Below are 71,971 nucleotides of genomic sequence, written 5' to 3'. Positions count from 1 at the left end.
AGGAAAGGAAAGGAAAGGAAAGGAAAGGAAAGGAAAGGAAAGGAAAGGAAAGGAAAGGAAAGGAAAGGAAAGGAAAGGAAAGGAAAGGAAAGGAAAGGAAAGGAAAGGAAAGGAAAAAGAAAAGAAACTCACTGGATTTTACTCGGACAAAACTTCTCAGCTTGTCATGTGTGGCATGAATTTCAGTAAATAATGCATTATATATTTTTTGCTGACGACCTAGGTTTTCTGAGGGGTTGCTCCAAAATACTGAAGAGAAAGACCAAAAGAGTGTCCATCACTAAACACTGCTCTGATTTTTTTTTTTTTTAATATAAAAACTCCTGCGACACAAATATTAAGACCTATATCTATTGTATTAAGAAGTACAATCATGATTCAGCTAATATAACTCAAAAGCACTCTATGAGCCACTCAGTGTAACAGGAAGGAAATATTGTGCCAATCAAAACTTTATATACCAGTTTATCTAAAATATAGTGATTTTTAATTCTCCACAGCAAAGAAATGTTAATTTAGATTTATTTTATTTTTTCATTTAAAATCATAGATAGCTGGAGATCATCTAGTTGAGAGATTCACACAAACCAGGGCAAACATAAAAGTTACACCAGGTTGTTCAGCACTTTTTCCACTCGAGTTCAGAGTGTCTTCAAGGCTACACATTCTACATCTTCTCTGGGCTACCATTTCCAGTGTATGTTCACCTTATTTTTCAGTAGTTTTTCACTTACATTTATGCTAAACTTCTCTCAGCACACCTTTCCCCTGGTGCTTCTCATTCTTTCAAGTGCACCTCAGAGACAATTTTAGCTCCATCTTCTCTATAGGTATCTATCAGTTAGCTGAAGACTATGATTAGGCCCCCCTTAGTATTTTCTTAAGTCTGAGTAAATCCATTTGTCTGAACCACTCTTTGAATATCTTTAAAGGGTGACAGTGGCCCTCCACTGAATTTATTCAAGTTTGTCAATGTTTTTATTGTACTAAAAAGCACCAAATAGCACACAATACCTTGGACAGTCTCAGAAGTACTGTGCACAGGGGGAGAAAAACCCCTTTCCTCTTCTTGTTGGATAATTCTTTCTGACACAGCTATAACCACTACAATAGCATGCATTTACTCATTATCATCTCACGAGCACACTGCTGATTCATCCTCAGCTTGCTGTCTGCCAGGACTTTAAGACCATTTTCTGCAAAGCTGCTTTCCATACAGTTGCCATCCACCCTGTAATGTGTGTGGGGTTACTCTGTTCCTGGTACAGGATTTTCCATTTGCTTTTATTGAACCTCCTGAGGTTTCTATCAGGACATTTCTCCAGATTTTTCCATGTCAGCCCTGCCCTCCCACATATCAGCTGTTCCTCTAACTTAGTATTTTCATGCTACCTTATTAGTGTTTGATTTTCTCATATTCTGTCACTAGATGTTGGTACCTGGGAGACACGAGAACAAATATTATCAGTAAAAATAGAAGAAAAAACCTGAAGCACATCAGTCATTGATGTGTCCTCTTCTGTCCCTTTCCTTTTCCCCCAGCCCTTTATTTTGTTGCTGGCCATTCACTTGCAGCACTGCACCTGATTTTCTCACATTTAACAATGGAAATGAAAACTAGCAATCTACAGCAAGTACAGATTGGTCTCTAAAAGTCTTTGAGAGCAAATGTCCAGCCAATATTTAGTTTTAACTGGTATTAAATGATAACAACTGAGCTTTCCAGATCAGGAATTTCATCTGCCTAAAGTTATCTGAATGAGAAGTCCAAAATATCTATAAGATTCATTAAAAAACCATACCAAACTTACAAAATAAAATTTTGTAGGATACTGTATTTTGTAAGAAGGAACACATGCAAAGTACAAGGACAGCAGAGGTACTTTTGTGTACAAATTAGGCTTTTCTCCTCTACTGTAGCACACAGGATTGTTTGTTAGAAAGATGACCTTGAAGTTCTTCCATGTAGTTGATACTGTGTGGTTAGCACTGATGTTTATGGGTTTTGGTGTTTCTTAGGCATAAAGGTCAAGATGATCAGATTTGTGAGTTTTAATTTTCCAGTATAGTTATACTGCAGGAAAAAAACCCAAAAAAGTAACATAAACAAACAAGCAAAGAAACAAAACAAAGCAAAAATCTCCATTAGAATCTTGGGCCAAAGCCTGGATATTTCTGTCATCTATGGTAGAATTACAGCCAATTATCTCAGAAGTAAAGGTCTAGCTTACTCTTTTCTCTTCTTACTCATATTAATCTTTTTTCATATTTTCCCAGTTTTTACCAAGATGCTTAGAAAGAAATGAATTCAAGCAGCTTGACATTTTGTGGATGAATTTTTGTTTGTCTTTTAATGGTATTAGTATTTATAGCCTGTCTTAAAAAATTTTATGCTTTTGTGTCAAAGTAAGATTTAATGTCTCTATTATGGAAAGAATGCAGCTCAAAACCATTAATCACATAGTTTTCATAAAAATATTCCATTTTCCAAATAATGATGTTAATAATTGTATGAATTATTGCTTTTATTGGAAGTTAGTTAAATAATAAATGTTTATTTAAAATTAAAATAAAGATTCACTTCAAGTTTATGCTCTACATCATTGTACTTAATAGAAAATTTGCTATCGACTTCACTAAGCTTTGTCTCAAGCCTCATTAAACACAATAGGTAATACTATGGTGGTTAATAATAATGCTTTACATTAACAAAGATGAGTAACCAATCTTTGTTACAGCTGCTTTGTACAGAACACAAATTGAGGTACAATAACAACAGAAATTATAATTAAAATGGAGTGGAAAGGCCTTGAGGAGAAAATGAAAGCAGAAAATATGATACTACTTTGTTCCCTTCTGAGATGCTTCCATATTGATACTAGACAGTGTGCAACCAGAAGAAATAGAGTTTCTGGGATAATCCAGACTGCAGAAATAGCCTGGTGAAGATTATGTCCCACATTACAGGGAAATATTCATCCAGGCAGTGAACAGACAGTGTGAAGAGAAACTATACTGAATTCTGCAGTGGAAAACACAGCTGGATACAATTCTGACAAGAGTGAAAAAAATGTCATCTGTGAAGAGAGAGAGTAATTTTGAGAAAATTCATTTATGGGTTTTGGCACAATGTACTTAGTAATAAGTCAAAGTACAATGTACAAATTGTAACTGATGGAAATTTGGTAAAATCAAAAAGCTTATGCAAGTGTGTGTAGTAGATAAAATCTAAACACTGTTACATTCAGATTAAAAAGACATTCCTGCTTAAATCAAAAGTAGGGTGTTTTACTGCTTTTTGCTTCTGTACCAGGCAGATGGATGTCTTCATTTGGGGTTTTGCTATATAACAGTACAGAAATTGCTAGAAAATTTTACATTCAAAGTCATTTGTAGAGGATATCCAAATGCATACAGAATTGTAAACAAACAAAAAAAGCTTAAATTGGCATCATAAATTAGTGTTGAACTATGGAAGATTTCCTAGCAACGGATTATATTCAATCAGATGCATTCATGAAAAAATCCAAGGGCACATTCTAACAATCTTATTCAGCATGCCTAAAATACTTTTTACTATCGTCCATGGTATGGAAGATTCAGTTTTTCATAGTTTTGTACATAGGTCAAAACCTGAAAATCTGCTTTATAATATCATTGAAATACAGCACACCTTTCAACCTCCAAAATAAAGGGAGAATATTCCAAGCCATTGTTTTTATGTATTTTGGTTTTATTTGATTCTTTATTTTTAAAGCACTTAAGGATGTTGCAATTATTTCTGAAAAAGTCATGAGGAATTGAGTGATGCAGATTCTGATAGGAGAGTCTATTTCAAATATTATTAAAAATTCCTTAGGCCCTAGTTCATTGAAGAACCTCAGGATGTACTTAGCTGAAAATATTACTAGTCTGACTTAAGTCAGCGAACCTAATTCTACAGATCTTCTACTTTTGAAAAAGGACATATTTCAAATAATATAAACAGTGTCATTGCTTTATCTTCAGAATACTTCATACTCTCTGCATTGTAAATGAACCTAAGAAATGCAGGAATTGAAGCAGTATCTTCTTTGTAACATTGCTCCCATATTTATGTAAAATGCTTCTGCGTTGTTTCTGGCTATACCATCACAGTATTACAAAATATTTAAATACTCTTTTTCTCAACACCATTTTAGCAAGCTTCCATTTGATTTCAAAATAAACTAACTTCAATTACATGCTGATTAATGGATGTTTAATTTATAAAGCCTGGATTTTGTCTACATACTGAAGACTCATTAGAACTAGGTTGTCTTAATGAGTTATAGTCTAATAAGCATGCACTTCTTTCATAGAATTTCCTAGTTCTTTCCTAATATTTCCACAATTCAGTAGTTTTACAAGCCTTTGTTGACCACTTATACATGTGTATATGTTTCTATGATGTAAAATAAATTAAACATTGTCCTTATACTGTTAATTAAAACTTGACATATTCAAAGGTGACATTACAGTTCATTGTGACTTGTCAGATGTTTTCCTATCCTTTGTGGTTTTGTGTCTTCTCACAGAGTGCATGTACATGAAATACAGGTTAATCAAGGTGGCAAATCTCATAGCAGCCAAATTTGCGGTTCTCAAAGTTTGCAATTCAACACTACTTTCATAGTTGTCCTTGTTCATTTCTGGCAGGAACTCCAGGTATAACATTTCTATGGTTTTATGATTCTATGGTTGTAATTGCAGATTCTCTTTTCTCTGTCTTCTGTCACAGGGTTGAATAAGAGAATCATAGAATATGATGAGATTTTCTAATCTACACTTTGCTATACCTATTAATCCTTCATCATGTCCATAGGCATGTCCATACTTGCAATTCATGATACCTCTGCCGGGTTCTCCACTCCTGGTTGTGTATTGTTCAAACTCCACTCTCTTAAACGCTGTCATCTAGAAAAACCTCTTTTATACCTGTTGTGATTTCTGTCATGACAACATATCACAATGCATCTGCTCCGTCTGCCCTTGTACGCTTCCATAGCTATTCCCTGATCAGGTTTAATGTATAAGCCTAAATATGTATAAAATATAAATTATGCAGCTATTTTCTTCTTCTATATGTAACAGCAAACACAGAATTTAAATCGTACCAAACAAGAGGAAAAAGCAGAGGAAAAAGAGTAGCAGGCTTCAAGCATCATACAACTTGTTTAAGCTGGGATCAATAAGAGTGGGCATGATGAGGGCCTTTTGAGTCATCTGGAAGAAACCTAATTAAGGCTTGACTTTAATTAAGGAGTCTCTACCTAACAAGAGTGTACTCAATTATATGCTTATGTATTTTGTTAAGCTGCACAGTGCTGGTGTACATGTGTTTGGCAGAGTAAACAAGGATATTTTTAACCAAAAAGATTCATCACAAAATGTCAGTTTTTTGTGAATTGTACTTTTATATACCAAGAATAAAAGAGTTCTGATGAAACTTTTTGGAAAATAATCCCACTGGAACAGATTGAAGCAGCCTAGCAAGTACCAGTGAAGGACATAAAATGAGCATGAGTGGAAATATCTTGGAGGGTGCTCCTTCTCCCATAGTCAACATCAGCTTCCTTCTGTGATTCCATCAGGGGAGGGTGGTAGATGCCTCCGCCCCCCCCACCCCCCAAAAAATAAAAAAAAACCAAAAAAACATGACACAAAGGGGTGCTGTATATCTCCATCCTCTGACCACAGTCTGTCTGGATGTTGCTACCAACATCAGTCATGTCAGCCAGCAGGGAGGGGGAGCAAATCTGCTCCAACCAACCCTAACCCATCAAGCCTGCCCTGCCCTCACTCCCAAGGGAGACCTGCCCTGCCCTTCGCCATCCTGGAGTGGATGGGGATATGTGGTTCTTTTAGGAATTCTTCAAAAGCAGCATATTTAAAATTCTGCTGGTCATGCTTGGTCCTTTGATATTTTCTTAAACTTCCATTTTCAATTGTCTGGAGATCCTAATACTCTTGCTAAGTACTTCACTTTCAAAAATGAAAAAAAAAAAAAGGAGATGGGAATATGATGAAACCTATTTCCCAGTACACATTATCTTAAAAATTCGCAGTAAATTTCACTATACATAAAATAGCTCTAGGATTTAAAATGTGTGAGGGAGTTTGTGGTGTTGTATTTCCCACCAATTCATTTATTAAATGCCTTTCACATTGTTCCCCCACCACGTTCCCCTGCCCCTAGCCCTGGCCACTCCCTCGGGGCCTCCCTATTGGTTCCTGTACCCCAACTCCACCCATGTACCGCCCCTGCGATCTGACAAAAGCCCCCTGTTCCCTGATCACAAGGTCTCTCTGCCTCTGGGGGTCGCTGGGACGAGATGTAGGATTAAAGATCCTCTTAAACCCTCATGGGGAGACCCTTCTCACCTCCTTCGCCGTCGCTGTGTTGTAAAGCCGATAGCTAGCCAGAGCAAAACCGCGGAGCCGTCCGAAATGGACTACAGGAGGGTGACAATGGTCTCACTGCCCTAAGCAGCTCCACTGAGCTCTCAGGGAAAGCAGCAGCCTGCTAAACTAAACCTAGCACTACAACAGGAGTTTTACAGTTAAAACACTAAAACATTTATCAAATCCTCTGTCTCTGAAATTTGTACTATCTGTAGGTCTTCTGACTTCATGAAGCTATTTATTGCTGAAAGAAGTGAACACTATTCTCTGAAGTCTTACAAGATGGATCAGTGGTGTCATTACTGAAGTAAAACATCTTGGGGAACCACAAAAACCAAATAACTAGTATCCGTCCAAAGATTAATTTTGCTTGTCCTGGAGATCATTTTGATAATTCCGTAATTTGGATGCCTAGAAGCACCAATACACTTTCTATGTATTTGTTCTTGTCATAAAATCCCCTTTCTAAACCATGTCTTTGGAGTCCTTATGAGTATGCAAAAGAAGTTAAAGGGCAAAGATACTGCTGATTAAGAAATTTTAGGTTTAGGCTTGGATAAAGCTTCCTTATTTTCAAGTTGATATGATCAGTGATTAGCACATTCATTCACTGAATGCATTTTCCAACTAGGGTCTTTTTTAAGGATGCAGAAAAAAACCTTTTAGATTTGTCTCTTGAAATATATGAAAAGATCTGCCAGTGTTTATGTTAGAAGACAGCTCTTGCAAAACAGCTTTTTAGAAGACAATTTTTCTCTCTCTTAAGCTCAGAGCATCATTTTACTGCTAATTTAAAATACTGTGTCAGTATCTTTTTTCAAAACTTCGTATCAATTTTGAAAATGTCCTGAAGAAATATTATGTTTAATTACTATGGTAGTTGGCAGTTTATAAATAGACATTGTGGGATTTTGAAGACTTAAGCTGATAAGACTTTAATGAAAGCTATTCATCTCTGCCAGAAGTAACACAATTTAATCACGGAATCACAGAATGGCTGACGTTAGAAGGAATTTCCAAGTACAGAGACTCCACAACATCCCTGGACAACTTGTTCCGGTGTTCAGTCACCCTCACAGTATAAAAAAAGTGTTTCCTAATGCTCAGAGGGAACCTCCTTTACCACAGTTTGTGCATGCTTTTGTGGACCAGCCACTGCACAGAACTGAAAAAGATATGGCTCCCTCTTCCTCTCTGCCCCTTACACAGCCCCTCCCCCTGCTTAAGTATTTTAATTGAGAGATGTTTAGGTCTGTTAACAAATTATAAGTAATATTTGATCTTTTTGGCACAATTGAGAGATTTCTTTTTCTAATTGCTTTTATTAACCATGACTGTCACTAGTTACAAACACAAATGCACACACACTAACATGCAGCCACATATATACTTATTGTCCTTCCACTGCCTTTTTTTTTCTCTTTTTTCTCTATTAGTTGCACAAGATTGCATGAAACAGTTTGATTTTTCCAGTTTTTCCAGAGCTTCAGAGGTAACCACCCTGTTAGATGGAACATTTCTGGAAGTTTTCAGGGACCCTGCAGCTTCTGTTTGTTGTTTCTTGATTGGCAGGTTAATGATTGTAACCTGATAGATTGGCTCCTGATAAAATAAAATGGGCCCACCCCATTCCACTCCTTGGTGGATTGGACCAAACAAGTGCCAGATGTCCTTCAACATCAAGCATTCTGTGATCCTGAGATACCATTATACTGACCATGGGATTCAGGGGGGGTATTGGCCTAAGCCTGGGGGCAAGAGTGGTGTTACTTACATGAGTCATATCCAGTTCAAGACATTGAGTCATCAGGTGCTGGATAAAATAAGCATTTTTTTGTAATATTGTGAGGATAAACAGGAGATCCAGGGTATCCACATTGACTCAGCAAAGGTGAGAGCCTGAATCACAGGATACAATGGAAGTGGGGCATCTGGAGGCTTCACCTGAATGAAAAATGGACAGGAATAAACATTTGCTCCGGTGGGAGCAATTCAGGGACACTTACTCTGCTGATCTGACTCCAGTAGCTGTCATCAGACCCATTCACACCTGTCCCCCAGTAGCTGGCTCTCTGGGCACAAATTCAGTAGGACGCTCTCTAGATCCAGAGAGCTATGTCCTGTCCAAACTATTGACCCAGGACCCCCACTCACTCTGGTGTCTGACACCACAGGAGGTCACACCAGCAGCTGGCAGCTAGTCCTTGCAGCACATGTACACAGGTTTAGAGAGTGCCATCACACAGAGAGTTAAAAGTTTTAATAAGAAGATATAAGAAGACAGGACAGACTGCAGTGATGAGGAACAGGGCTCTGCCAGAGAAGTGTACTGATTTGTTTACATGCAGCCAGTCCCTTTATACCTTTTTCTGTCTGTTTACCTACACTCTCTGTCCCTTCCTGCTTCCCCGTCCACTGCATTTCTTCTCAGGGGCTTGTACAACTCTATCACTCCTAAACTCCTTCCAGACTGGGTACCTCTGGGGTACCCTATTAGTTAAAACAGTGCAACCACTGTGGTCATCAATAAAACTGTTTTTGAAAACAAATATATTTCAACCTCTTCCATGAGCTGTCCTTTTCTACTTAAGATTTCCATAATGGGAGGTGAAGCTTTACTGGGACAAAAGTTGACATAGTTAGTCTGCAATCTTATTGTATCATTTCATTATCCAAGCCAAAATGATGTCAGGATCATCCTGTCAAGGCTGGCTAGCAACAAGTGTTTTATCCTGAGCGTTGTAGAAGCAGTTAGGTGCGTATGTCTCCTAAACGGAAAAGTGGAGCTTTCAACTGAAATGGGTTGAATAGCCGAAGAAGTCAGAATAAAACCAGTTTTGTCATACATGAACATGACTCATTTTCTTTCTGTAATAGTTCAGTCTGTGCAAAAAGAAAATGATCTAATAAAATCCTAGATGAATCTTCACAAAGGATAAAAGTTCAATGAAAAAGATATGCCTATGAAAATCACAGACTTCATGATAATCATGTATTTAAGAAATAGTACATATACAGAAAGCTTAGTCTGAATCAGAAAATGCAGAGTACTGTAACTCCATGTTTGTTTTCTCTGTGAGAAACAAAATTGACAGTCTTTTCAGAGGAAGCAAATAACAGAAAATAAATGTTTTCCTGAAGTTCACTTGAAGCCTTAAGGGATACTATGTTATAACAACCTACCTTCCATTCTTTGCAGCTCTGACTAGTATCCCACAGAGATTCTTTGCTAAACTGTGAGTACAAAATAAAATGTGAAGAGGTCCAAGCCTGTCTACAGATTCCACTTATTATTAGCATCCATTCTTACCATAGAACATGTCACTGGAGACCAGTATTGTCCTTAGAGTGAAAGGATTTCAGGAAAGTTATTTTGGAGCATCTGAAAGAAAGAAAATCTGTTGTTTTTTTATAAAAGCCTATAATCTCAATTACCCATTTGCTTTTTCTTTAAAGAAACATTCAAGCTCCCCAGTCTCTTTCAGCAATGTAATTTCCCAACTTTGTTTGCAGTGGAGATAGTTTTAAATGTTGTGTTATTTCTGTAGTAACTTTGCAGAAAAATATAGTGTGGAAATTGCTGTGAATTAGTTCAGATCGGAAAGAACAGTTTTTATTCTACATTACAGGAAATGAATGTAAGTATAGTTGCCAGTTACTAATAAATAAAAAACAATGCCTCTAAGGAGGCATCTTGACAAATACATAGGGAAGGTTAACTATATTTAGAATAGCAGAATAGGACATGACTGACATAACATAAAACTACCTTGTATTGCTCGCGCATCAGCTTTTTTTTCTTTTTTCAAAGTAATTAGCATGACAACGTATTACATTAACTTGTGAAAGGTCCTGTGTTTCAGGGAGTACAATGGGCTGGAAGTGGTAATGGATGTATTTTTTTAAATGTTTATCTATATCTGTCTTTGCTAATCTAGAAGCTGTTTTAGCTAATGGTTTTAAATTACCAGAAGGAAGGCCCCTACAAGATTAAATTACGCTTATTCATAAAAAGTGTTTGAAAAAGTCAGACAGCTTAAAAAAAATTGCTAAAAATGTCACTCTGGAAAAATACTTGATTTTTTAAGCATCAAACAGAATCATGAGGATGAAACATGCCAATTATCAATTGAGCTTGTGACTCAAAATTTATAATTTTGGGGCTTAAAAGCTAGTTTTCGAATGCATTTAAATTAAAGTATTAAAAATATCATATACCTCTTAATGATATTAATATCATACTAAAATAAAGCAAAATAAGCAAAACCCAAGTATAAACAAATTTAATACCTGTTTATGATGCCAGATGTTTAGCAGACACCTGGACTGCAAATAAAGTGTATTTGGAATATTTTTTTCCTTTACTAACTGTAATTCTAAAAATGTATTCAAATATGTGACTATAATCCTATGTTCTCATTTTGATGTCACCTGTAGTGCCCATCAAACTTCAGTGCCCAGTAAAATACTTTTTTTTTTTTGCCAGCCTTGTCTGCTCATCAGTAGAATAGAGTGGGTGGTATTTGGATTGGTTAAGAAAAAGTCTGGCCATTAGGCTTGCAGCATCCAGAACCTTTTTTCTTCTCTTTTCATAAGGGACCCATTTCAGCCAGTGAACTGAGGACTGAGTATTTCTCCTTCTAGTCATTCCTACTGTTAGTTTAGTGACTTGTTCACTCACCTGGGAAAAGGGAACTACAGCCTGAATTCCTTTCAGTTACAAGCAGATGCGAACCTATGTCTCCTTGTTATGAATGGATGATGTGGGTTTAAATCAGTCTCTGCCTTTTGCCCAGGCCTCTGGCAGCAGGCAGTCACATTATTGAGGTGGCCAGCACCCCAAGACCCACTCTCATTCACAAGTTCTTTAATAATGGCTGATTTGGTCTATCATAGAATTAATTATTTATTAATGGAAACAAAACTAACAGACATAAGACTTAAAACAGACTATTACTACACAGGGATAAGACAAAAAGGGATTACTAGTATTACACGCAGGGTCAAAGGTACCATTAAATTTACAGCTAGTGAAGAAATAGTATAACTTAGGATCCAGTGTTTTTTACTACCAAATTGTTGAAGGGGCACACATCGAGATCCTTTCCCTCAATTTCCAGAAAAGTAACCACAAAATTGTGTCCAAGCTTTGGGAAGAAATTGTCTCGCACGTTCCCAGGGAGTGTGTAAGAGACTTCTGCCTCTATGATAAACTGTAGTACTTTTATAGTGTAAAAACAGGCCTATTGGTCACCTGTGGTTTTTTTTATCTCTTCCCACATCTGTGTCTTGGGGTGACTTTATGATGTTGTATACCATATCGTTGCTCTATGCCCAGAAATTAATTTTTTTGCCTTTTCTATGCCTTTAAACTGAGCCTGAGAGGGGGGGAGAGGAAAAAAACTGAGAGAACTCCTAAAGCAGTTTGCAGTTTGTTTTCAAGGACACAGATAAAAAAACCTCTCTGCGTTCAGCTGCTGCAGCAAGAGGCAGGAGTGGGAGGAAGCACCGGGTTTGCTTTTTTTCCAGCAGCTTTCGGCCAGTTTTTAAGCTCCTTTTCCTCTGGAGAATTGAACTTTGTTTCCCTGGGACTCCAATTTTTCCCCTTCTTCTCTTCTGGATGGTTTCAACATCAGAACACATCGGGAGGAATTTCCACTGAGGCCTTGGCCCTGGAGGTGGGCCCACCACCCCGTCCCAGCTCCAAGGAGGGGGAGAGAAATCTACGGAAGGACTCTGAAATTTTCCCAGGTTTCTCTCAGCAGAGTGAGAGGTTTTATTATTTAGCATTATTATCCTTTTCCTGTGTGTTTGTTAAATAAATAGTTTTTATCTCTTTCACTTTCCTTTGAGGAAAATTCATTTTTTCCCGAACCTGGTGGGGGAAGGCTGGTTGTAACCTGCCTTCTATCAGAGGATATTTTCCTCCAAATTTGTCCAAACTGGCACAATCTGTTAAGCTGGCAGACCTTTTGGCGCTAGGAGTTGATACCCTCTGGGCCTTGCCCGCCTGAGTTCTCTCTCCTATCTCCACCAGCCACCTGTGGTGGGGAGAGGGGAGGTATGACCAGCCACACTCCTACTCTGTGTACTTTAAACCTACTGTTCAAAGAGGTTGGTAGAAAAGCCATTACTGTATTTTTTCAATGGAGATGTATGTTGCAGTTGTGATCAGCTTGGGTATTCTAGAAAATATACATTTGTACCTTGTCAGGGTAGTGCTAAGCATGCTAACGTCTTGCTTGTTGAGACACATCTTTCTGTGACTTTGGTATTTTCTTCTTGAACTCCAATTATCGTTGGCATTTTTTTGCAGCTTTACTCCTAAATACTTGAACTTGGAAATTTAGACTGACTATCTAAGTTTGTATGACAAGGAAACTTTCAGACTATCTGGAAAAGGATTTATTTATTGCCAGCCTCCACACCTGGGTGCTGCTGGACTGCTGTTTCTGCTACATCTGATATGAGGATATAGATTCTGACAGACATCCTTTTTTGCATGTATTAAAAGGTAAGAAAATTTTGATAGTTAAATCTTTATATATTTCTGTACAGGTAGATCAAGAGCTTCTAATCTTAACAAATTCAATTAAGCACAATTTTCAATAATGTCAACAACCAAAGTAACTATAATAATATCATGATGTAATAGCTATTATTTCTGATTTTTTTTTTTTTTTTTGTTACCAACAAATAGCAGTAGCCACAATCAGTTTAAACTGCTGTGTAATAGCATGTGGGTTTTGTTCACTATGGAGCTTACTTGATTTTCTCAAAGGAAAAAGCATCTTACATCTGGTTGGTTGTTGAGATGTCTTAGGAAGATCCAGTTGGCTGAGCTGTCTTAGAATCAATACATTTATTTTAAATATGTATCATTCATTGTTCTGGGAGTACGGATATTTCATTTATCTGAAAATACTATATATACAAGCATCTAGATCCACAAATCTGCAAGATGTGATAAAGTACACGTAGTGGTTAAAAAATATATTTTGAAATAACTTGTGAGTATAAAAATAAAATTTTGATTCTAGTCTAATGCAATACAGAAAAAATGTGATGACTTTTTTTCACTTCATTATTATGATTTTCCGGAGTTTATAAACTGATCATTGTCCTGTCACTTGGAAAATGAATTAGCTTATAAATATTACAATAGCAGGAAGTTTATATTTAATTGAAGACACTATGTACATGAATATATATGTGTGCATTTTTACAGATATTAGTAAGCCTCATAACTCACTTTTCTTAATAGCAATAGTCAAGAACATTTTTTTTTAATTGCTGGATTAAAGGATTAGCAATGAACTGCACTTGTCTTCTAAAATAATTTTGAGTCGGGGGAAAAATAATGGACTGAAATATATTGTATTTTCTTCTACTCTGGAAACTATACACAAGACAACACACATAAAAGCAGTCTCCTTATTGCATGTCTGGTTTTCAATTAAAATGTCAGGATATAGGCATCTTTCCTCCTTGCAGGTCAGAAAAATAACCATATTTTAAGTAACTTATTCATTTTACACAGGATGGTGAAATGCAAGATCTCTCTCTTGCTAGATAGAAGAAAAAAGTGAATCTGTGTAGGTGAACATATGTGTGTGAACAATGAGAATGCAGTCATCTCTCTTATTTAAATAAATTTCTGTGGGAAAAAAGTGTTTGTGTTCTCTACCTTCAGGCATGAAGAGTTACATGGTTTAAAAAGTAGCAACAGTTTGTTTTCTTTGAAGTAGTTGAGGTGGGGGTTTTGTGTTGTGGGGTTTTGTTTTCTCTCCTGGTAACTTTACTAGATCAAAAGTACAGACTTGGTTCATTCAACTACACATCAGTGTCCAGAGATAGTCAAAATGCTCTGATGTATAATGCCAGGCATCTAGCTGCCTTTCCAAAATACTACAGGTCCCACATATCTGCAACCTTCTTCACCATGGCTTGGGCAGATAGAGGACTGAAAAAGGTACTCATGTTCAGGTTACTGAACAGGGACATAATTTGCCTTACAGTGGATGACTAGCTCCTCAGTTTTGACAGAGGTGAAGATACGGACTGTGTGTACGTTGTGACTGTTATAGGAGCTCAGGTACCTAGATCACTTATAAATACCTAAATCTGACTGTTTGAATCAAATCTAAATCAAACCCTTAATACCTGAAACAACTGACTGTGACAAAATGAGGACACTTGATATATCATTTTCCCTAATTCCACTGGGAGCACTTCTATGTAAGACTCATTGTACCCTACAGAAAAAAATCAAAGTTGGAACTGCCCAAGGGTGAACTTTTGTCATGTTCTTTAGCTTATTTGTTTTATTTTTGGAAATTTAAGTAAGTTTCCTTAAGTTTAGAGAATCTCTTCTGAACATGTAATTTTCAGGCTAACAAAGTGTTAAAATACTAGAGAAGCTGGTCACTAATTCAAACTATAAGGAAAATGTACTCTATTTTTTTCTTCCAATTTGAGTTTTTCCTATGTCTTTGGAACTTAAAAAGATATTTTGGTATCCAAAAGAACAAAAAAATCAGGTAATCTATTTTCAGGTTTTAAGAGGTAAATTTGAACTCTGTTTGACATATGTTACAAAACAAAGGTAGAATGCTTGGTTGTTTAAGATAGCCACAGAAAAATGAAGTGCACGGAATTACTTCTTTGGCCTATATTGGATGTCACTGTTGAAATCAATCAATCCCTTTGATAATGAAAAGAATTATAGCATGTCTAGATCAGGCTTTATTTGGGTCAGTACAAGTCATACCCTTATGTCATACCTTTATCCTTTAAAATACAAAATATAAACATTATTCTAGTTTTTTAGATGGAGCAAGCCCTGGGTCGTATTGATACAACATTTTTTTTTCCATGCTAAAAATTTTTTTTGAATAGGTATTGTTAAAATTTATGAAATTTGGGTAGTAAGCAATTCAAATATCTGGTTATCTGCTGGAAAGTAGATCTAATCTGAACACACAGTCTAAATGTTCCTTGAAAAACGCCTGGGTTTATAAAACGGAAAAAAGTTTTATGGGAGAACTTACCTTAATTTGGTTGGTTTTTTTGTTTTGTTTTTTTTATCATCAGAGAAAAATTATTGAATATCTCAAGCTGGAAGTTAATATGGGTAAGAGTAATAACAAAAAAAAAGTGTTACTATGCAGAAAAGCGAAGGTGGGAGCACAAAATAAGACAAAACAATTACTCACAAAATATCCTATTGCTGAGGAAAGCTATGAGGCATACTGAAATAATGTGATGGCTCTATAATGAGCTCTGTAATGACTTTAAAATGTTTATGTTTAAAAAAGGAATCATACAATACTGAAAATAAAGACATGACTGAATATTACTATAAAGGAGTAGGTCAAGCATGTAAGGATTGAATTAGAAAGATATAACCATGAAATCAGTTCCAGCTACACAGAGACATTAAAAAAAAGAAAAGTTTGATAAGTGTTTTTCAGAGTAAATAGAAGACACTGAAAAGAAGATTTCAGTTTATAGAAAGACAGGAGGAATGTAAGAGAAGGACAGATTGTGTCCTGTGTAAGAGAGCAGTTTGAGCAAACGGGGGCTATCCCGGCGATTTCTGGACTGTGTCAAAGACATATTCTTGACAGTTGCCAAGTATGGCAATGAAGATTGGTGCCTTTTTGGAGTCACTGCTTGCAAATAGCCAAGAACTCTTTGGAGATGGGTCTGTAAGCAGAAGCTTTGGCTGCAGTACCCCTACATTTTTAGAGGTAAGATCATAAAGGGCATGAGAAAGACAAGTAAAGTAATAAAGATCACTGACTTCAGAAGAGCAGACTTCAGATTCAGGTTCTTCAGGGAACCATTAGGAGTAGTCCAAAGGGAGCTTGTCTTCAGGCACAAAAAGGACCTCTGAAGTGCTTTGAGAGTTTCAGGACATCATTCTGAAAGCACAGGTGTGATCTATCCTCATGTCAACTCTTGTGTCATACCCAAGAATGTTGCAAAAGTTAGCAGTTGCTTCTGTGTGACAACTTGATCAAGCTTTCAACATTCTCCTTAGTCTCCATAAATAAAAAGAAGAGCATACTCCCAGTAATTCATCCATCTTCAGATCTTCTTCAGATTGAATAGTCACTGCTTTCCCTCCTCTGTACTCAATCCAGCTCTCCTCCATATAGATAACACACATTTATATGGATACAATATAAAGCCCATATTTGCTCATTGTTAATTTTAATATTTATTAGAGTGAATAGATTAGGATTGCAGACTAGTTATGGGAATTAGATGGACAAACACTATGCAAAAGTTGAGGGAGCCTGGCTCTGTTTGCTCTAGAGTATTTAAGTAATTAACTGAAGCAATCCCTGAATCTTTAGTGTTTATTGAGGACAAAGGAAGAACAAAGGAGTGAATAACAATAAGGTTTGAGTCTTTTTTGCAAAACATTAGGGGTTAGAAATGACCAATATAGTACAGTCCAAAAACGTCTCTGTTAAGTAAATGTCATTTATTTCTGTGATAGGACACCTAGTAGATAAAGAAAAAATTGCAAATTACATACTTGGAGGCTTTTGTTGTTGACATGATGATTACTGCATCATATTTGGATTGCTACCTTTGCATTAAATGAATAACACCTATTCAGTGTAGTATATGAAGAGCTATAGTTAAGCTATCATTCCTACGCCATCTTGACATATTCTTCCTTTACTGTCAGTTTAGTAGAACTGGTTCACAGCATCAGGCTTTTGGTCTTGCACAACTGTTGTAAGCAAAATCATCAGTCAAAAAATCTTCCATTAAATTAAACACGGCGTCCACATCACATGTTTAGAAGACTGAACTAGCCTAATTGTTTGGTACTTTTCAAATGTGAGGTATGTGTTAATTCCATTATTCAAATGCTAAAGACTTCTTCCCCCTAGAAAAAAAAAAAACAAAACACAACAAAGCAAAGAAGAAAACCCACAAAAACCAAAGCAGCTCCCTCCTATGAACCTGACAGCAGTAACAATATATGAAAACAAAAGAGCACGATGAATGTCAAGTATAACTAGCCAAAACTATAAAGTTTGAAAGTCAGTTTGATTTCTTGAAAATTATTTGGAATAAAAAAAGAAAATTAGTGAGGGGTATACAAGCTTTAAAGAAAGACAGGTTCTGTGCCAACCACTGAATGAAGAGAGCCTTACCAAGTCTCTCTCTTCAGAAATGCTTGACAGGAGACAACTCTAGAAATAACTCTGAAATCTTCAAGGATACTCACCAAAGTCCACAATTGCTACCAAACATGCGATCACCCAAGTTACATATTTATTACTTCTTCAAGACATCCCTCTTCCTACTACTTTTACAAAGCAAAGTTGTTTGAGAACTGCTCTATTTTGTGTCCCCTGTCACTGCCCTAGGACACTAAAAAAAGGAAAAATGGAAAGAAATTGACACAGGATGTTTTTTATCCTACTACTGTTTTGCATTGATCAACATTACCATTCGTCATTCTTTTGGCATTCTCTGTATTTCTGAACATAGACAAGAAATTACAAGATAATAATCTTACTCATGATGTCTTCATAATTAACAGACACTGAGGAGAAATACATGGCTTATTCTAACAGTTTTCTCTGGGGGTGGCCATCTAACCTGTCAATCTGGCACTCCAGAAAAGTGTGGGTTTATTTCAGATACTCTATGGCATCTTAGGGAGGACTAGAAATACACAGAAAGGTTACTGAACTGAGTCTTTAATTGTCACATCCTAAAGCAGACACTACATCTGGTCAGCTGAAAAGGTCTCTTGACTCTATTAATTGCCCTGTAAATATATTTGCAATAATCATCTCACTTTCCTTTGTGATGAGATATTGGTGTTTTAAAGCTGTTTAATTGAATCTGAAGGCACATATCTTAATTGAGTCAAGTGACTTTTACTCCAGAAATTATTGCTGTAAGCATTAGGACAGGCTACAGTTGCTTAAACATGAGCATCTCATTCTCACTTCATGTGCTCTAAGGCACTTTATAGTTACAATACTGGACCAAGGGGACACTCACATGCTTCTTGAGCAGCAGCTGGAGACCATGCAGAACTAGGCAGATCATGCTTAACTTGCACAACTTGGCTGTTTTTTGGCAACTGGAATCTGTTCATAAAGATAAATGAATTTCAGCCAAACTGCTTTTATATAACAGTTCAAATTTAATCAAATCCATACTTAATGTTTCCAAAGGGTGTATAATAAATAATAAGCCAATTTTTGTTGATATTTGATATGTTTGAAGATTGAACAATAAGACTTTGATACTTGTGAATTTGAAATATGGCAGTTTTCTGAACCACTGTGGGCTATGAGTGATGTATGTTCTTCAGTACCTTTATGGATGTGGCTGTGAAGGTGATGATTTAAGCTCAATCTTTGGAATTTAACCTGAAAGAGAGGATATGCAATCCCTTTCTTGCCATCTAGCCTTAGCTAGTAAGTAGAAGCAAAGGTACAGCATTAGGGATGACATCTTCCCAAACCACCTTTCAGCTGTAACTGGCTGTTTGAACTGCTGCTGTAAGTAGGGGATCAGGAAAGTAACTTTAATTTCTGAGGCAGCAAGGAGAGATACCACAACACCCTCTGATACAGAAAAGAAAGTTGTCTCAGGGATGTAGATGGCTGTGAATACTAAATTAACTTATTCTTAAATGAGGTGTGAGTTACAGTGACATGGAGACAGTAGGGTGAATGAAAAAATATTTCAGAGGTATATGCATCCTCTGTGCATAGAGCAAGAGAAGGCAAATTAAATCATAACTCAGTAATGCAGAAAGTACACTCTTCACTTTCCCTGTAAATATGTCTCCTTTTGTTCCAAGTTTAAGAAGTATGTAGAACCTGGAGGAACTTGTGCTGTTGAAAGGAGATCATAGACTTCATGGTTGTTTTTCCTTTAGAAATACGCTAGTCAATATCTTTGATCAGTTTTGATATATAAAAATGAAAGCATGATAAATTCTACATTTATTTCTTACTAAGAAAGCAAGAGTTCTGAGACATTACTGTTGCTGAACTTTATTAAAGAAAACTTTTTAAAATTATCCCCAGCGTTTTAGTGTTCTTATTTTTTTAGAGTTCTTATGTTAAAAAGAAATAATAAGTATTGACAGACAGTCATGTTAATAATGTATTTATACATTATACATTGTTTTTGTAAAGTATTTCTTGAGCTATGCTTCCCCCAGTGCAATCAGGAATTTTCCTTGTTAATTACGCCTTGTTAAACTGAAATAATATTGCACATGTATATATCAATGTAACTTTTGTAATATATACACTTTATTTAAGAATGCTTACATTTTATAGTGCAAATATGATTGTATTCTGCTTCCTCTAAGGTGTTCAGAAGTAAAAAATGCTGATAGTTGTTATATGTTCTAATCCTTCTATTAGAGTTTTTATTTTGTAATAGTATGCTAATCATAAATAACTCCATAGCAGATTTTGTTTGGTTTTTTTCCTTGACTTTCTTAATGTCCACAGAAAAATATTGGTCTTCCTGTTGCCAGTAGGAATTTGTATTCTGATTGCTACACATTATGATGTCTGCTTAGGAGGGGGAAGTTATATAAGCCCTTTTTAGCAAAGAAAAACAGCAAGATTGTATTTTTTTCCTTTTTTTTTCTTTTTTTTTTTTAAATCAAGTAAGCAAATTCCAAATTTAGTATATGTTCAATTTTACAGATGGGGTCTGCTTAGGATGTAAGACAGAAGGTCTACTGCAATCTTGAGCTATGTACTTGACAAAAATCCCTGTTGGCTTGTTTGGTTTTTTTTAAACAACCATATGCATTACATGCAGATGTGTCATGTATCACAAAATAACTTTTTCTGCCTTCTAGGCACCATACCTATTTCCTCCTTAGTCTTCTGAAATGTAACAGTCAGTGGAAACTAACAATTCACAGAATTCACAGAAGAACCTATCTGCTCTTGGAGCTCACCTGTCAAGCTTTGTTCCCTGTATGGATTTGTCCAGGCTGGAATTTTGAAGTTCTTTCGGCTTGAGGTAATTGATAACCAATTGGATAAAGTTAAAAGATAAAGCTGTAAATGACAGTCTAAGCCTTATGCAAATGTTTGTTCTCGTGGTATTTTCTGTATTTTCCCCCTAGGGTTGGAAAAAAATACCCAATTTAGCAATAAATAAAGTTTTAAAAATGGGACTGAAGCTACTGCTTCAGCTATTCATATTTTGCATCTGTGAGCTTCTGCTAAGTAAAACACTGCAATTGTTGTGACAGAAAGTTGTTTGGCTGATTTTGGATCTTAGTGTATTTTATAAAGTTTATTTTAACACTAATCAACATAGTTTTGCATATTCTGCAAGCTGGGTAAACTCAATTTCTGTTCCAAGTACACTGTCACACCAGTAGTTATTACAACACGGCTTGCATGGGTTGATTTCAGTGGGATTCCACTTAGTATGTCTCTCAAAATTGCATTATTTGATTCTAGGGGAATATTCTTGGGACCAAAATACACGCATAACAGTATGCAATGTTTGGAGCTGTGATTTTACATTGCTAACTGGGCTAAGAAATATTTCATCAGAGTAAATATGAATGAATCAGCATTTCAGAGAATCACAGAATGACCTGGGGTGGAAGACAGCTTAAAAATCTTCTCGTTCCAACCCCATTTCCATAAGCAGAGATGCCACCCACTAGATCAAGTTGCACAGGGCCTCACCCATACTGGCCTTGAACACTTCCAGACAGGGGACATCCACAACTTCTCTGGAAAACCTGTTCCAGTGCTTCACTACCCTCTGAATAAGGAATTTCTTCAAAACACCTTATCTAAATCTCTCTTCTTTTAGTTTAAAACAGAGATTATGTAATTTTTTTTGTACTCTGAAAAGTAAAATTCTCTGTAATTCTCTTAGCTTGGTAGCAGTATAAAAGCTTATGTCAAACAGAGGTTTGGTTTTAACTTTGTTCAAAAAGCAAAATAAAAAGGAAAACTGCTTTCTTTCGTTCTTTTTTTTTCTCTGTTGGACTTCATGAACAAAGTAGAAAAATGTTATATAGTCCAAATAGCTCTAGGCCAGTCAAACCAAATTTTTACATCAGATAATCCACTTATCATGTGAAAACCAGGATAAAATGCAGCTTTTCCTTTAATATAAGTCTAAAGAAGTACAAAGGTGTTGATTAAATAGCAACATCTAAATGATTTTCTATTTTCTGAAAAATGTGGCACAACACTTGATGGTGTTATTTTCAAAGTAGCATGTAGATTGGGAAGTTACTTTTTCAAGATCTTGTGCAGTGACTTCTGAGTACTTTCAGCTGAAATTAAATTATGTGCCTATATATATTAATTAAATTTTTGCAAAATTATAACAGGACTCAGTATTGTCAGTGCATGATGGGTGAATACATCTCAATACAAACATCTCAAAAAATCACATATGTGATTTTAAAAATGCTGTTTTGAAAGAACGCTTTTCTAAGATGTGACATTTCTTTTCCCTGCAAGCGAGCTGGCATGAGTATGATGACCTTGAGAAGGTATCTGCTTTAAATAATTATTAAGCAGTATTTGTGATACTGTTAATGAATTTATGGCCTTCCCTTTAGATATCCAAGAATGCTGATATTCAATAGAATAGAATAGAATAGAATAGAATAGAATTTCCGTTGGAAGGGACCTAAAATAGACCAATTCTCTGACCACATCAGGGCTGAAGAAAAGTTAAAGCACACTTTTAAAGGCATTGTCCAAATGCCTCTTAAACACTGACAAGCTTGGGACATCAACCACCTCTCTAGGAAGCCTATTCAGTCAACACTGAATCTCCCCTGGTGAATCTGTGAACCATCCCCATTTGCCTTTTCAGTAGATAGCAGGGAGAAGAGATCATCACCTCCCTCTCTACTTTCCCTTCTCTGGACGCTAAAGAAAACAATGAGGTCCTTCAGCCTTCTTTTCTCCAAACTAGTAAAAGCCAGGGTCCCCAGCTGCTCCTCATGGAACATTACTTCCAGCCCTTTAACCAGCTTTGTTGCCCTCCTCTGAATTCATTCAAGGACCTTAGCATCCTTCTTAAATTGTGGGGCTGCACCAATGCTGAATGCAGCAGGATAATTGTTATAAGAGAAAATTTTTGTACCCTTCCAACTTTCAGACTTTTAAAAAAAAATCTCCAGGGCCTACCACAATTGTAGTTGATGGCTATTTAATTTTCTATACAAATTTCACCTGTATTCTCTGTTGCCTGTGGTGAAAACTCATTTTCCTTAATTTTCCCTATTCTTTTAATAACATGGGACAAACTGTGGTATTATAAATAAATACAGCCTGTAATGCTCCTGCTAGCCTCAAAAGCTCACACTGATTTCTTGCAATCTGAACACAATATGGAAAGAAAAATATGACATTTGCAAAACTGACAATTTTAGTAAAATATTAAGATGGTTTCATTTGAAATGAAATGTCTCCTGTTATTGTCTCCTGTTCTTGGTACACATTTAAAGCAAATTAAGTTCCATAGTGCATATCTTGCTTGTTATATGGGCATCACATTGAAATTTTTCACTTTTAGTAGATGACAGATTTCAACAGGAAACCTTTTCAGTAAGAATACTTTAAAAAAGAAGAAAACTGCATCTGCAGAAAGCTCGACTGAAAAAGACATTTGATGGGTAACACCTGGGGTTTTAATTGTAGCACAGTCTGTAATGTAAGGCATGTACACTGCTCTCAGATGCTGAAGCCAAATGACACCAGGTCATGCTATAACTGCAGCTGGCAAATAAGCCTTGCCCTGCCACTTGCTCACTTCTTCCCAGTGGGGTGGGGGAGGGAATCTGGAGGGTAAAAGTGAGAAAATTCATGAGTCGAGTTAAAGACAGTTCAATAGGTAAAGCAAAAGCCATGCATGGAAGCAAAACAAAACAAGGAATTCATTCACCACTGCCAATCGTCAGGCAGATGTTCAGCCCTCCCCAGGAGAGCCAGGCTCCTTCACATATTAACAGTGACTTGGGAGGACAAAACTCCTCAACTCTGAATGTCTTTCTTGAAGAGGTTATATGTACAGTTATATGAAGCACAGGTTCTTGGGACTACACAGGCAAGGAAACAAACTTGCCCTGATTTTCAATAAGGAAACATCCGGATAGTAGGAGGCTATATAAATATTTGATATCATTCCTTTGCAATATTGGGCATATTAATCAGCAAGTTCTTTTCATACTGACATATATCTCTGTGAAAAACTGGAACCATTCTCATCCAGTCAAACTTTCTATAGTTTTAACTGCCTATGTAGGATAAAATGTGGGCTAATTTTAGCCCCCAAATATCTAGTACATGAAATAGAACTATTTTTAGTCAGTAGTTTTCCTTCCTCATGTTCTCTTTTAGTGATTCATATGCCCTCTAATGTTTGAAGCACCGCAATAAATATTATGCAGTTACTCTTTATCAAAGCCGCAGTTAGTGTATTTCTCATTCCTCAAAGAACACACACAAGAAGTGCATTCCCAGCATTTCCCACTGAGCCTGTTGGTAGCTGCATGTTCAAGTCCCCATCCCTGGAGATATTCAAAATTCATCTCGATATAGCTCTATATGGTCCTGCTTAAGCAGGGCGTTTGGACTAGATGATCACTTCCAAGCTCAGACACTCTGTCACTCTGGGACTCTGTAAACATAGGTGTCCTGACTATGTCCCTAGGATATATCAGATATGTGTGTATTTAATTGTCTCCGGTGGACTGCTTTGCATATGCATTGATTTTTTTTTTTTTTTTTAATATTTTCACCACAAGGTCAGTCTGAAGTTTTCACAGGTTTCTGTCTCTGGTTCTCTTACACAGTGAAAGGTATCATCTCTGTATTCATATTGACTACTATGAACATGTCAGATGTAACTTCATATATTCTCGTATTAAGACTTCCTAATGAAACTTTTTTATACTAGCCAGGCATGTCCTTTTCAGGAATCACTGGTTGGAAGTGGTTTTTTTCCTCTTTTCTTCAATTCATTCTCTAAAATAAAACCCAGAGGTGGTGACTTTGTAGTTTATTACTATAGAAAATTAAATTTAGAAAGATGGTTTGTAACATTTTTTGTACTTTATTTCCTTCATTTTCCTACAGATAAGGATTTGGGTTTATTTTAGACAGGGATTATATTCTTTATTTATGCAAACCTATTGGAGGTCATTATCCTTTGTCTCATGTGTTGCGAATCTGAGAAAGGTTCAATACTTCCTCTACTGATTTTGAAACTTCTCATTCATACTGTTAAGTAACTGTAATAGTGTTGAACAGAGTTTTCCTTCAGTTGCAGGGGTTTTGTTAAAAATTTAGGGTTTAGAGAGTTTTGATCTTTTATAAGTATTAGTGCAGATGCCTGTGTTTACAGATGCACACACACACTCATCTACGAAACCCATCAGCATTGTAACACAATATATAACTTTGTGTGAAAATGGATTTGATAGCAATCAACCTAGATAGATACACAAGTAAAAAAGCAGACAACCTGAAGTCATAGTCTCACACATCAGTGTCTAATACTGTGTGCTATGTGGTAAGGCTCTAAAAAGACACGTGACACATGACCAAAATCAGAGTACCAACTATAGGTGAGACAGAGTTGCAAATGGCATTAGACACCTCTGTGCAGAAAACTGATTTCAGTCCACACTTTATGAATGAAAAACAATCAATAAAAAGAAGTTCACTTTTTACTTGTTATTTAATTAAAAATAGCTCATGTTCAGTAAGCTGTTAACATCCCCGAGGCAAGATTCCAAAGAAGTGTTTGAAACAACAGACGAGCTTCCTTACTGAAGAAATTTTTTGGATGGTCTTCAGACATCTCATACAATTCTGTTGCTTAGACAGAGTTTTCTGCTGTCTTTTGAAAGGTCCTATGGTATCCAGCATGGGACTGGCTCATAATAAAATAGTTCTAAATCATCACAGACCTGTCTGGAATAGCATGTGGAGACCGAGTGAAATACCCTTGGGTGTTTTTGATGACACTGCAAACCTATGTTTAAGGAACATAAGTTTTGTCCTTTGTTCTCAGGAGGCAACAATAACAGGTAGAGTACCTGCAGAGAATGATTCAATTCACCCAAAGAAGTTTGTTAAATGTTTGAAATAAATTAAGTTAATGCCATCATGAATACATTTCCCATGGAAATCTATATGCTCCCAGGGAGAGGACACTATCATTTCCTACAGTAATGTTTGCTTAAAAATGGAAGGTATATGGAGAATTGAAGGTATGTATCATGGACAGATTCATAAAAATATCTGTGTGCAACACACATAACATCTGTCACGTATAATGATGTACTAACTCTTTCATTTTCCTTTCTTTTAAAAGAGAAAACATTTAATCTCCATCATTTTGGCCTTGTTTTCCATGGAAATCATCACAGCTATGAAGGGCTTAGTTCAGTTACCTAATACCTGTGAGAGTTACTAGAGTATCCAAGGCATCCATAAAAGACTCAGCTATATTACAGAAGATCTGCAGGGAACCTGTGCTCTTCTGAACCAAGAAATCCATAATGCAGGAGATATCTATGTGCTAAGAACTGAATCAGTTTTAAGTTTCTTATATTGATATATGTTGTCATTAAAAAAATGCATGGTGTTTTTCAGTGTTTAGGAAAAAGGACCAAGATTGCAGTAATGTACTTCTGATGTTTTTAATTAGCAGTTTACTTCATACAACAGTCCCAAGGTAAAAAAGAACTTATGAAAAATGCAATGTCTTTTGTTGTTTCAAGCAGAATTCCATTGTAGTCACATTTTTTACAAGCTTTAATTTATTTTAATATCTATAAGGGGAAATAACATAGCTATGGAGAATGACTGTTCTCACCTAAACCGTTGAAAGTTTCATAGCTTCCAGTGGTTTAAACCAAGTATAATCCTTCCAGAAAAGAAGGACACTTTATTCGGAACAGTGAGTATGACAATATGCCCTAAAAATAGATAACATTGGAATGGATGGATTTTTTTAAGACTTATCTATATGTTTAGGAAAATAACTTGTTGTTGCTTGTAAAATATTGTAAATGTATATTTTATGAATTTAAAAAGTCATTTGATCACTTAGTGTCAGAATTCCCAAAGGTAGTCAAGGAAATAGACTATTCTACACGTGTATCTATAATGACATGGTAAAACTAGTCAATACAGTCAAGATCCACCAAATTTTGACAATGACATTAGGCAAGGTCGTTTCCTACCACTAAATTCCAGGTTTTATTTCTGATTAATTTTCAGTAACTCAGTGTTTTAAACAAACATATTTCCAGAGATACATATGGTAATCAAGCTACCTAAATCCCTCAAAAATCTATCAGCTGCTAACTTCCTCTGGTGATCTACTATTAATGCAGAATGAAGAATGATGGCTTAGAGGTAAATTTTTATCTGACTTAATTAGAATTTTGGACACAGAGATGGAGCCACAAACAAAATTTAAATCTAAAGCTAAAATGAATCAAGGTATTGTGATGCTTGGTAATGTATTCATTTACTAGAAGTTAGAAAATTCATTTCAAGAATTGAATTCACAGTGCTAATTTAAGCTTTTAAAATTTTTGCATAGATTACATGTGAGAATTAAACAGCACAGAAAATAAAATGAGCTTTTTAAGCCAATGGGAAAAGTTGGAAGGAAATATGTCTGAAAGTGTATCGCTCTTGGATTTAGGCACCTCACTTATGGTTGCAGTTAGCCACCTATGCAAAATTGAAACCCATGCTACACGTGGTTCATATATTTTCTGTAGGAAACAAATCCCAAACACAGTGTCAGTCATAGTCTGGGAGGTTATAAAAATCCTTTCGTAATGGATTGCTGCAGCTTGGGTCCCCCATGGGGTCACAGATCCTGCCAGAAATCCATGGGGTCCTCCATTGGCTGCAGGCAGAGACTTGCTGCACTGTGGTCCTCCATGAGCTATAGGAGGACAACCTGCATCACCACGGTCTTCTCCATGGGCTGGAAAGGATTCTGCTCCAGCATCTGGAGCACCTCCTCTCCCTTCTTCTTCACTGACTCTGGTGTCTTCAGAATTGTGTCTCAAATTTTCTTTCTCCTGTCTCTCCCAGCTACTGCACAGCCTTTTTTTGCCTTCTCTTAAGTATGTTATTTAAGAGGTGCCACCAGCATCACTGATGGGCTCTGCTTTGGTCAGCTGACCAAAGTGTTGAATATATATGTTGAATATCAGGTCCTTTCCAACCTGATATTCTATAAATTGCAAGTTCAGCTCGGAGATGGTTGAAACTGGCTCTGTCCTACATAAGAACAGCTTCTGGTGTCTTCTCACAGAAGCCACTCCTGAGGGAAAAATGTCAGATGAGAGAAAATCTATCTTTCAGGCCTGACAGTAAACACAGCTATGTGAAATGTGAACAAACTCCTTTGTTCTATTATTAGACACATTAGGAGGTGAAGGGGTGCTGTTCTTTGGTTTGGTATTCTTTGTTTATCCTACAGTGTCTCTAATGTAAAGCAAAGGTAAGACAGCTCCGGTTTCCATCAGATTAGATTCCTTCAGATTTAGGAAGGAATATGTATGTGTATATATATATATATATATAGATACATATATATATATAGATACATATATATATTCTATATTAGAATTGGTATTTATTTCTAAAGGCATTTAAGTCCTCTTTCAGTCATTATTACTATTTTCATTAGGGGTATTTATTCATATAATTAAGAAAAATCAATAAAATAATAGCATGTCTGAATGTAAAGCAGGAAACAATGCAATCATATAAGACAGTGTCTCATGGCTTATCAGGAATATCAAAATTAGTGAGATGAATAATTCAGTATTAAATTTACATATAAATTACACTTGTAAACAACCATAATAGCAATAACTATAATTAATTGCATCAGTCATAAAATATATGATTATATGTTCAAATAAAATAAAGACTACACCTTTAAAACACACCCGGATAATTTTACACAAAAGAACAAACAAGACAAATTACTTTCAAAAATCTGGCAATGAGGAGAATGTGTATCTGTCTCACATACAACTAAGTATTCCTCCTAGTGTCATAAAATCTGTTTGTAAAGTATCAACAAAATAGATTGACTGTTCAAGGTTTGATCTACTATTTGCATATATATTGCTATACTGTAACACCTAGAATTTAACCATTTGTTTACGCACCCTTTATTTTGAAAATTAATTTTCTTAGTGGAATGATTTTTAGTGTTTCTAAGAAAATGCTGTAAGGTATTCTTTATAAATGTCTTTTTTTCATTAAAAAGTACAACAAAGATACTAGTAAATATACATAAATATATTTATATGCATATACAATTTGCATAAAAATTGTGAATTTTATGTTACGAAAATATTCCAAAGTGGAATCACTAGCTGCTCTGGCAATCTCATTCTAATATGCATTCGATATATAATGGATAAGGTCTAATCACTTCTTACAAGAAACTATGCATGATACCTGTTCTGTAGGCCAGAGATTGTTCCCTAGCCCTTTATTATTTAGCCACAGAGATGAGCCAGGAGATGGTGAAGATCACTTAGCACATCTCTGGTCAGCTTCAAATTTCCATAGTGCTTCAAGGCTGCATCCTGCCTGCCTATCGGGATGAAATCTCAGAGATTGAAATATCCATTCCTTGTTTCTTCTGTAAGGACAGATTAGTGTATGGTCAATGACAGAATTGTGATGTATTTCAAGAAATCTCAGCAAACAATCGAAGAATTGGACTGCCAGGGCATAATGGCTGTACCTGCCTTGGGTTAAGATGCAACTTGCAATTCCAATCAGGCTTTATGTGTCAGTCACACTGCATGCTGTACCTGCATTACTGCAGAAACAAAACAAGGAAAATACAAAGGCATTAGCAGACTTAGATAAAACTTCCATCCTAATATCAAATCTTTAATAAATGAGCAAAACATAAGAATTTCATTTCACTTAAGTTTACAACTTCTGAAGAAGCCCAAAGATTAGAATTTTAATAGAAAAGGAATAAAATAAGCTTCCCCTTTACTGTTCAAAGAGCATCTGAATGGTACACTTAGTCATATGCTTTAGTTCCAGGTAATCCTGTGAGGAGCAGGAAGCTGGCCTCAGTGGTCCGTACTGGGTCTTAGGTCCTTTCCAACCTGATATTCTATAAATTTATGATTCTATTTCTTGACATTATATGATGGACTCGGAGCTCTTAGAACTGACTTGCAAAAGTATTCTGAGATTCTGCTCTGAAGTGATAGGATAATGTTCTCTGACAGAACAAACACTTGAACCATAATAGAGCATAACAAGAGAGGTAGCACTCCCCACAAACTACATTAAAAAAAAAAAAAATTACTGGTATATACCTTCGGGATTTTTTGATGTTTGAGGTTTTATTTTCATATTTGAATGACAGTGATTTCAAACACTTTTGCTGCATAGGAATAGTTGGTTTGTTTTCAAGTACGTCCTGATCCAGGTTCACAAACAGCTACATTTAATGCTCTTGGTGTAGCTGTCAAAGTTCCAGGTATTTTCAGTGGAGTTGGCAGACTTTACTGTTGATGTGGACAGCCATGAAGATGGTCTGGTTAGAAGAGGAAAATTACTGAACAGAATGAAATATCTGCTGAGCAGTACTGGTGGGAATTGTCTGCCAGCCTGGGAGCTTTAGGCCTGGGAACTGGGGTTGGGAACCAGAAACATCTTGGAAAATCTTAGCCGGTGTCTTTGAAGCACAGCTGGGTACCTAGAAATCTTGGGGTACCCTTGGTAAGTGCAAAAGCCAAGAAACTGCAATGGCAATTTATGATCCGAAAAAGTGGAGACAGTGTGGTAAAATAAAATTGGTGAGATTCTGTAAAATAGGTCATGCAAAGATGCAGATGCTTGGGAGAATGTAGGAGAAAAAAATTGAAAGGTAGAAGAACATGAAAAAGTGCAAGAATCCCTGCAAGCAGAATTTCAGGAGTGGCAGGAAAGTACTGGGCTTCTCACAGAGACATATGCAACTGCAAGCACTTTGCTGAGAGCTGTTAAGCAGGAAGCTCAAGATGTTTTACAGTGGCTTAGAGCATTCAGAGCAACTGTGCCTCGAAACTCATAGTCCTGATAAAAGTCAGCTGTTTCAGGGTTTAGAAACTAGTGTCAGACCTCTGGCTTTAACACAGCCAGAGCAAGAACATATGTGCTCAGTCTCAGAGAGTGAGACCATTGAGAAGATACATATGCTGAAAGGAGGGTGATTCCAGGCCTTCTATCCCTGCCTCATGGATATGGTTCTGGCAACAGGCAACCCCTGTTTTGTTATGAGAATATAATGCAGACAGAACAGTGTCTTTGAACACTTTCTGTTACTCTATTTCTTTCTATAGTTCAAACTTCCACAACACAGTTCCTGGCTCATGCCTGAAATAAAGGCCCTTCCCTGCTACCCCAGGTCACAATGAGCATTAAAACCTACACTACACAGCAGCTAGTGGAGAAACAAAATATGGCAAAAAGACCAGTGGCAAGGGGCTACCAGGCGGGAGGTGGAACCGTTTTTCTTCATTAGAATAAGGCCAAACAAATATTTCTGGCTGTATGCCCTCTAATACTGGGGTCCCCTTTGGGACTCACAGAAAAAGGATATTGGTGGGGATTGTGTCAACAAGTTTCCAGTGACCCCAAATTAAGTAGTATTTTCCTAGAATTAGAGGGGTGTCAAGGTTTCCAAGCATGATTTTCACCTTGGGAATACTCATTACTGGCTGTTTATACAGTCCTGTTAGATACAGTAACCATCACATTAGATGCAACCTTAGAAATATTCCCTGTTTTTGTAGGAACTAGAGAACTTACTCCTTTTCCACAGGGAACTGTACTCTCCAGACATCCACATCGGTCTGCCTGACATACACAGATGGGAAGATCTAAAAGAAATTGATACATTTCTGGAGCAAGAGCTGGGAGCTACAAGAGATATCCTGAAGGGTCAAGGAAAGCAACAGTGAATTTAGGCAACTCAGCTCGACCTTGTATTTTTCAAGAATTTGGATATTAAAAGAGAATGAAGGCTTTACTAAATGATAAGTAGTTTTTAACATGTGTGAAAATGCTTGGAGGCATGGAGCTCACCTTGAACACTCTCTTAAAATTTAAAGTTCTTTAAGAGTTTGGGGACTTTGGCTCAGACCAACTGAAAAATATTCAGAGTATAAGTAATAATTTAAAAACTGATAAATGTTTCCATCTCTGTTATCAAATCCTAAAAATTAATAATTTCACCTGAAGTGATATATTGAATATTTTAGTGTACAGTTGGTTTCAAAAGGCTATTTTTATTAAAAATAGTTGTAACTAAATTCACTTTTTTTTTAAATAAATACAATTATGTTTAATTTTCTGCCCAAAAGAGAAGATAATTATAGCAAAAAAGGTTTTTTTTTCATGAGGAGGTTGATTGGAAGAGACTTCATAGTATTCTAATATGAATACACTTTATTTATTGCTGAAACATACAAGTTCATTTCGGAGTTGATAGATTTATTTGGTTTCCAACTGGTCCTTATTAATTATTTGTGCAAAGATATATATGGCATATGTACTGTAAAACCTGCTTATGGAAACCTAACTCGAGAAAAAAAAAGTTATTGATAATTTCGCAAGTATTTGAGGTCTTAGCCTGAATTGGCCAAAAAGGATTGTTTGAAAAAATGACATGTGACTGCTAAGATCACAGATTTAATGAAGAGTCTAATGCTTAGAGCATTCATATGCAATTTAAGAAAACCTGATTCAATTTATTAAGATGACCCAGGAGACTTAAAACTGTATTTGCTAGAGGATTTTCTTAAATACCAAGCTGTGAAGTGTCTGAGAAAGAGAAAAAAATTTTATGAGTTTTTTCACTTCTTGTTTTAAGACATCCTTTGATATATGGAACAATGGATTTGAAGCTTAACCCTCTGTTTTCAGATGACCTTTCAGTCTAAACCACAGGCTTTTGTTGCCACCTTTGTTATCTTCACCAACATTCAACACTTTATTGTTTAGAAGATCTATGCAAAGTTCAGGAACCAAAAAAGTAGACATTAAAACTTTCTAAATCTCCCCCTACTTCTAGGAAGTTTTCAGACAGTTTGATCAAATTGCACAGAAAAAGGGTTCATTCAGTGTCAGAGGGCTCAATTAATATTGTTGCCCATAAAAATAGTACTCATTTTGAGAAGATGTGTAATCTTAGTCCTTCATTTTCCTCAGCATTGTTAATAATGCTCAACAGAAACTATAACATTCCACTTGGTGTAAAACACTGTAACTTTTAGCAGGTAGGACAAGAAATGCATGTTGGAGTTAAATAAATTACTGGAGTTTAGTAGAAGAAGCCTTATGTTATGCAAAAAGATAATTTACTTACCGAGCCCTCATTTGTTCATATGACAACATTTATTCCTTTATTAATCTTCACTTTATTTTTGATAGAAAGATTAAAGAGGACAGTACAACTCTCCAAGCCCCCACTAACCTCCCATCTGTTAGAACCCCTAAGGGAGAGGTACACTGACTATTGAGTTTAGGTGGCTTGTGAGCCTGTAGAGAAATTAACTGTGGGAAAGGGAATAACATTTTAATGAGATGAACAGCTTGAAAGTATGATTTTCTTTCTTCTGTTTTCAGAGCATTAATCTTCATCATAATTTTGACAACAGTTTTACATAGTCCAGATTTGAGTATCCTTTCTGCTCTAGACACAAATATAATAATGTGTTTTATTGTTATTAGACATACCTTTTATCTTGAGCACTGTGGTACTTAGAATGTGTAAAAAAAATCGTTCATACATATCTGGGTTCATTCATATTTTACAAGTGAAATGACTGAGGTGAAACTGATTTGGCCCCTGAAATAGTGGCAAATTCATGTTAGGAACAAAAATGTAGCAGTATACCTAATCTTCCTTGCATGGATGTAGTACCATTATTTGGAATTCAGTAACTGGTACTCTAATTGTTCAGATCCAAGACCTGAAGAAATGCATGGCAGCCTGAACATAAGGAAAAAATAAACTGCTCCGTGACACCTTAGTGGCAGCCTGTGTCTGTTGTGAGTATATGTATCAGTGGGACTTGTTTAGTGAATGGAAATTACTTCTCAATAAAAACTTCATTATTTAGTTAAGGTATTTGTACAACTTCCTTGACAAATTTCTGACTCATCTGAACAGTGAAAATAGTTATGCATGATAATTTTAAGCAGTTAAGCTTCTGCCATTGTACTTCAGTAACGGATTTGGCTTTTTAACCCTATCTTAATCATTAGAAGGATCTGATTTTAATTATCTTTTTGTTTTCAAAGAAATTCCTCCTCCTATTACACTTGGAAATTACAATTGGTGAATATTAACCTCATCTACATGTTGTTTATTCTATGGGATGATATATCAATTTTAGCATAAGATCAATACACAGAATGGAGAACTATTTTGAAAAATTGCATCAATGTGCACAACAACATATTCAGTACTTTCTAAAGAAGATTTGAAAATGGTTAGTGTTTATAATCATTCTTATGTTACCTAAAAAATGGAAAAAAAAAATTAGGATAAAAAGGATTATGTAAAATTGAAATGGAGAAAGTTCTAAATAGATGATTTATGCATTATGTATCTTTCATCTGATTCTTTTCTTGATAATAGGAGACTTGATTTAGTAGCTGTGACATTTTCATCATAAAACTGAAACTGAAACTTAATTTAAAGGAAGCATTTCTAATTTAAAATCTTCTTTGTTCTGAAAATTTTATAGATTTACACTTGTGTCATGCAGTGTTTCATAAGAATTTTGCACCCATGCTTCAGAGAGCTTGCTGTGTCCATTAGAATGACACAGACAAGGAGAAAAGGGAAACAGATGGAGGCCTAGAGAAATAAAGGTGATGAAATGTTACATTACTTCATCAGAAGAATGTACTGATGCTCTTCTTTGGGGAATGATGTGTCAGAAAATGAGGAAGCAATAACAGAAGAACTAGTTTTGAAGAAGGACACTACAGTGCAGGCAAATTATTCCATTTGAAGGAGAGAGGGGACGAAACACACAGAGCTTGACAGTGGCAGCAGCAGCAGCAGACAAATAGACTAAAAGAGTGTGCAGGGTATTCAAGACAGAAAGAGAACTGTGGTGAAAAATCAGATACCAGGAAGGAATTAGGAATTAGTCATTCCACTGAGAAAATTGAAGACGGAATTAAGAAAGAGAAGTTACAGTGAAAAATACTCAGGGCAAGGATGTGGAAAGGGCTTTATCACAGATCTTGGAAGAGAAGAGTGCTGTGTCTGTGGATATTGCTATCTTTCATATGGGGGAAGACAAAAAATTGTCTTCTGGGGCTATAGGAAAAGGAGGCACATGTTGAAAAGCAGTGTAAAAATATGAAATGGAGAGGAAATGTTTGATGATCAGTAAAAAATAGAATATTAGGATTTAAGAATTGTGACAAAGTTGATTCTGTAGTTTTGATTTGGGGAAGTGAAGAAAAATGTGTTCAACATAAATTAACTAAAATTTAATGTGAAAGCTCAGGGACGTTTTATGAAAGTATCCTATTATTTTCTTAGCCTTGTGACCTTGATGCCAAATTCATCAGAACATTCATCTGTGATTTTTAACCCTTACTGATTCAGATAGTTTCAGTTAAGTATGCAAAAAAAATTTCCTTTTTATCTTTTAATATCAGGACCAAAATTCAGCTAAAAAAAATTACAGAATTCCTCTTTTTTTTTTGCTTCCACAGTTATCAATCAGTTTGGTATTCACATGTAGTAGCACCTGACAGTTCACACCTGCCACATACTGGTCCTGTCTGACTAGAGGACAGAAGTACTGACACCTGGGGGGAGGTGGGTCTGTCTGTAGCTGGTGATACTGTCAGCTGTAGGTTAAGCAGGATCTGCCCCCTCACATTTGGCTACATCTTATTCATGTAGTCAATGAAATTCAGTGTACGTAAGTGTGAAGTCCATCAGAAAAAGTCAGTACTCTGCAGTTCAGGAAGATTCACCTCACCTGGGTCCCCAAGTACCTGCAAATACAGGCAAGAGAAAAAAAAACTAGTGGCAAAAAGATATATATTTCTGATCATCAGGGAAAGAAAGAAGTCTGTTTGCCTTGATGGTTTGTGGGCTCTGTGCTGAGGCAGTTAGAGCCTTCCAGAAGAAATAAATCTCCTCAGTGAGCACCAAGTGGAGGGCAGGTTAGGAGAGATAGGGAGACAGTGGAAAAGGAGAGTGGCACAAGACAGGGCAAACATGAGAGAAACTGAGAGAATGCTGAGAAAAGCGTAGGTCAAAAAAAGCTGACTCAGAGATGACAGACAGAAAGCATAAAATAACATGTAGGAAATTACTGAAATAAGAGCACCTTCATAGTATTTTCTTAAAATAGGTTAATGTTAGCCCTCTGAGAAAAAAGATCCACATAAGTAAGAAACTTAATTTGTATGTCACTCAAAGTAAGATTTTTTTTTTCTTGCTATTGTTTCTTTTTTCTTCTTTTTTCCTTTTAATTTTTTTTTTCTCTTTAGGACATCAAGTCTGTAGTCTATAGGCTCAAATGCTTGAATTTTGGTGCTGTATTCAAATAGTCATTCTAATATGCTGGTGGTAAAGAGCTCCAGGAAAAAGACATGTATTAGCTATATATTGCTTGAAAGTTTAGTTGCAAGCCATAACTGATATTTGGAAGGGTGAATCATATCTGCTTTTCCATTAACTGTTCACTATATGTTGCTGATAACACAGTTACCTGACTAGGTTTGTCTCTGATTTGACTAGTACTTCTGTTCCTGTGCTAAGGAACTCTTCTTTCACTGCTGCCTCAGTAAAATTTGTACTGTAGTAGTAGTAGTTTCTCATTTTAATAGTGGCTCCTACAACAATAGAGCTGACATGCCTTTCCTATTGAGTGACACTTCAGCTGACCAATCCAAAGAAAATAATTTTAAGATACTAGTGATGAAAGCAGTAAAGAAAGAGAAGATTTTATTTTTAATGATACCAGCTTGAATAGCCATCCATGCAAAAGCAGAGACAGTTGTCTATATGATGTTGATCTTGTTTTCAAGAAGAAGGGAGAATGAATTAAAAATAAATGCCTTTCTCTTTTAACTCACTAACCACTTTCTCTAGGACAAGTCCATGTCTCATCTTGTTACCTGTTGAAAAGTTAAATTGCATGCAATTTAACTGCATGCCCAATTAGATAAGCAATTGTCAGTGGCTGCTGCGACAACCTCATCTTTTTGAAAAGGTAGAACTAAGAATCAATATAAGACAGAGATAAAACAGAAAAAAAGAAATTTGATTTAGCTATATATTTCTTTTATTTACAAGTTCATTCCTAGTTGATACCATTACAAAGCAGTATTTCAAAATGACATTAAAATCATAGTGTGAGAAGATATTTTTTAAAATGACTTAAAACTACATATAAGTTACAGACCATTTTCCTTGAGAACTCTTGTGATAAATGTATGGCAACTGAGTGGAAAACATTCCTTTTCCTGCTGTGATTGCACATTTGTACTCTTGAGCACAGGCAAATGTATTTGCAATTTCTTCCTGACAGCTTGATTAACCTTGAAAAGTTGCAAAATAAAAAACAACAAAAAAAAAGAATTTTCATAGTTAACTTTCCAAATATACTTGAGAAAAACTACAAACCTAATAGCTTATAAATAGTGCTAGTAGCTTCATTGGGTTTCTATATTCTTCCTGTTACATAATGTATACGGTTTCATTTTATAAAATTAATAATGTCAAAATAAGAGAGAGGTTCAGAGAAATACACAGAATTTGTATTTTGGTCTTTTTACTTGGTGTACTTGTCAAGGTGGTTGTGGAAGGGGCTATGTGGGGGGTTTAGGTACTTCTGTAAGGAGAGACTGGGGCTTCTCTGTGATGATTCCAGCTTGCTCCAGCCAAGTGGAATGGACCCACTGTGGGGCATAGCTGAGCCCCTCACTGAGGATGGTGACACCTCAGGGAAAATGTGTTTAACAAAGAACAAAGTTCTGCCTGAGAGAGAGAAGGAAGCAAAGAAAGTGTGGGAAACAACCTTCCAAGCACTAAGATGAGATAAGAAGGAGGGGGAGGAGGTACTCCAGGTGATGGTACAGAGACTCCTCTGGAGCCCACAGAGAAAATCATGGTGGAACATATAGATATTTCCAGAAGAATCTACAGTCTATGGAGGATCCATTTGGATGGGGCAAAGTATGAGTGGGAAGGAGTGTTAGACAGGAACTGGTACAGACTGACCACAACCCTCCACTTCTCCCCTGCCTTGTGCCACTCAGCAGAGTGGGGAGGAGGTAGAGGAGTCAGAAATGAGGAAGAAAAGCTGAGTCTAGGAGGAAGGGGTGATGTGAGGGAAGGTGTTTTAATATGTTTCTCAGTACCCAAATCTACTTTAATTGGTTTAGGGGGAAAAAAATTCCCAAGCTGAGTCTATTTTACTTGTGATGATACTTGGCAAGTGATCTCACATGAGATTTTTCATCTTATTTTCCTGTCCTTTTGAGGAGTAGACTAAGAGAGAGTGTAGAAGGCATCTGTGTTGATGTCTGGCAGCTGGCCAGGGTCAGCCTACCACTGCCATGAATCAAAGTGTCCTCACTACCTCCTGGTGCATGCTATTCATCTGGAGAAAAATATATTCAGTAGAAGTTTTATTTAATGCTGATCTTAGCATTTATTCTTATCGTGTTTAACTGAGGCACAGTAATAGAATGCATAGACTGAACAATAAATTATGTCACTAAACACTTAAACCAGTAATTGAAATATTTAATATCTTAAATATCTGTATCTCCAGGGATTTTTATTTTGATAATGCATAAGTGGTATGTATTGTTGTGCCAGAATTAAAAAGAACTGTATCAAAGAACACCATAATCTAAATATAAAAGGAAGATGAAGGGGAAAGATTAGACAATATCAAAAAACCAAGACATTGTAGTGAATTGTTCAAATCAATGCAAGCAATAATAATTCTGCTCCTTCTGTGGTTAATTGGTAGGTTAGCTTAATTAAATCAATGTATACAAAATGGGAAAGACCAAGCAGATTCTTATTAAACTGGAGTATAAATAAGTATTTAGATGTAATCAAAATTATTTGGAGAAAGATGAAAAATATCAATATTCAGAGCAGAAGATAAGACTTAAGATACTAGTTCTGACTTCCACTACAAAGACAACAAATGTTTTATTGAATAGTTACAAATAATATTTGAAAAGGAAATCCTAGAATATGTGTCAGTTCTAGAATTTTCAGCACATTTTGCCATCTGCAAACAAGTTTATTCCATGACCAATTTAATTTCTCCTCTCTGAATTGTAATGTTGTCCATGACTAGAATTTTGTATTTAAGATACTTAATAGAGGGCTTTGATCTTTTTTTTTTTGCACATGAACAGCTGAAAAGTGTTGATATTTTTTCTTACATTAGAAAAGTCACGTGTAAAGTAGGATTTCATTGTAATTGTCTGCATAGACCAAAGTAAACTAGGCCCTAAATGATGCAAGTATCCCCTCTGTTTCCTCCCGTACCCCAGACTACCATGTGTATATAAATTAATTTTCTGTTTATATATAAATTGAACCATATTATTGAATTAAGCCTGTTCAGCTTTCTCTGTTGGAAAACAATGACACTGCACCAAAACAAAACTCAGTCAGTCTTCTATATCCTATCTAATCCAACTGATTTTAAGAGGAAATATTCAGAAAAGTGCTATATTACTGCATTCAGGGTTGCGGGAGTAATTGTTAGAGAAACATCTACAGTTTTCATTGGCCTCAGCACAGCAGACAGAATTACTTCAGCCCACCTCCTACTTCATAGTGCTATGGATGTTACATTGTTGTCTGCAGTTACTGATGGTGTTATCACCTAACAAGCCCATGTAGCAGATGTTCCCTATGTTTTTTGACAATTAAGTTGTAGTCTGGGTATTTATGGACTGAATTTATACTGTGAACCGTTAACTCAATGTTACCCAAGGCACACTTGAGAGAAGTAATTGTGATGCACTATAATTATATAAACAGAGATACTTGAAGGTATTTAAGCACTTTACTGCTGTTATCTCCTAATTCCAATGAAATTAGCAGCAATAAAAGAATAGGGTGCCAAGTTTCTTTTTTAGTGCAATCTGATTAGTAACAGCAAAAAAAAAAAAAAGAGAAAAAATTTTAAAAGTCAACCATGAAAGTATTATAATAAATATACCCATTAGAAAACCAAAAACCAAAACTAAACCCCAATATTTCACTAGTTGAAAACTTTGCAGGGTTCACATTGAAATCTGTGACATGAGCTAAGAAAAAAATTTATTCCAAGTCAAACTTTGAAACTAGTGAAAGGTCAGGGCAGTATCTCTTAATATAGGTTTGCCCTGTCTATAATTTTTGACACTTAGTTGAGACATCTAAAGGGGAATCGTAGAATTGTAGAATGGTTTGGGTTGGAAGGGACCTTAAAATCATCTACGTACAACACTCCTGCCGTGGGCAGGGGCACCTTCCAAGAGATCAGGTTATTAAAGCTCCATGCAATCTGGCCTTCAACACTTCCAGGGATGGGGCATCCACAGCTTCTCTGGGCAACCTGTTCCTGTGCCTCACAAATGCCTCTGTAAAAAAATTCTTTCTTTCAGCTAATCGAAATCTCTCTTCCTTCAGTGTTAACCCACTACCTTTTGTTCTGTTACTACAGGCCCAAGTAAAAGTCTCTCTATTATAAGCCCCCTTTAAGAATTGAAAGACTTCACCAAGATCTCCCCAGAACATTTTCTTCTCCAAGTTAAGCAACCCCAACTCTCTCAGCCTTTCTTCACAGTAGTGGTATTCTAGACCTCTGACCATTTCTGTGCCCTCCCCTAGGTCTGCTCCAAGACATCCATGTCTTTCTTGTGCTGGAGACACCAGAGCTGAATGTAGTGCTGCAGGTGGAGTCTCACCAGAGGACAGAGGAAGATTCCAGGTTCTGTGTGGATATAGACACTCCAGCAAACCCAGTCCATGACAGTATAGCTTCCATAGGAGACAAAGAATGATTTAAAAACTTCACTTCTCTAAGTCCTTGATGATTTATGCACAAATGTTCCAGTCTTAATTCCATGGCAAATTTCTCTTTTTCTCTTACCCAGGCAACAGAAATTTTCTTGAAGACCAAGGAACAATCGTCTGTAGGTTATCCTGGCTGTTGGAGTCACACTATTAATGTGACAGCAACTGACTAAGATTCTATTTTTCTAATTCTATTGTGGGTCTACTGCTTACATTAAGCTATTGCTATACAGAAAATTGACTTGAAACTTAATTTTCTTAAGTCATTTAAATGCAAGACTGAATTACTGTCATGTCCTTTATCATTTTTGAAAAGCAAGACTTTCAGGCATCTGCATTTTTATGCTTTGACATCAGGATTTGGATGAAATATGCCTACCTTCACACTAAGAGTTTTCACAGAGCTTCCATCTCCATAAGAAATTAATTTATGACTCACGTTTGCTGCATCATGTATTTTCTGTTGTTTTCTTAGTGTGATGGCTTTTGTGAGCTCTTTCTGAACACACTGTGCTTCCCAGCATGAAGTACAAAGTCTACATATGTGACCTTGGAATACGGATTCTCCTGCGTCATTGGAGAGGTATGCAGATGGACACTGCAGTACTGTTACTGCTACTTATCACAGAGACTTTTTATTTATCACTTGCTGCTACTTTTCAAATTAAAACACCAAGAGTGTGCAGAAATTCTGAATGGATATATAATTAGAAGCAGTAAGGATGAATGGAGTATTCTGTTCATCTAATTAAACTTTCCATTCGTTTGCCTCTGAAATGATCCCCATAGCTTTCCTATTGACTCATTTGGAACAAATTATGCCCTAGATAAGTGAAGGCTACTGATAGCATGGAACTGTAATATATGACAAACTAAGTAGAACTTTCCATCCATTAGTTCAGAAGTCTTTGAAGTACAAAATAATGAACCATTGCGCTAGGTTCTTCATATGCCTGCAAGTGAATAATATTCCTTAATGTAGGTAGATATGCTTGCAATAAATGAATCATCCTTCATTATTTTATCAATAATAACAAATATCTATTGATTAGCAGAAAGCTGTCTTTGTGAATTTCATTGTCAAATGACAAGTCAAATCAAGTTCTATGAAAGAGGACAAAAGCTAAAAATCGACATATTTCTCCAGCTGCCAGAAGTTCCTGTGAAATAAAGGAGGCTAAAGAGAGGGTGAGAAGTTAGAGACATCAAATACTAACCCTTAGCCTTTGCTTCAAATGTATTTCTTCCAGTAATCTAAACACCTGTTCAATTCAACACAAGTATAAATTCAACACAATGCTCTCAGGCACACAGGGTCTGATTCTTAGAATGTCCTGTGCAGGGTCAGAAGGTGGGCTGAATGATCCTGCTGGCTCCCTTCCAACTCAGTGTGTTCCATGAGCCCATGATTCTATAAATCCCACAGCATGGAATAGAGTTTTATCAGTGGTTTTAACCATGTTACATGACAAGATATAAATCATTTAGTAGTTGACTTTCTGGATGCATAAGAATATCATACTTAAATTACTCTATTTTTTGCATTACAGATTACTACTAAGGAATAAACAATGTACTGTGAAAGAAAATAGTCCATTCACAAGGCATATTTCTGGGTATTTCAGACAAGGCCAGCTATTAGACACCTATGGTGATCAGCTAATTGCAGAAAGGCAATCTTTTATGTAAAAAATCCCCAAAATTAATGTGACTAAAAAGCTACATTTTACTCATAACTTCACGTCAAACTTCCTAAAAAAATCCAGTAAGGCAGATGTGCCAGCTGCAACAATACAGTCAACTAACATAATGGAAAGATAAAATATAGATTTATCTTTTTTTCTGAATAAAATGGAAAGCACTAACTTTATGCTCCAATATAGTTCTTTCCAGTACAAAAATCTTATCTGTCTTCTATTAAATATGTCTCCAGAAAACAATTTTATCCCTGATTGTGATGTTACTAGCTGTGGAACAAGTCTGAATATAAGGAACAGAATGATTTGCAGCTGCTAAAATGAATTTATTAAACCCTCTTTTCTATTTCCGTCATGGTTTTGTTGCTGCCAGCACTTTCCCTGATGTGATGCTTAGCAGTGACAATACCAATTGGCACATATGCAGATATAAATGTGTGCTTGAGAGACAGGCAGGAATTGAATAGAGCAAGTAGTGGCATTTGGTATAGCCAGGATTATTGAGATCTGTTTGTGAGTGGAAAACTTAAAGACTAAAATCTTGTGGAAAATATCAGATAAAATTACTGGGTTTATTAATTTCAGGTAGAAAATGAATTTTCCTCTATATTTGCCTTAAATATGTTGATCTTTCTTATTATAGTTTTATATTTATCAAATCCCCTGAGTAGGACTGAATTTTTTTCTTTTATTTTCTTTTTAGAAAGTGCCTATTTAAAAGGTCACAAATAAAGCACCCACAATCATCATTCAACAGCTGATGTTCAGACATTTTTCTCAACACTATGCACCATTTTTTTAGCAAGAAAGAAGAAGTAAGACTATCTTTTCTGAAGTCTGTGTACACATGCTATGTTTCAAATGCAATAAGTCTGACTACACCATATATCACCTAGTGGTGTCTAGATTTTACCATATCAGTTATTCTCAAGTAAGTTTTCACATTGCAATACAGCTGTGAGAAATCAAGAGGGTAAAGAAAGGAATAGCCTGGGGAGTCTAAGGGATATAGATAAAGGATGTTCCTACAGAAGTGTTATGGCCATGCATATTAGGACGCTGCCCTGGAATTTAGATGGATCTGGAAATTGCTAATTCAGTCATTATATTGGTTTAAATGAATTTAGTAGTTAAAATGGATTAAAAATAATGTAAAAATCAGAGAAAAGAGAAAACAATTTTAAAAAGGAAGAAGAATGAGAATGTGCAGTAGTTATCAAAAGTTAATATACACATTTAAAAAAACTCAAGTAAGATATGAGAAAGATTTGAATTTTTTTTTCTCATACAACTATATATTTAAAAGAAAGTCATATAAATTCAGGGAAACCTCCTGTCGCAAATGTTCTTATGTTAAATTAAATGAAATAACACTCAATTCATGTTATATAATAATAATTGTAATACCCATGCTCTAAAGTAATAATTAGTCCATAGGTTTTAAAACAGATTTCATAAACCTTCTAATTGTTTTCTCTGGTATGACTTCTAGAAACTGAACACATACTTCTGAGAGATAAATATCCTTCTTATTTCCAAAGACATTCTAAGAACTATGGCACTTCAGAAAAAAATTTTCTTGAATTCTAAAACAAAGATAGTTTTACAAAAACAATTAAGGCAGATATTAACCGGAACAACACTGTTTTTCTGGCAATGTGTACCAATCATGTTTAGGGGAGAGGGAATGGAAATCAAAGGTGTATAAGCAAAAGGCTCGGGGGTTTTTTGTTCAATTTTTTTTTGCTTTATTTTCTTTCAGGGTTTTGGTGAAGGGGGGCATTGTGGGTTTTTTTGCTGTTTTTTTTTTTTTTTTTACACAAACAAAAGCACACTAATACCTCATTTCTTATTCATAAAAATCTGTAGAGTTTGTTTCATATGTTATCTTCAAACCATTCTTTTTTTTTTTGCTAATCATTTAAAGTGTATTTCATTATTTTAATGAAACATTTAACATTTCAGGGTATATAAACAAATATGTATCTGTTTACATTTGTATTTTAAAATTTCAAATAAATAAAAAAGCCTCTTGAAAATATTCATGGTTTTGAGACTTTCTTTTTTACATCAGCCATTACTCTGTCAATCAAAATATGCCCATGTAGCCTTTCTCTCAAAAACTTTGGTGGATTTGTGCTTTTTTGCCCTGATTCTGAGCTATGAAGTCCTTTATTCACTGTATTTTTCCATTTTTATTTCTTGGCTTTCATCAGGACTTTAGGTAGTCAGACATTAAAATGTTTTTTTATTCTAATTAGAACATTCACAATAGTTTATTACCTTTGACAAAGAAAGAATTTAACTCATTATACAGGCATCTTGGGGAGCAGATGGAAATGTAGTGGGAACGACCATGCATAAAACTTAGATTCCAAAATTCTAAAGAAGACCAACAGAACTGCACTTAAAAGAAAAGAAAAAAGGGAAACCATGACAAAATTTTTCAATAAATTTTAAAAAAAGTAAAAGAAAAAAGGAGAAGAGGACGCGAGGAATTTGCTATGCACTCTTTTTCTTAGGATGCTTGCACGAGAGGAAAATATTTACAGGGCTATATTGCATGTTCTCTACTTCCAGTCAATCACATAGAAACTTGTCAAGTCAAGGAATGAAAATAGACATAGATATCATCTATGCTTCTTGTTAGAAGATAGATGTCTAATATTCTAATATTGAAATGAAGGAACAAAATTCAGTAAAAAGAGAAATCTGTTTATCAGTAATCTATGTTGCCGTATGTCTTCAAGTGTGCTAATGTTCTTCCATGTTATTCTGCCCAAATTTTCTTCTCATGTATGATAGGAGTTTTTAATCATGAAGAACCTCTGAAGGACTAAAGTGAATCTTGTTTATTTATAATAAATTCAGGATTATGTACTTACTATTGCTTCTTAATCCTGTTTTTTCCATTCAGCATCTCTTCAATGGACATATAAATGTGTTTCATTTTAATTGCAGTCATTATGTCCCTAAATAATTCATGACTGAAAAAGAATGAAGAATATATTCTCATAAATTCTATTGTATTTAAGTTTATGCGTTTTTATTTATTTATTTTTACTCCATTTTTGTAACCATTATATGTTCTGGTGTGTCTTGCTTGACTACCTCATAATAATTCTGGATTGTCCCTCTGGGACATTGCAACTGTATTTCAAACATAAAACACTCAAAACGTATTCTGGCTGAACATTCACTGCTTTGTGCTCTTTAGTTTACACAACACCCTCCCCATTGTCACCAACTATCAGATAACTAATCATAGTCAATAAATAAATATTAAAAAGCAAGTATCAAGTGGAAAATTACTTGCAGGTGACAAGACAGATTATGTGAAGTTGTATTATACAGCACAACTGAATTTGTTTGTTATTTTTTAACAGCTGGAACACTGAGGGAGTTTGTGCACAGCCCTGAGAGAGGCACAGAGGTGTTGCAGTCATGCTCTATTTATAATATTGCAGCTAATGGGAACTAAGCCAAAGGCATGACCCAAATGATGACCAAAAGCTGAACTTTGCTTGACTGACTTGAGAAAATATATTATTTTTCATGCCACCACCTATGCTAATGAAGTAAAAACTGTGCATGCTTTATGTGTATGACAAAAGTGTCTCAAACTCCACGTAATAATGAAATAGTATTAAATTAAACTTTATCTTTTACCCAACCCTCAAAGAAAACAATATTAATATATCCTAGGGGAGGGATATGAAGAAGGGAGAAGACTCTGCTTTTGTATCCTGGGATGGTTGATGATGTGTAGCCATCTCCTCCCTCACAGTGATACCTTACCATCAGGTAAGCTTTATTCCACAGTAACACTGTTTCTTATGCTTTCTGATATCAGTGTATTTATCACAAATTTCTGAACTTTATCCTGTCACAACAATCACCTTTAACATGCAACCCACACTATTTCTGTAAATGGGATTGTGGTTGTGACCAGACTTACAGTGTAACCACGCTTTTTGTGCATCTGGCACCTTACCAGACTTATAGTGCCAAATTATTTACTCTACGGTTTTACTTGTGAAGGTCTCCTGGGGACTCGATCAGACAGATACTGTAGTGACTAAGAAAGTTCAAAGCCTAACCCCCCCTGGGCCCGCTACCTCTGCTGATAACCCAGAAAGCAAGGGGGTTGCCTTTTCTTAAATTTTTACGAGATGCTAACTTTCCTTTCTCATTTGTTGGAGGGTTGGTATTTTCACTGTTTCTGTGCCTGCTCATGTCCTTCCCACTTCCTTTTGAACCCTTTACCACTTTCAACTCCAGCTGAGCATTGGTTTTCCTAATTACCCCTGTGAATGCTTAAGTCTTGCATTTAAACTCCTCAGTAATCTGCCCACCTCAGTAACCTATACTCCTCAGTAATTTGTCCCTTTTCCACCTCCAATCCATTTCCTTTTTGCCTTTAGACTGAGTCAGACATTTTGAGCTGGGCCAAGCTGAACTTTCCTATTACTGCTTGTTTTCTTGCAGCTGAGAATGGGCTGCTCTTGTGCATTAAGGACATTGTCCCTGAAGCCTTCTTGAAGGAATAGGCTGCTCAGTGAAGTGGTGGGATCACCATCCCTGGAAATCACCAAAAGGCATGTGGATGCAGCTCATGGGGAAATGGTTTAGTGGTGAACAGAGTGGTGCTGGGTTAACTGTTGTACTTGATGATTTTAGAGGTTTATTCCAACCTTAACAGGCCTATGAGATCTCATGGGCTTCTTTGCCCTTCCTAGAAAGGGAGCTTTTCAGGTCCTAGTGAAACCAGTACCAATACTCTTGAAGCCCAGGGTCTTTGATCTGCCTTTTGCTGTCCTGAGGATGTTAAACTCTCTTTTGGTCACAGCAGCAAATTGACTAACACCTTCTTGGTCAGTTCTTCTTCCTTTGTGATTAGCACACTTGGTGATGCACCTCCTCTTTTTGGTCCATCCAGTTTCTGCATCACATATTTGTCTCCCAGACACTGGAATGCACCTGCCTTGTTTGTGCTCACCATGCTCTTCTCTCTATAAAATCTGTAGTTGTCAGTTTCCTGTAACAGTCACCTTCTGAGATGAAGAGGTTTCTTCTGTCTGTTAAAAAAAATATACCATCAGAGTTCAATTTCTTCCTGTCCCACTGAGACCTCTGATTACATTTGATCTATTCAAGATTTTCCTTAGCATTATTCTTGTTGAAAAGAGTAGCTACAGTACTGGACAAGCTTTGACAATCCATCTGCAGTGTCCTAGGTCCAAGAGATGTGGCAAACCTCTAAAGATAACAGGTTTTTTAAAAGGAGCCCAACACTACTTTTATCATTTCTTCCTTGTGTTTAAGTCAGACACAGCTGGACCAAATGCCTTCCTTAGCACAATTTACTCCTCTCTGAAAACACAGTGAAGGATAACACAGACCTCTTTTTGTTGACAGAAGTCACAAGACCTCTTTAGATCTGTGAGTGGTAAGGCAGAGAGGGGAAAGGTTGAGAGATATGAATGGAGGGGAAGAAATGTAAGGGTTGTTCATAATAATGTTCAAAATATCCCTTAGATGTAATTCTTTAGAAATAAATTTGAAGCCTTGTCTGATGTTATGTGCTGTAATTGCCAAAAACCTTGCATTTTGAGTGAGCCTGCCTATAAAGTTTCCTTGTACGGAGTTAAAACTTTGTTAGGTACCTTATATAACTGAAGCAGACTTTTAATCCTGTAATAACTTAGTACAAGTATTCGCTGACCAAGTTTTTACACCTTCAGGGAGATCAAGCTTAGATCTTGTTTAGAAAAGAATTTGCAAGGTATATCATTATAATGTATCAGTTTGTTGAAAAATCTTTAGTTAAGTTTGCAATGTTTCAACACAATTTTTTTTTTTTTTTATATTTCACAATTTAAATCTTATTTTAAAAGCTATGGCTATTCTTGTGAATTACATGATGGAAAGATGGAAATGCTGAGGTCTGAGTGTGTATATCCTATACCAGAACATACCATGAGCTCTCAACCACACAGGTTTGAGCCAGGAGGATAACCGAGTGTCCATTAAACCATATTTCTCCACAATCTTCACAAATATTCACAAATTGTATTTGGTAAAATTATTTCTTCCCCAGTTTTGGCAACAGACTCATACTTCCCATTCATGAAATGTAAGCACATTCACTTTACATCAAACTTCAAAGCTTTAGTAGAAGATAGACAAACACTCAAAATTCAGAGTACAAGCAGAATAAACAGGAGAAACGTGTCATCAATACTGAAGAATTTACTGAGTGAAAGAAAAGCTACTAGTCTATAAGCTTAAAGGGAATACACAGAAAAGTAATTAGTCCCTGCTAACCTGACTGACTCCTTCATACCAGATCCGCTGAGCAACTTAACCTTGGTTACATGAAGTGCAAAAAACACCTAACAGTTTTCTAAGTGCCAAAAAGTGCCAAAACCCCTTTTCTGCTAGAAAAAAAAAAAAAAATATATATATATATTCTTAAAAGACTGATTCTGATTCAGTCCAGTTACTTAAAAAATTAATTTAAAAATGCAATTATTAATTGCTATTATAGGCCATTGATAATTGTCTCTAGGTTGCTCAATGAGAATTTTTTGCAATCACCCTCTTTTTGTATACTTTTGGTATTAATTTTGCTGCTGTTACTGTTTGTTTTCTTATCTTATAGCTGGTTCCAGCAAATTGTTCTTATTTTAACCTTTTCACCTTTTTGTGCCTCCAATTCTCAACTCCATCCCCGGAGTGAGAAAGGGGAGGAAAAGGAGGGGGAGAGAGCTAGTGGCACCTCATTTGGGAGAGTCTCAGGGAGGAGGGGGCATTAAACTGGGGAGTGTCATTCCTGAACCACGACACATCAGAGTCTTGAACAAGGGAATTTATAAATTAATATGAAAACTTCAAACCCTCAGGCACAGTTCACTAATAATTCGTTTGAATCCCATGTCTAAACTGGTCATTCACTATTTTTTGTTTGTTTGTTTGTTGGGGCTTTTTTTTCTTCTAAATTTGCAGGTACATTCTATCGGATTTTCCTTTCACCTTTCAGTAGTCATGAATCTTCTATGACACCTTATTACCGCAGGCCTGGTTCCTACGGTATATCACCGTGTCCCGCAGCCATAGGGAGGAGGAGGAGGAGAAGATCCAGCAGGCAGGAATTGTGCAGCAAGATTGATTTATTTAATTATTTTACAAACTCTTTTATAGACTTTTTTCTTCATAGTCTAATTGGACAAAGGACCAGCCACCCCTTGGGGGCGATTGGCCAAAATCCTAAAACATCCATTATCAAAATATTTTCTACTATACCATAAACAAGACTTTCCAAGGTTGCAGGTGGCTTGGTTGTTTACATTCCCTGCTACCTCTTCTGTGAGAGAGAAAAGTCTCTCACGGACTTAGAAAAATAACAAGAAGATCCTCACTAACAGCATTTTTGTACCTACAACACCTATTCAAAATCATATGAATATATAAGTGCATATATGTGGACACACACACAAATCATATATATATCCTTTGTCAGCGTTATAAGTAATTGAAAAATCATATTTTATCTCTTCAGAAAGAGATAGTAGCAAGTAGATTACAGCAAATTGGCTATTTGTTCTTCACATATTGCTTATAGTCCTTCCATTTTACAATACACATTTTACTAGCTGGAGATGGAATTGTATTCTGTAGGAAATTTTACTGGAGCATAAACAGACACACTTACTCATACCCTCACACAGCTCTTAATAAAGGTACATATGTTACATCTTGGGGAAGTCATATATTAGCAATCATTTCTCTAAATGTTCCATTTGATTTTACTCTCAGAGAAGCAAATTTCAACTTCTCTTATAGTTAAGACTGAAGAGAATATTAAAAAACCTAAAAAACCAACCACAAAACAAATAAGAAATTTAAAAGTTTCTTTTTAGAATTATATCATTAGTAGTCAAAGAAATCAGAAGGAACACTTTCTAGTCATACTGATCATGAAAAACGTAAATATTAATTAAAAAATATAGATGAGAGCATGCAGTTTATATAAAGGTCAGTATATTTTTTCATTTTAGAAAGGGATTTAAAATTTTTAGTTGGCTAAACATTTGAAAGAATTTTGAGACCATATAAGTTTAAAGTGGAAATAAAGCAATTTGAAACTCTAAAGCTGTTCGATTAATAGCGCTTTAATACTGAATAATAATCTTTCAGTCTGCCTAATGGAAAAAAAAACCTGCATAGTTATGTCTGATAGGCTCTCTGAAACTATTCCTTACCAAAACACTAGTGACTAAGTGGAGTGTAGAATCTATAACCACTTGGTGCTTCTTGTGTTTGGACATAGACTATAGAAGTATCATACTTGTAACTGTCAACATTTTGATATTCTTTTTACTCTTAAAAAACCCCTATGTGTTTTGTTATATCACAAGTCTTAAAATTTTCTTCCACTTAGAGAAGACTGGTAAAAAGGAAGTGTGTGAAAGTGTTTGTTTTTTTTAGTTCAGAAAATTTCAATATCCATGTGATTATTGCAAACACAATTTATTTTTTTAACATACTACAGATGTATGTAATTAAAAAATAGATATTTTTTAAAATTGTGCACTGGTGTAACTTACAGACAGCTTTTATCTAGACACTGTAATGTATACATCTATATATAGATTATTCCTACCTCTATAATGTATATATGTAATTACTACAGCTATAATAATAATACATTATATCCCCTAAGTTCAGTCTTCTCCAGTGCTCAGTCATCCTCACAGTAGAAAACTCCAGGAAACACTTTTTTACTGTGCAGGATATCAAACTGTGGCACAGGTTGCCCAGAGATTTTGTGGAGTCTCCAACTTTGGAAATATTCAAAAGCCATCTGGACATGATCCTGGGCAACTGGCTCTAAGTGGCCCTGCTTGAGCAGTGGAGGCTTGGACCAGATGACATTCAGAGGTCCTTCCAGCCTCAACTCTTCTGTGATTCTGTGGTCCACGGTATAAATAGAAAGACTCGACATAAATAAGTGACCCAGAAGAAACAGGTTCTTTTCCTGTATAAATGCTTGCTTCTTTAACCAGATTTTTGTACAAACTTTTGACCCGTCTTCAGTGGGAATATTAGAACAATTAGTTTCTGAACTGAGCAGACCTGAAGGTTCTAACAGTTGATAGGAATTGCAGTTAATTTCAGCATAATCAGTACTCCACTGAGTCTTTTTTTTATCTAAAGAGTAGAGATATTATTAGATCAAAATGTGTTTTTCTTATTTAATAAAAGGCATTTAGCCATGGAAAGACATTTCACTCCTTGCATATTTATTTTTTCATAGATTTGGAAAACATACAAAATTTAGACTCAGACAGGAATTTTCCCAGTAAAAAAACATACGAAGTGAGAGGAAAAGATTTGTTTTCTACTGAACTGTACTTGAGTTCTTATTCATTATCTTTTTTTTTTATCTCATCACCTTGTGTGATCTTTATTTCAAATTTGTGAAAATCACCAGCTTAAAGTTTACGGGTAGTTTCACACAAATGCACACACAGAGCATCACACTCCCCAGTAGCTGGCACCTTGTCCTACTTGCTGGGTGGTCCAATGTGATGTTCATACACAGAGGCTCAAAATAGGAAGGGCATTAATATAAAAGACAGTTAGAAATAGGATTTAGTAAGAGGATTTAGTAAGAATGTAGGACAGTCACAGTAGCATTCAGCGTGACAAGTATAATGACCACCTTCTACTAATATGCAATCTGTGCCTTTTATCCCCCTTTTTCCAAACTTGTTCTTTCTGGGTTGGTGTTGATCCCTCCAACATTCCATAAAAATTGCTGTATAATCTCCAGAATCTCTGCTCTATTCCAAAATAGTTTTTCCCTCCAGCCCACAGTAAGTCATATGTCCCTTAAAGCAGCACCTCCCCTAGTTTCCTTGCATTTACCCACTGACAAAATCTTTGAATGTCATACAGTGACTTTCAGCTGCACATTTATAGAAGGACTATAGAGATGAAAGATGAAATTCAATTGTTGTAATTGGAAAATGATGTTGTGACATTCATGCTCTCTGACAGTCCTTTAAAAAAACCTAGACTTTAGAATGTGCATTTTAAAATTGCAAGACCAAGGTTACTACCATGTAGAGCAAGTATCATTTTTTTAAGCACCACTACTATTTTTTTCAGGAGCATATTTTACTGAAAGCAGAGGCCTGCAACAGCCCCAAAGTAGCAATGCAGTAATCAGAACATAATTTTGGCTTGCCTTGAACCCAGATAGAAGTATATTATGATAGTGTTAACAATACTGTATAGTATGTACACTGTATAACCACAATATATAAATAGTTTGTAACATCATTAAGTCAAGGTTAGGAACAATCTATAAATATTTTACTTTCGTTTGTGACCAGCAAAACAGAAAAGATCTATGTAGCTCCACGTAGCAAAAGGTAACTATATTTTTACATATTGGTGAGAAAAAACAGTTGTATTAGAAAAATGAATGAAACAAATCCAAACCAAAAATCCTCTTGAAACATTTGTTGAAATCCTTGTGACAAATTTGCTTTCAAAAAGGGACTTTAACCATAAAACATAATAACAGAATTTAGATATAAAGAGATATTGAGATGGGGATGCAGAAAATTCTTAGACATGTCTAAGCTAGTGAGATATGATTTCTCTCTTAAGATTGTTGAAATACTACACCAAAAACTTCTGGGATGAATATTTTAAAAATTGTGTTCCTACTTTTTCTTTGTTTATTTTCTAAATTTTGCATATTAAAACTGAATGAGGTTTATAGGTATGATTAGAAGATTGCTATCTAATACATTTGTTACTGTTGTTTCAAATAGCATTTAAGGAGTGTAAGAACGTGTCATATTGCTGACAATTTTGAGTTTGCAGTTAACATTAAGCTTTTAAGATGAAATAACAAATTTTTACTTGGAAAGATGTATTACTCAGGTCTCTTTTTCTTAAGAAAATATAAACACTGAAAATTACTTTAAAAAAAAGTCCTTATGTCTTTCAGTAATCTAAAAAAATACATAAACTCAGACTACTGAAAATTAAAGAAGGTAGAGTAGTGCAGGCAGAAAGTTCAGAAGAGGACTGTAAGTCAAAAATAACTGCAAAAACTGTTGATTTTATCAAAATTATGCCATGTTTTGTCTCTTGACAATCTGTATCAAAGCATTTTTAAGCTGAATAAAAAACATGCTCCTAAGTATTTGTATGCATAAGAACCTACCTAGTTGATAGAGGAAAAAAAAAGAAGTACTTACCATGTTCATCACTTTATTTGCTAGTTCTTGCAGCATCACTAGGATTTACCAGAACAAACTATCAACTAGAGAGTAGAGAAGAAACACAATTAATGAGCAGATGTGTCACCAAGGCAAGTTGCCACACTCAGAGTTCTGGCCCAAAGGTATAAATAAATCTACTCTTCATCAAAGAAAGCTACTCAATAGGTCATTTTTATGCAAGGCCTAGGGAAACTGAGAATGCTACCATTTCTGAAGGCTGTATGGGCTTAACTATGATTGAAAGTGACAACCAACTTTCCCTCTCAGCTGTGTGCTGAGATGACCTTACTGCAGCATGCCTGTATACTCACATATTTACACTGTTAACATTGCTTTGCAGAGATTGTTAGTGATAATCAGACTGTAGTCTTTCATACTAGAAATATAGCTAAATATGCTGTGTTCCTCAATTGTTAATATTGTTTCTGTTTAACACAAGAGATCCTGAGAAAAAAAAGTGGTCTCTATTTTTATTTGTGCCATTTCCATTTGTTTCTGACAAAATATGCCTTTGGTAATAGAAAATTAATATTAATAAAAAAAATGTTGTAGTGGCAGTTATTCTAAGAAGACTGAGGGCTTGAAAGAGCAAAAAGATTCAGTATGCCTTAATTATAAATTTTGATTTTTAAAAAAAATCTGAAGCACCATTTTATTTTTCTTCTTGTATATGGGAAAAAAAAACAACAAACCAAACCACAAAACAAAACATTCAATCACCCTGCTTAGCAGCAGTGAAGAGTGAAGTAATTCATGAAGACATAATGAGATGAAAGAGAAATCTCTCATGATTTACTTCTTAAGTACTTACTACTTACATTTTTCATCTCTATAAATCTATCTTATATCCCTATGTAAAAACATATTAATAATAAAGCACAGTTCTGTAAGAATGCATATGTGAAAGCTGAATCCCCTAGTAGTTAAATTCAGTCTTTTGTACTTTTGCTTGCACTTGCAAATTTAAATGCACTTTTTTTTTCCCGCAGCCATTCTTCTGCAGTTATTTTTCACCCAGACCAGTTGCAGAAAGCTTGAATATACACGTACTTTTGCATACATAAGCACAGCATCAATGATATTCAGCTAACTGGGCAGAGACACAAACCTATTAACAATGAGATAATCTGGGACATGAGAATTGCATAGTCTGTAGTTAGTACATCTATGCTGTTCTACTATTTAGACACAATAAATATAGTATGGTCTTAATATATGCTGTGGGAATAGAAATCCAGAATTTCAGCTTCAAGACCTTGAAAATAATTCAGGATTATATTCCTGAATTACACAGATTTCAGGGTTCTATTCCAGAAAATTATTAGCTCTTAATTCAACCCATCTATACATTTTTTCTGCAGGGCTTTATATATTCTAAACTGAAACACAGCTGCTCTAAAGGTTGCACAAATATCTCTTATTATCCCAGAGATTCACTTTACTAGTAGTAGTAGTAGTAGTAGTATTCATAGGAAACTTCATCTACAGGATACTATTTTTTACATTTGGTAGTATCAAGAATGAATTTAGCCATCACAGAAGGAGAACATTTGGGTATGGAAGTAATTCTCTCTATGGCATTGCATCAAAAAAGTGGATAAAATGTATTCAGTGTAATGCCAACTTGCTATAGCAATTTCACCTCTTAAGCTTCTTTGGCTATGTAGTGAGATGAGCAAAAGTGAGACTTTTGTTAAGTCCAACTAAAAACAAGTATTCAGAAACATAAGTGTTACTGTTGGAGTAAGTAATGTGAAACTCTTTTCAGAACTTTCACGTCACAAAGCTGCTAAAAAAATAGTCTTTTCAAAATGTTTTGAGCCAGATTCACAGCAAGTGTAAATCAGTATGAATTTATTGAATGAACATATTCCTATATAGTTCCATAATGAGACTCTGTGACAGGAATACATACTGGAGTGCACAAAGATAAATGGGGACTGAGTATGATGGCACAGAAAATCGCTAATTTGATGTCGGAGGTTGGACTAGGTGACCCTGGTCCCTCCCATTACCCATTCCGTGATTCTGTGATTTTTCTTATAATTTTTAAAAATCTAATAAAATATTTTCAACATACATTCAACACAGCAATGTTCAGCTGCAATTCTTCTCCTTAAGGAATGACCTGATGTGAATGCTGTGTGCTGATGCTGACAACCTATGAACCTTACTTGCTTGGTTATTTCCCTTTGGAAATGAAGATAGTGTCAGTTTTCTGATCACATTGTGTAAACCCAAAAAATTAGCAACAAACCTTTCAGTGCTTGAGTGAATTTAAATAATCATTTAACATATATCTCAGATAAAAAAATAAGCAAAAGAAAGGCATGCACACATTTTAATGCTGAGAAAATACTTTTATATACACTTTAGTTAAGTGACTTTTTTTTTAAATCCATGTATAAAATCTAGCTAAAATGGAATATGCATCGTTTAAGTGAATATGAATCAGTAGGTTATGTTCCTTCTTACTTTTAGCAACCAGTTCTAAAAGGCAGGGTACTGGAACATCCCTGTTATTTTTAAGTTAAAAACAATACATACAGCTTTTTTAGTATCTATCTCTTCTGCGTTGAGAATGTACTTTTTTTTTTTTTTTTTTTTTTAATAATTAAACTGTTCACAAGGTCTACTTTTTCTTTCCAATTCTGCTCCCCACTGTGGGTACAGGAGGGAGGAAGTGACTGTGGTGAGTTGTTACCAGCTGGGATTAAACCACAACAGGTCAATAAAACCAGATCAAATTAAACAAAACAGGGACACAGGAAAAGTTAGGTGACTTATTCTAACTGTACAGCCTCAGATATGTAAATCATATATGCCTGCACATGTATAAAACCAAACTTAACACAACTGAAATTGAGGACTTAATTTCAACACCTAACTTTCTCCTATTTTAGGGTCAGTTTTTCTGTCAAGACAAACAAAGTTGTCAGAGGGAGGTCATCACCTCTTATCTATGATATTTTAATATGTGCCTAAATTTAGTTGAACCGGATCTCAGCTTTATGTTCTATCTCAGAAAGGACAGAAGTAGTCAGGTCAGATCAGCACAGAGGAAACGGACATAAAGAAGACAGAATTCATGGGAAGTTGAACTCTCATTAGAATGTATTGGTCCACTTTTTCAATGTGATTATATCATCCAGAAGAAAAAGCTGCCTTTTACTTCCACTGATGATACTTTAAGCATATAAAGTCACAGACTGAAAGAACTGCCTTGATGTCAGTGTGTTCTAGAGGCATACCATAAGGTCTCAGACCTTCTTCATCTGCAAATAAATTGTTTACTTTTGTATATGAGATAGTAGTGCTGAAAGATACTTTTCATACTTAAGAACCTTGAGATACTTTTAAATAATGAAGTATAGAAAAGTTTGCAGGAATTTTTCTAAAGGAAATTTTCATAGAAGTTGCTTTTGCATCTTCCAGAGTCTCATATAGGATAAGATGTAGGGTCACTTAGGAGATATTTGTACATATGCTAATCATTTAAAACAACGGAATTGACTGTATAAATTAAAGATATATTCATGTGCACATCTGTCTGTTCAAAACAGTTCCTGTTCATCTTTGAAAACTCGATACTTACCAGAGGAATTCCTCTTTACTGGATTGGAACATTAACAAGCTGGACACCTACATTTGAGTTGTTACCATTCAGTGCAAATGAAGAGAACCATGGCTGCTGGGGGAATGATTCCTTTGCTCCTGCTCTGTAGACCACCAGAAGGAACAACTTGTTTGGCTCTAAAGGAGACTTTGTGAGGCAAGCTCAGACAAATTACTTCTTTCATAGTCTTGTGCAGTTGTACTAAAATAAAATAATGGGCGGTGGGGGGGGGAAGAGGGGAATCCCTCCCCAGCTCTTAAAATAATTTGATTTCTTTTTTTTAATGATACTAATTTTTTTGCCATTTTTTATATTTTTTTCTTCATTCAGACAATGCCGGTATTAACTTGTACAATTTAGAATGATAAAAAAGGCCTGTAGTTTTGCTCTCAGTATGAATCCATGAAAGTACAGCCAGCTTTTCATAATCTGAGGGCAAATTGACCTGTTCTAAAATGGGACTTATTAATGTCCCTGACTCATGAATTTGTTATTACTTTTGCATTTTAATGGTAGTATGTTTTTTTCAGGTTTTTATTTGTTTGCTTTTGTGCAGGCTTTGGCTTTTTCTTACAGAAGCTATTATGAAACTGTGTCTTACATTACTGCTGAAAAGAGTGTTGAAAATACAGGGATATTTTTGTTACTGTTGAGCACGGCTTGCATGGAGTCAAAGCCTTTTCTGCTTCTCACCCCACCCCACCAACAAGTAGGCTGGAAGTACACAAGAATTTGGGAGAGGACACAGCCAGGAGAGCTGAGCCACCAAAAGGATATTACATGCCATATAGTGTCATGCTCAGCATATCAGCTGGGAAAGAAGAAGGAAAGGATGGATGTTTAGAGTTACTGTGTTTGTCTTCCCAAGCATTGTTACATGTGAACTGTGCTTTCCTAAAGGTGCCTGAACACCTGCCTGCCCACGGGAAGTTGTGAATTAATTCCTCGTTTTGTTTTGCTTGCATGTCCAGCTTTTGCTTTATCTATAAACAGTGTATCTCAAGCCATGACTTTCCCCAGTTTTACCTTCCTGATTCTTTCCCCATCCCATCAGGGGGGAGTGTGTGAGTGGCTGTGCAGGTCTTAGGTATGACAATTTGCTTTTCTTTCTCAGCTAGACAGCTTTTGCATTCTATAAATAATAGTAATAAAGAAAATAAAGGGCTAACTGTAAAAAATAAAACAGTAAGAAAGATAGAAAAATAAACCAGAATTTTTTGGTATGGTCATGTCCATATTAACAAAATTTATACGGTATACATAGGATATAATTTTCCAAGCTAGCTTGCAGACATGCTGGTATGATCTACCTAGCAACCCATACCAGCTATCATAAGGCAATCAGTGACAGTTTGGATAATGAACAATAATGAACAATTCCACTAGAGATTCATTTCAACTTCCCCTGACAATATGTGTGTGTCTGGTGTAACTACAATTGTCTAAGTTAGTACTCAGTTATCCTTTCTATGTTAGTTTCTCACTAGGAGATTTATCCAATGGCTACTGAAATCAATAGACATAGAACCAACTCCCTCTCAGCACTTAAGGTGGCACACATATATACAAAGATGGTACTATAATGTCTCTTTAATAGTAATGATTGACAAAACTTGATATTTCTTAGTTCCTTACTTCATGCTATTATGGAAAGAAAATTTTGCAACTAATAGAAAGTAAAACAATAATTGTTCTGTATCCAGAAAGCAGTTTGTGGCAATACATTCTCCACCACAAACAAAAATGGGAAAAAAAGGTATATAAAATAATGTGAGATAGATTATACGTGTATATGTCGTCATATACATTATATTCATATATGTCTTCATATCAAAGGCAGTTTGTAAAAAATAATCAACCAAAACAGTAGTAGAGAATACTCATGTACCAGTATTTGTCTATTTTGTGTATCTATGATTTTTCTAACAAAAAGTGTATTCATCATGACAGAATTTCTATGAAGAGTAGACATAGTTTTTATTTTTGGGATTTTTCTTTTGGCCTTTCACAGTCATAGTTAAAGCATTTCATTTGCTGGATAAAATGTGAGGCAGCTTCAATGTTCAGCCATAATAGAGACAAATGACAGCTTCATTCTCATCACAACTGGATGGAGGTAATTACTGATACTGTCACAGGCCTGGCACAGATCAGTGCTTGTAGAATAGCCACAACCCTGCTAAAAAATATGAATGTCAGAATGAAGGATTTTTTCCTTTTTTAGCTGTCCAATATGATTAAAAGATTTTGAGTTCTAAGGCCCTTTTTACCTAATATTATTAACACTGAAAATAGTTAATAAGCCATTACTAAATTGGATGTTCCATTTGTGCATCCAATAACGGGATCATAAACTAATAGAAAACTCCATGCTGAAGCTCTTGTAATGTATAGTTCATTGCTGACTATATATTTAGATTGCCTTATGTGCCAGCCAACTTAAAGGCAGATTATTAATTATACACAAAGTTAAAGAACCTTGTTTTGACTCATTTGGTATTAAAACTTTTCTTCTTTTCTAATTTTTTTAAATGTAAATTAAATTTAATCATAATGCAGAACAAAAGCTGGCAGCAGGTGATCAGGAATCTGTAAGGTAATATACAGCTGACTGTTTACAAGTCTAAAAATATCTTATCTCTTCTTCACTATTAGAAGCATGAAAGTCAGAAAGGAAGCAAGTAGGAAACAAAACTGCTGCTTATTTAGCCTCTAGTCTCCATTTATGAGTGCACTATTATGTACTTTAGAAGTAAAAGTCATGAAGATATTAAGGCTAGTAATTTTCTTTTGTTCAGATTAATTGAAAGAAACAATAGATGGCTCCCAAACCAAAAGGAAAGCATGCAGCTTCTAAAGCCAAATAGGTAAATCAATTCACCAATTAAAGATGTGTAGATTATTAATTTCTTTCCTCTTGGACAATGTTGGATAACGATGTCTGAGTATGTTTGTGCATTTTGTGAATGAAAATGGTTCTGAGAAATAGAATAAGACAGTCTGAACACAGCTGGGGAAAGGACAGCACACACTGTCCTGAAAGAAGCCCAGAGGGGAAATTTTAGGTCAGCTCCTGCCTGAGAATACCTTGAGGATGTGAGAATGGAACTAGCTTCTCATAGTTTCTTTACTCTTCTCAGAGAAACAGCATGTTATTTATTTTTAGTGAATAAAAATGACTGTGACAAATTCAGCACATTACCCCACCATTAAATTCTCCTAATTTAAACAGTCCAAAAATTATCCAAGCTCTGGATATTTTAAAGTGGTAATGCTTTCTTATTGTCAGGCAATTTTTATATTGGTAATTATGATATAAATCTGATGTATAGGAAGGTATGGCGTTTAATTTAATAACATACCTAAATGAGTCCTGGTTCAGCTTTTAAAATTTTTGGGTTTGCACTCCAGAAACATATATTTTAAAAATTATTATACAATTTGTAAGTGAAATTAGATCCATCAGCAATGTATTTACAGGAAACCTACATGCACAGTAGAAAGCTACCAGAAGGTAAGCTCCAATAATGTTGAAATACTAGGATTTTTCTTTTTTTTTCTTTTTCCCACTTTTTATTTCATTAAGAAGGCACTGATTCAAAAAGACAGCTGTTTCCTAGTATTTAGGGCACAGTGAAATTGTCTTCTGAGACTAGGTGCCCAGAGACATCCTCCAAAGAATTTAGCAAGTTACTTGGTATGAAAGCTGATCAGTTTTCTATACTTGAGGACCACCTGTTCTTTCCTTTGAAGACCCATTTGTGGCACAGATCATACAATGGGATTACTATGAAGTCACTATTACAGTCAATATAGCTGTATTTTTTTTGAGACTATGGGGAGATATCATGGTCCATAAAGTGGAAAAAAAGCCTGAAAGCAAAGGTGTCAGATGCAGATACTATCCTTACATACTCAGAATCACAGAATGGGTAAATTTGGAAGGGACCATAGTGGGTCACCTGGTCCCACCTCCCTGCTCAAGCAGGTATGGCCTCACCAGGAATGAGTAGAGAGGCAGGATCACCTCCCTCGACCTGCTGGCAATGCTTTTCCTAATGCTCCCCAGGATACTGTTAAAATCCAATTATTGAGAGATGCCTCTACCCAAATTAAGGTTCAAATGAGACCATATGCCAGAGTCAATAGTATGGATTTTACGAAACAGTAAATATGACGTTGAGAGAGATAGAAAGAAATAGGGACACGGCAGAGGAGGAGAGAGAGAAAGAGTGAGAAAGAGACAGATTAAGTAGAAAAATATCACCACTTGTGGATCCAGCTGTGTCCCATTGGATCTTTCTTCACCCTGGGTTTCTTAGTGGTAGGGGTCTTGAGGTCATTCAGAACTTTTCACTATTTATATCTCTCAGCAAAAAAAAGGAATCAATGCTTACTGGCTACCCTGTTCTCTTATTCTATTGGTTAAATGATTCCCTCACTTCCAATGTTAATTAGTCCCATGTTCAGTCTTTCTCTTGAGTCTGTGGGCCTCCTATCTTCAGTCAGTGGGCTATGACCTCCCCCGCCAGACCCAGACAGAGCTGACCTTCAGCACAGTTGCTGAGCTGGCCTTCCCTGTGGACTCCTTACAGTGATACCTTCTTCTTTACCAGCCTTTTTTACCTCCCCCATAGGCCTGAGATAGTTGACAAATAGTAGTATCCTTATCATGTCTCAAATTCCTTCAGCTGGTTAAACTTACAGTCCAAATTCCAGGAATTAATGGAGGTGTATTTGGGAGGGTGGGGAGTGATTTGGGTTAGGGTTAGGGTGGTGTGTATAGAGATGGCCTCCAGAATGGGGGGCCCAATCACTTTTCCAGAGATTGAGGTGGGGCTGACTGGCTGGTAGTTCCCTGGGTCCAGTCCTCAGGCACCTCTCCCAATCACCACGACCTTTCAAGGATGATCAGGAGAGGCCTTGCTATAGTGTCCACCAGGTCTCTCAGCACTCCTGGATGCATCCCATGAGGGCCTATGGACTTGTGAATATCGTTTGCCTATGTGTTCTCTAACCCAAACCTCCTTGATCAAGGGAAAGCCTTCCAATATTCCTTTAAACTGGCATCCTGAGTCAGAGATTCCTGAGGATTGGTCTTATTATAATTTTTATCTTTCTGTTTTGTGAGCATAAGAACATTTAGTTTTAATTTTTAATACAGTTTCACTTTTGAATTTCAAGATTCCCTTTCAAAATATACCAGATGTTTTTCTTTCTGCTTGTTAGAAAATTTGACCAAAAAAGGTTTATAAGTCTCAGCAGAGATAGGGTTTTTTATATTTTCTTAACACTTCAATGCATGCAGGTACTTAATTAGTTTATTCACTACTTACCAAAATCACTGTTAATAGAATAGTGGTAACAATAAAAAGGACCTTCCACAGGAATAGTGTAGGCTTAAATGACAAATGAGCACCATTTATTTGAAGTTATAGGTTGTTTGTTCAGATGTATCCTTGGTTAGGAAACTGTCCAGATTGTTAGATGGCTTATGCAAAACAAGCATTCCACTTTCTGATGGAGAATGGTTCATGACAAAAAAGTACCATCAAGAATAATGTGTAGTTACAGCACAGAAACAACATTTCACAGGATGAAAGCACAAATTGACTTCTCGCCTCCTGCAGTGTTTCCTCAGATCATATTTTAAACTCATTGGGAGTAAGAAAGGCTGAAACTAGAACAGTCTAAGCTTTGTGCAACCTTTGTTAATGAGTTTATCAAGATTGTCAGTCAAGTTCTTTCCATAAGATAAAATTGTGCAACACTAATAACTGGAGAAAACTAAAAATTAAAAGAAATTTTCTATTTAATAATCAGAGAGAATATTTCTCTCTGTGAGAGATAACCCCTTTTCCATTATTTTCTGTCGTAATTCCTGTAGTTCATAACATTGTCATTCTGCAAAAGTCTCAACATTCTTCCAAATCTCTGTGATTTTTCCTCCTTTTTCATTTTCCTTGCTGACTCTCCTTCGGCATAATACCTCACTTGTTTGACATCCCTGAGCACTAGTCAGACAGAAAAGCAGCATGTCCTAGGCTGATACGCAGATATTTGTGGTCTGATTAAATACTCATAGCATGATTAACCACAGCACTTATCATAGAATCTTTTCATATTCATTTTCTTTTCTCTCCACCTATATGCTAATCTTTAGCAAAATTGTTGGGAATTCCTCTCTTTGAAATCTCTTCTTCCTTCAGCGCAAATGAAATAAGATAATGGGTTCAAGAGTTATCTAGAGAGAATTCAAAGTCACCCTCCTTGTAAAATGAGGCCAAAAAAAAAAAATACAAAGGGAGTAACATAATTATTTAGTTTATTTCCTAGAGAGTTTTGGCTGCAGATTTTTCCTGAGGGTGGAATTGGAGCTGATGGAGAACTTCTGGTTTAGAATTAAGGAAACGACATGCAAAGGTGATGTTATAGTGGGTGTCTGCTCAGGCCACCCAACCAGGTAGAACAAGTGGATAAGATCAATTGAAGCAGTCTCGCATTTGAAAGTCTTGATCATCACTGGGGACTTCAATCACCATGATATCTGTGGAGGGTCAACACACCAAGGCATACACAATCTAGAAGGTTCCTGGAGTGTATTGGTGATAAATTCCTCCTACAAGTGATAGAGGAGTTAATGAGGAGAGGTGCATTTCTGGATCTGAGAGTTGCCAATGAGGGGATTGAGGGGATGGTTGGCAATGTGGAGATTAAAGCCAGATGTCTATGGCTCGTAAGATGAAGGAGTTCAGGATCCTGAAGTCAGGGAGGAGAATGAAAATCAAGTCCCACAAACCTGGGTAAGGAGAGAGCAGACTGTTGCCTCTTCAAAGACCTGTTCAGCAGAGTCCCATGAGATAAGTTCCTAGACGGGAGAGGCCCAACAAAGCTGGTTAATATTTAAGTATCACTTCATACAAGCTCAGCAGACCTCCATCCCAAATTAATAACCGGTCAGGTAAAAATGCCAGGAGGCCTGTGTGGATGAACAAAGGCCTCCTGGCCAAACTCAGAAATAAAAAGAGAGCAAATAGAGTGTGAAAACAAAGTTAGATAACCTGGGAGGAATACAGAAACATTGTCTAAGCATCCAGGGATAAAGTTATGAAATCTGAAACCCAGCTGGACTATGATCATATACAAATGCAGAGGCAATAAAAGAAAACTGTGCGGCCAATGCTCCATGATTTGGTTACAGTGTGAGTTATAGAGTGCCTTTTTCTGTCCCAGTCTTTACTTACAAGACCTCGCATATGATAGAAGGCTGAGAGTGCTGGATTGCAGCCTAGAGAAAGAAGGTTTGGGGGGCTTGTCACTCATGCATATGAATTCTTGAAGGAAGGATGTAAAGAAGATGGAGCCAGGAGCCAGGCCCTCTCAGTAGAGCCCAGTGACAGGCCCGGACAAACGGTTTCCTCTGACGATCAGGAGGAATTTTTTTTTTTTTTTTTTTTTTTTACTTAGAAGGGGACTGAGCACTGGAATATGTTGGCCCGGAAGGTTGCAGAGCCTCCATTCTTTGAGATATTCAATACCTGTCTAAACAATGTACTTGACATAAAGCACTTAGTGGCCTTACTTGTGCAGTGTGGTTGGACAAGATGATCTCCAGAAGTCCCTTCTAACCTCAACTCTTCTGTGATTCTTGATTTTAAAGGTATTAATCCAGAATAAAAGCAATGGTGTCAGGAGATAAGAAAGCTTCACAAGTTTAGGATAATTTTTTTGTCTGAGAGATTGTTTCCACTCCAATCTGCAATAATATTATCTAAAATCATTATTAATTTTAAAAGAAAATGTCATCAAGTCATTTTAGATGCTGGCACACTTCACGGAAAAGTCATGAACATAACAGGGGCACCTCTACAGCCTTCCCATACTGTGAAAACTGTGACAATCTACAGGCTGTTAACACCAGAATGAGTCAAGATGTTAGCATAATGTAGAAATTCATAAATCAGAGTTCAGTGATATTCAAAAAAACTTTAAATATAACTTTAAAATTCTCTGTTGTAAAGCAGGGAGTTTTAAAAATACTACTACCTCTTCAAGAAACAAGACCATTTAAAAAGCACCAGATAATTTAATAATGGGTTATATTTTCAAAATCATATGCACTTCTGATTGTTCTACTGAGATTTTTTACTCTTATTCTCATGAATTTTCATTGCCTAAAATCAATGGTAAAGGAATGTGAAACACGTAAAGTAGATAACGGAAATATTACTAAAGAATTACATAATAATTTGCCAAATGTTTTAATTCTATTACTATTCAAATTTTTTGTTTGAGATAATAGTTATGCCATCTCCACATTCTTTCTGGGAGTATATTGTCTACAGTTTTACCTATTTTGGCTTTATATGTCTCTAAGTATCCACAGAAAAGTACACTAATATTTTTGAGCCTTGTGATGCGCAAAATCATATCGAATTATTAAAATAAGAAGTTTTATGAAAAAAATTAGAAATGCACTTCAAGAAAATAAGCTGAAAAAATTTAACACATTTATGTATTTTTACATGGCTTTCATTCCAAAATAAGTGGCTTACCTTGAGCTCTAATTTCCAGTTTAATCAATAAGAGGTTCCCTTCTGGTGGCTTTTATTTGTTTTTCTCCTATATTTAGAAATTTCTTTATAAAATTGATATGAATAAAGCAAAGATAAATAAAAATGCCAAAGCATAAAAAAAAAAACTTTTGAGAAAATCAGTATTAATTGCACCAAAAAAAATGAATCTATGTTCTTATAAAGGAAATAAAAATCAAAGAAATTTATTTTCCTTCATGTCAATATCTGTAAAATCTATGCCATCTAAAAGAATGTAAATAAAAGTTAAGGCCTAGGTGTAATGTCACTCCAACATGGATATCTACATGACTTATTGTTACTGAATTCTCTTCTGGGGTGTGATTAATTTATTTTTTAAATGGACATTTACTAATTGGCTTCTCCCAAAGTGCTTATATAACTCTGTTAAATTGACAAGAAGTTTGAAGTGAGTATCAGATGTGTTTATGTTATGCAGACAGAATCAAGTGAGATTTATCCACTAAAATCATTTTGATTCTTTTACTTAGTATGAAGTTTGGATTTCAAGCTCTAGCAGGTTTATAGAAATGACCTTCAATAGGCCTCTAGTCAAGGACTCTCTAAAGATAAAAAGTTCAGTTATTCATTGTCCACTTAAACCTGTACAACAGATGAGTGAAAATTGCAAAGTGCAAGAACAAGTCTCATCTCTTGCTTGAGAGGACATTTCAACATCTAAGTTGAATCAGAGGTACACTTTAAACAGTTCTAATTACTTGCTCAAGCAGAACTGCTTTTAAATATATAAAGAGGACATGAAGAAAAAGAAGGTAGTAGTAGCTGCTCTTGGCATAGTAACCTAGCCATTAGATACATACCCAGGAAAAGCTAAAACTAGATTCCAAACCCTCATGAAGCTCCTGAGTCTCAAACACATAGGTGAGAGAATGATTTTATAAGGCCAAATTAAGATAAAAACAGAGATGTGGATGACTCCTAGCTAACTTGTCTATTTGATTTTTCAACATCTTCTTTGTGGATTTCATATTAGCCTGTTTGTGTATAGACAGAAAACACCCATAAAGACACTGCAATCCCTTATTTTCTCCTCCTCTCTAGCTGAACTCTGCAGCAAAAAACTAAAGTAATATTTATTTTCAACTGTTTTTTTAGATCCCCATGATTCTTCTTTTGTGTCCTTGATTACACAACAGCCCAGCATCACCGGGAAATAAACTTAAATCCTTGCCTTCTTTTCCCTACATCCCAGAATATCTGATTCACATGCAATATAGTATAAGGCTTTCTTTTTCCTGGAAGCTGCTACTGGTCGTTGTAATTTAGCAATACTTAACACCTTGCCTTACAAATCTGGGGTAAGTTTAGAAAAACATGAAGGGTTAGAAAGTATTGGAGAGGAGACAATCCAGTCTGCTGTGGAAGTAGAGAGTAAATCAACTAATCTGCTTGCAGGTATCCAGATTCTCTGAAAATTTGAAAATCCAGTTATTCTCCCATAAGTGCAAGTGCCTATAACCTCTGTGCCAAACAGCCTGGATCTGGTCATACTCTACCTGAGCTCTGAGGCATGGATTTAATAAGACAAAAAGAACTGAAGATACTCAAGTTTGCTTTCTAACTCTTCATTATCGCAGAAGAATTTCAGTCACAGGAGTCGGTACTAGTCATATCATTATGGTTGTGACTTTGAATGGCCTAATAAATACCCAAAGATGCTTGCCCATTGGTCAGAATACAACCAAAAGATAGTAATGGCTGTGAGCAGAATTCAGACATTTGTAAAAATAATTCAGTTTCTTGTAATACTCCCTTCACCCTGAAGATTTTAATTATTTAAATAAACCTTGTCAAGCATGGCATTTCATTATTACAATTCTTAATTACAAGTGAAATGTCTATTTAAAGCTCTTGTGACTCTTTGTATTTATCATCAAAAAGCTATCTCCAATAATATGCAAATTACACTGCAAGCTCCCACTTGGCAAGACTTACAAGAACTTAGAAATGCAGCAATTTATCTAAAGAATGGTACCATTTAACAGATTAATTGTGTGGTAAAAAGTATCCATAATTGCTGTTATACTTCCTGGAAATGCACTTATGGCTCAAAAGACTGGAAGTAAGAAGAACTTCTTCTGGTAAGAAAAAGTTGTCCCAACAAATTGAGTTTTTGTACAACTTATGGCTGAGTAAAGGCCTCATCATAGTGATTGTTCAATGACCACAATCTGCAACTCAAAAATTTTTGAGTAAGGTCTGTATGTACATTCATATAAAAAGCCTTCAGTCAGTGCCTCGTCCCACTGATTTAAACAGCTCTTATAAAAGTAGTGATCCACAAATAATAAATGAAACAGATAACTGGTTAGAGCAAATGAAAACAACATAAATTTTTAATAACATATTTAATTTTAATTTTAATAAATTATACAAACCATTCATAATCCACAATATTTCTAAACATGTGTATATTATGTTATTCTTCTATTTAACCTTGTATTGATAAGTAATTATACTATACACAATACGACTTTTTGAAGTATTGTACATTATTAAAATATAAATTTTCCTGCTAGCCAATCACAGTATGTTAAGACCAGCCAAAGTTTTACAGAAAGAACCTGTCTTCAGGTGAAAAAAATCAAACAAATAAAGAATACTCCTAGCTCTCCATTCAGAATGTTCTTTCTCAATTTTTCCTGTGTTTCATTGTCTGTTATCTTTGAGTTTAAGTATGCTTATGAGCTCATGAATCATAATTTTCTCCGGCCTTCTCATTAGCTATCAGAAACAATATGTTAAACAACTTCTGTCGTTGATCTAACCTGGTTGATTAATATGTTGCTTGCTCAGCAAAATTTAAGTCTCCCTTCCCCCAGCCCCCATGCCTTTGATTTATAGAGAACCTTTTAAAGAGTAACAAATTAAAAAACGGCTGTATTGCTTTTTTATTGCTTGAAAAGCATAATGATGACAGGAAAGCTAAAAAAGCTAATTATTAGAAAATAAGAATTTCACAGAAGCAATTTTAAAATTCTAAGAAAACTGATTAGTTCTCTGTACATATCAGTTAATACTGACATGAAGACTTTGAAGACATTGCTTAATAAGGTAGGACAGGTGAAGAGTTTTGAAAATTGAGTTCCATGAATATACACACGACAATTTTTAGATTTCTCCATCTTCCAATTTTGACTCATTCTAGTTTGTTCTCTCCAGGACAATGTCCAGTTTGCATGATTCTGGGGATACTTTATTGCAGGAACAATTCCCAGAAGGCACTGCTTCCATCTTCTTTTCACAGTCCTCCAATATTGTTTCGTCAAATTTTCCACCCTCCAGCCCTCACAAAATGTTCAAGACACACCCTCAATTTCATAAAAACATCACTCAGTTGGTCTGTGGCATCTTCACATTGTTTAAATACTCCTAAAAGAACAACCCAAAAAAGTAGTAATGAAGACACAGAAAGTCACGGGATCATTGTGGGACTCAGGAAAAAATGCTGTGGTAAAAATAGTCCACTCTAGGAGATGTGTCCACATGAGCAATATGGACATCTTTCAATGTTCACAACTTAACAAACACATCATGAACTCTTTGAAGCTGAATATTTATCAAACCTGCAGCATATTAAGCAGATTCTGGACCCAAGCTGAATGATGAAAAAACATATAGGGATCATTTTACTGTAAAGGTTAGACTAATCCTTACCATATACCAGTATGATTAATCAAAATAGGAATGACTAATGGGTAAGGCTTTGATTCCCTTTATTGCACATTTCTAATTACCTCTTTGGGCTACTGCCCACTCTGTAAATAAAAAAAAATCCCAAACAAACAACTGGAAAGATGACCTAAATCATATCAGGGAATTACTGATGACTACTATCAAAGCTACACCACAGCTATGTTTAATTTACTATTACAACTGCAAACTGGGTTCTTGTTTTTGAGAGGAGATATAGTTTAGAAGATCTCTTTAAAAGTTCATCAATCATTGTGGGCAGAGACATAATTCTTAATTGCAATCTGGAAAGTAATAAAATATAAATAAATTATGTTGCATCTTGTAAAAGTCTTACATTACCAGTTAACCTAATAAAGTACAGCTATCCCCAAGCAACTTTTTTATTTAACTTTATTGCCAAAATACCAGAGCTGAAAACCAACTGCTCCATTTCTCTTTATTGACCTAAAAACTAGGATGTAAGTACACACATACATAACAGGGATGAATGTATATACAAATTTGTTTACCATTTATTTATTTTCTAATTTGTTACTGAGGCAAAATATTTTCACCAAGAAAATATCAATTATTTTAGACATTCAAAAAATAGTTTCATTAAATTTGTATTTAAAATCCATATAATATGGAGAATACAAATAATTTTTTTTATTACTCTGTAGATGAGATTCACCTTGCTTGCTTGATAATCTGTATGTCTTAGTAGCTACATTTGAGACAGTCAGCGTGGGTCCTATTATCATTTAATAGATACAGGCACTTTCTGGCATGGTTCATCTGACCCATTAGAGTCCATACCCCTGCCCACATATTTTTGATATATGTATGAGGAGTTAAGTTTCATGGTGGCTCTTACACTAAAGATTTAAAAATATATTTATCCAGGTTATGCACCTGTATATAACAAGTTCTTCCAATTTAGACAAACTCTTAGTACATTTTTTTACCTGAGTTGATTTTTCCTGCTTAGAAATAAGACTCTGTGGTTCTATGTCCTAGTTATATAACCCCCAGGTCCTGGATTACAATTATTTTGGTGCTTCATTTTGTTCATGTGCTCATTCAAATCTAGTCATACTATTTCTAGCTAAGACCTGCAGTGCACTGGATAGATCTCAGAAGACATTAATCCTAAAGAAGTCCCAGAAACTGTTGTAAGAAAGTGCAACACGGAAATACACACATCATATTGTTTACTGTTATGTACTACTTTTGACCAAAGACAAATCAATGTTTAAGTAGAATGCATCTTTTCTTCTTACTTCTTTGCTAACACATATTTCTGGAACTGTAAAATAAAGATTTGTTAATTTCTGACAAGGAAATGGGAGTAAGGTATTGCGCTATCCCAGGTATCAGCCTGAACTTGGAAGGGAGAGTGGAATAGAGAAAAAAAGTTCTGTACTGAGAAATTAATTACAGCAATAAATATTCAAGGCCAATAGATTGTCTACTAAAGAATTAGCATTATATCTTTATCAGCAAGTCTGGTAATTCAACCACGCCTTCAAGCACTGATTACAGCGCAGAGGCCCTGCGCCCAGAGGAGCCTGTATGCTCACACACACCTGAGAAAGCCCCATGGATCAGCACATCTGGTGACAATCTCTAGGCAGTAATATACAGCACAATGTTATATTTTGACTCCATATCCAAAATTTCCATTTTCATCACCTTCAGTCCTGCTATTTCAATACTTTGATTACAACAAAGTTATTTTCTTATACTTTCCTAGTCTCTAGACATTTCTAGCCCAAGAATGGTAGAGAATGGATTCTGAAAAGTCTTTCTGTAGTCACCTAAGGCTGCAGTAAAAGCCTATATGAGGCACATAAATACAGTTCTACCCACATATAATTGCTGATCTCATCTTTGTACTCCCTGCCCTGGTCACTGGCTTCCTTTTTCTCACCCCAAGGCAGAAAGTGGCATGATTGGGCAGAGGTCCTAATGCTGGGACACCTGGTAGTGTATGTAGTCCCTGACTGCTCAGAAAAAACAATTGATTAAGGCTTCTTAAATTGATACTTCACATTGGCTGGCTACTAGGAAAGGGATAATAACATATAGAGCATTAACAAAAAAAAATTTGAACACTAATGGTTGAAGGTGAGAGAAACAGCCAAGAATCATTGCTGGCTTACACACTCCTGGCTGACACTGCTCACCTGCTGATTGGTGGATAGAGTACAAAGGCGGTTATTGCTGCCTTCATCTCCCCATGCCTCTTAGACAGACACAAGCTGCATGGAATGGACCTCTGGTGGAGCCTATATCTATACAATCTGTTTCAAATAAAAAGAAATCCTTGAAGCTTACAGATAAAATTCACTCAATTTAGAAGAAGCAAAGTTCAAAAACTCAGTGTGAGTAGCTCTCCTGGTCTCTAGGGGACACAGACTTGAAAAAAAAAAAAAGAGAAAGAAAAAGAAACCAAGAAAAAGTAATCGACCTGAACAGGAG

At 35.7% G+C, this 71,971-nt stretch overlaps 2 long non-coding RNA genes across 5 annotated transcripts; one reads left to right on the top strand and one right to left on the bottom strand.

The window, feature by feature from the left end:
- Positions 1 to 12,149: 12,149 nt before the first annotated feature.
- LOC121671795 lies at positions 12,150 to 44,295 on the top strand. Of its 4 annotated transcripts, none has more exons than XR_006018624.1 (4): positions 12,150 to 12,189; positions 12,740 to 12,937; positions 20,300 to 20,466; positions 40,393 to 44,295. It is a non-coding gene; the product is annotated as an uncharacterized LOC121671795 (long non-coding RNA). The 4 variants fall into 4 exon arrangements; XR_006018620.1 differs by having other exon boundaries at positions 12,155 to 12,196; XR_006018623.1 differs by lacking the exon at positions 12,150 to 12,189 and adding an exon at positions 12,312 to 12,537.
- Positions 28,802 to 53,791, bottom strand: LOC121671811. The gene is made up of 3 exons (XR_006018627.1): positions 53,558 to 53,791; positions 45,161 to 45,262; positions 28,802 to 29,313 (listed from the first exon to the last, which is right to left on the bottom strand). It is a non-coding gene; the product is annotated as an uncharacterized LOC121671811 (long non-coding RNA).
- Between the last annotated feature and the right edge of the window lie 18,180 nt (positions 53,792 to 71,971).

Source organism: Corvus kubaryi, unplaced genomic scaffold, assembly GCF_017639235.1.
Source record: "Corvus kubaryi isolate FWS band 111438036 unplaced genomic scaffold, C.kubaryi_AGA036_p1.0 133, whole genome shotgun sequence".
NCBI classification, from domain to species: Eukaryota; Metazoa; Chordata; class Aves; order Passeriformes; family Corvidae; genus Corvus; species Corvus kubaryi.
Note: the sequence above shows the minus strand (reverse complement) of the source record. Positions and strands in the feature narration are given on the sequence as shown.